This window comes from Taudactylus pleione, unplaced genomic scaffold, assembly GCF_031769625.1.
Source record: "Taudactylus pleione unplaced genomic scaffold, aTauple2 ptg001994l, whole genome shotgun sequence".
Taxonomy (NCBI): Eukaryota; Metazoa; Chordata; class Amphibia; order Anura; family Myobatrachidae; genus Taudactylus; species Taudactylus pleione.
This window is the reverse complement of record NW_028286390.1, coordinates 10,028-82,116: the sequence shown is the minus strand read 5'-3', so window position 1 is coordinate 82,116 and position 72,089 is coordinate 10,028. Positions and strand designations below refer to the sequence as shown.

Sequence of the window (72,089 nt, the reverse complement as noted above, 5' to 3'; positions counted from 1 at the left end):
TTTTGTCCATTTTCCGGTGTTTAGGAGCAAATTGCTGATCATCAGTTACTCCCATACATTACCAGATTCTCATTCCAACCAATCACCTAGTTGGCTGGTTGGACAGATAATCTTTACGTGTGTACCCAGCCTTACAGTGAGTCTGGTTGTGCTGTGATATTATACGTATAGGAGGGGCTGGGCTCTGAGTACACAGGGATCAGGCACAAATCGGCTCTTGTTTATTTTATAAAACATGAAGCCAACTCCAAATAGTGATTTCCTTCATACGTACACACTACAGCTCAGGCGCCTTGTTGCCATTTGAAAAATGTTAATTGTTGAATCCAGTGGTTTACAAGCAGATGACCGGAGGCGCTATAAGGATTGCCGCTTTCATCTAAAAACTGGTGACCGCAGTGATGGCGTGTCTTGTTCCTCCGTGAGTGGCGCAGTCTGGGAATCTGCACCTGGGATTTCTTCATATACCTACTGTAAGAACCTGACCGTCACTGATCCTTTCACAAGAATCTTCATAGGAAACAAAAAGGAAATGTAGATTGTTGCTGCTGTGATCAGTGTCTTGTGCGTGATTGCTTATTACTGTTATAATGATTAAGACGTCATCTATACAGACAGAGAAACAAGATAACGCAGGCCTCGTGCCCAGTCCCACATTGCTGGTTACGTCCTCCCTACGTCTCTGCACGGAAAGAGAATGGATAAGTATGACGATGATAGATATATATATATATGTGTATATATATATATATATAAATATTTAGCATTTGGGTCAAATATGCAAAATAATATTTCCAAATCAACACTAACAGGGGTATTCAATATGGGAGCGAAAAGTCCATGCTGGACTTTTCGCTCCACATCGGAGATTATTCTGGGATAATGTATTGGGCGTGCGCCCGCTTTATCCCCGTATTCAATATAAAAATCAACGAAAACGGGACCTGGCAAAGTGGGATTTGCGATAAACTACGACATTTTCCTGGAAAAAATTGTAGGACCTCCCTAAAGCTGTAAAAACATGGGGGATCACTATGGGTACCCCCGTTTTAGCCTGCAAATGAAAGTCGGGGACTTAAATAGCTGCGGCAGGTGCTTTTTTCCCGACATTGAAGAAGTGATGCAGAAGATCACTTAGATTATTTTTTTCTTTTTTTTTTTCAGTGGTCCCATCAAACTTGGGGTACATGAAAATGGGTACTAGTATATTTTGATGTCCCTAAAGTAAGTTTTTTAAAATTCGGCAATTGTGCACCTGCCGCTAATAATCTATTATAGAATACACCTGCCGCTAATAATCTATTATAGAATACACCTGCCGCTATAAATCTATTCTAGAAAACACCTGCCGCTAATAATTATTCTAGAATACACCTGCCGCTATAAATCTATTCTAGAATACACCTGCCGCTAATAACCTATTCTAGGAAACACCTGCCGCTAATAATCTATTCTAGAATACACCTGCCGCTAATAATCTATTCTAGAATACACCTGCCGCTAATAATCTATTCTAGAATACACCTGCCGCTAATAATCTATTCTAGAATACAACTGCCGCTAATAATCTATTCTAGAATACACCTGCCGCTAATAACCTATTCTAGGAAACACCTGCCGCTAATAATCTATTCTAGAATACACCTGCTGCTAATAATCTATTCTAGAATACACCTGCCACTAATAATCTATTCTAGGAAACACCTGCCACTAATAATCTATTCTAGAATACACCTGCCACTAATAATCTATTCTAGAATACACCTGCCGCTAATAATCTATTCTAGGAAACACCTGCCGCTAATAATCTATTCTAGAATACACCTGCCGCTAATAATCTATTCTAGAATACACCTGCCGCTAATAATCTATTCTAGAATACACCTGCCACTAATAATCTATTCTAGAATACACCTGCCACTAATAATCTATTCTAGGAAACACCTGCCACTAATAATCTATTCTAGAATACACCTGCCGCTAATAATCTATTCTAGAATACACCTGCCGCTAATAATCTATTCTAGAATACACCTGCCGCTAATAATCTATTCTAGAATACACCTGCCGCTAATAATCTATTCTAGAATACACCTGCCGCTAATAATCTATTCTAGAATACACCTGCCGCTAATAATCTATTCTAGGAAACACCTGCCGCTAATATTCTATTCTAAAATACACCTGCTGCTAATAATCTATTCTAGGAAACACCTGCCGCTAATAATCTATTCTAGAATACACCTGCCGCTAATAATCTATTCTAGGAAACACCTGCCGCTAATAATCTATTCTAGGAAACACCTGCCGCTAATAACCTATTCTAGGAAACACCTGCCGCTAATAATCTATTCTAGAATACACCTGCCGCTAATAATCTATTCTAGAATACACCTGCCGCTAATAATCTATTCTAGGAAACACCTGCCGCTAATAATCTATTCTAGAATACACCTGCCACTAATAATCTATTCTAGGAAACACCTGCCGCTATTAATCTATTCTAGAATACACCTGCCGCTAATAGCCTATTCTAGGAAACACCTGCCGCTAATAATCTATTCTAGAATACACCTGCCACTAATAATCTATTCTAGGAAACACCTGCCGCTATTAATCTATTCTAGAATACACCTGCCGCTAATAGCCTATTCTAGGAAACACCTGCCGCTAATAACCTATTCTAGGAAACACCTGCCGCTAATAACCTATTCTAGAATACACCTGCCGCTAATAATCTATTCTAGAATACACCTGCCGCTAATAATCTATTCTAGAATACACCTGCCGCTAATAATCTATTCTAGAATACACCTGCCGCTAATAATCTATTCTAGAATACACCTGCCGCTAATAATCTATTCTAGAATACACCTGCCGCTAATAATCTATTCTAGGAAACACCTGCCGCTAATATTCTATTCTAAAATACACCTGCTGCTAATAATCTATTCTAGGAAACACCTGCCGCTAATAATCTATTCTAGAATACACCTGCCGCTAATAATCTATTCTAGGAAACACCTGCCGCTAATAATCTATTCTAGGAAACACCTGCCGCTAATAACCTATTCTAGGAAACACCTGCCGCTAATAATCTATTCTAGAATACACCTGCCGCTAATAATCTATTCTAGAATACACCTGCCGCTAATAATCTATTCTAGAATACACCTGCCGCTAATAATCTATTCTAGAATACACCTGCCACTAATAATCTATTCTAGGAAACACCTGCCGCTATTAATCTATTCTAGAATACACCTGCCGCTAATAGCCTATTCTAGGAAACACCTGCCGCTAATAATCTATTCTAGAATACACCTGCCGCTAATAGCCTATTCTAGAATACACCTGCTGCTAATAATCTATTCTAGGAAACACCTGCCGCTAATAACCTATTCTAGGAAACACCTGCCGCTAATAATCTATTCTAGAATACACCTGCCGCTAATAATCTATTCTAGAATACACCTGCCGCTAATAATCTATTCTAGAATCCACCTGCCGCTAATAACCTATTCTAGGAAACACCTGCCGCATACTTTCAGAATAGCCCTGAATCTATTTTCCTAGTTTTAAACAATTTTTTCCCTTTTTTTTTTTTTTACCCCAATTTTTAAAATAATTTTTTGGGGTGTCCCTATTTTTTTTTTTTCTGAAACATATTTTTAAAATGTCATTCCCAGGGGTGCAGGCTATTTTTTTTTAAGCCTACACCCATAAACCCCAATTCTGCACTTTTTTTCTACACCTATTCAGTGGTGAAAACTTATCACCGTTTTTTTTCAAAGACTTTTCGAACCTGCGAAAAGTCTTTGAAATTGAACACGGTGTAAAACTAAAACCTGCGATAATGACATCATAGGTGCGATATTAACGGAAAAACTGAGTTTTCGCTCCATATTGAATTCCCCTATAATTCTGATAAAATTCGGCAGATAAAAACCGTTTCCATTAGGACCAATCGCCAAGCAACCGAAAAAAGCGCTAACCGCAATGTAACAATATGTGTGTAGCACGTAGGCGGTTTTGCTGTAATTTATTCCTGGGTTGTATGAGAGGAGTAATCGCTCGCACAGTGCAAAGCTACGAGCCTGACGCATGTTAGTCCCTGGAGAAGGACTGCAGAGACCTCAGTATCCATACAGACACAGTACTGCACCAATAATAACCACAATATAAGGGGAGGACTGCAGAGACCTCAGTATCCATACAGACACAGTCCTGCACCTATAATAACCACAATATAAGGGGAGGACTGCAGAGACCTCAGTATCTATACAGACACAGTCCTGCACCTATAATAACCACAATATAAGGGGAGGACTGCAGAGGCCTCAGTATCCATACAGACACAGTCCTGCACCTATAATAACCACAATATAAGGGGAGGACTGCAGAGACCTCAGTATCTATACAGACACAGTCCTGCACCTATAATAACCACAATATAAGGGGAGGACTGCAGAGACCTCAGTATCTATACAGACACAGTCCTGCACCTATAATAACCACAATATAAGGGGAGGACTGCAGAGACCTCAGTATCTATACAGACACAGTCCTGCACCTATAATAACCACAATATAAGGGGAGGACTGCAGAGGCCTCAGTATCTATACAGACACAGTCCTGCACCTATAATAACCACAATATAAGGGGAGGACTGCAGAGGCCTCAGTATCTATACAGACACAGTCCTGCACCTATAATAACCACAATATAAGGGGAGGACTGCAGAGGCCTCAGTATCCATACAGACACAGTCCTGCACCTATAATAACCACAATATAAGGGGAGGACTGCAGAGACCTCAGTATCTATACAGACACAGTCCTGCACCTATAATAACCACAATATAAGGGGAGGACTGCAGAGGCCTCAGTATCCATACAGACACAGTCCTGCACCAATAATAACCACAATATAAGGGGAGGACTGCAGAGACCTCAGTATCTATACAGACACAGTCCTGCACCTATAATAACCACAATATAAGGGGAGGACTGCAGAGACCTCAGTATCTATACAGACACAGTCCTGCACCTATAATAATCACAATATAAGGGGAGGACTGCAGAGGCCTCAGTATCTATACAGACACAGTCCTGCACCAATAATAACCACAATATAAGGGGAGGACTGCAGAGGCCTCAGTATCCATACAGACACAGTCCTGCACCTATAATAACCACAATATAAGGGGAGGACTGCAGAGGCCTCAGTATCCATACAGACACAGTCCTGCACCTATAATAACCACAATATAAGGGGAGGACTGCAGAGGCCTCAGTATCCATACAGACACAGTCCTGCACCTATAATAACCACAATATAAGGGGAGGACTGCAGAGACCTCAGTATCCATACAGACACAGTCCTGCACCTATAATAACCACAATATAAGGGGAGGACTGCAGAGGCCTCAGTATCTATACAGACACAGTCCTGCACCTATAATAACCACAATATAAGGGGAGGACTGCAGAGACCTCAGTATCCATACAGACACAGTTCTGCACCTATAATAACCACAATATAAGGGGAGGACTGCAGAGGCCTCAGTATCCATACAGACACAGTCCTGCACCTATAATAACCACAATATAAGGGGAGGACTGCAGAGCCTCAGTATCCATACAGACACAGTCCTGCACCTATAATAACCACAATATAAGGGGAGGACTGCAGAGGCCTCAGTATCTATACAGACACAGTTCTGCACCTATAATAACCACAATATAAGGGGAGGACTGCAGAGGCCTCAGTATCCATACAGACACAGTCCTGCACCAATAATAACCACAATATAAGGGGAGGACTGCAGAGACCTCAGTATCTATACAGACACAGTCCTGCACCTATAATAACCACAATATAAGGGGAGGACTGCAGAGGCCTCAGTATCCATACAGACACAGTCCTGCACCAATAATAACCACAATATAAGGGGAGGATTGTGGCACAATTAATACGGTAGCTGCGCAATCAGGATAGATAATTAAACTGAAACATATGTGGATATATGATCAAGGGCGCTAAATCATTTAAATATAGGAGACCAGAATAAAAAGTCTAATCACAATAAAGCATATCTGATGGTAACGTAATTACTCATTTATCAAAGTCCAAATGATGCAGAGATTCTTCTTTCCAGTTCTTGTTTATCCATCTCGTACCAACATGAGAACATAAAAATAATGAAAATATTGGGAATAGGGTCCCAAGCAGAAGAATCAGTAACGTTCCCTACTGAGCTATAAATAAAAGAAGATGACGCCCCTAAGGTTTGATTAAAATTACGCTTTACACAAACCGACTGTGAGACATGTAGGTAACTAAGGTAAGTGTAGGCAGCAAGCGTACCTCGCGGGTCTGGAGTGAATGGCCATACATCTAAAGGTTTCTTTGGGCAGCACACGTGAGATCAGACACAAATATAGCGACCCCAACTCACAATCATAAAAGTTGGGATGCACTGGGTCCATCCTCTATACCCCACCCCAGCCACCTCAGTTTTAGTTGGTGCCCGGCCAGAGTCGGGTCACCTTAGCCATACTTGCCGACAATCAGCTCCAGCCTTCCCGGGAGGGAGCTGATTGTCGGCTAATAGTAGGGGGCGGGGCCGGCCATTGGGGGCGGAGCCGGGAGTGGGGGCGGCCATTTGGTGGCACACTGGGGACGGGGGCGGGGACGCACGATCGCGTCATCGTGACTCCGCCCCCTCTTCACAATGCTGTTATTTTCAGCATTGTGAAGCAGGGGGCGGGGCCACGATGACGCAATTCTGCGCGAATCGCGTCACCGGGCCCCCCGCTGCGGGGGTTTCCGTTTTTGTCAGGGGGGAGGTGGGGAGGGTCTCAAGCTTCCGGGAGGCTTGCCTGCCTTTCCGGGGGGCCGGGAGCGGCACCCAAAAATCGGGAGGCTCCCGGCCAAATCGGGAGGGTAGGCAAGCCTGACCTTAGCGCAGGGGGGCTTTGTCCCTGGGGTTAATTGCTAGCCAGGGGAGGCAGCCTTCTCTGTTCAGCGGCTCCTCCCCTCAGCTCAGCGCGCCTTTCCGCTTAGGTCTGGCGACGTTGAGCTGCTTCCTGATGCGGCCATTCCTCCTCTGAGGTCTCCAGCGGCCATCTTCTATCCAGTGGCAGCACAGATCTCGCAGGCAGTGTGCAGTCAGCCCCCCTGCGTACCTCTCGCCTGCTAAAGGACAGCGTACACAGTACTATAGCCCTCCCAGACACTGAATCTGGGCAGGGTGATTGTAGTGACAAGGTGCAGTGAGTATTACTTTCTGCATTGTATGTGACTTTTGCTAGTGCTGACTGTCTGTGCTTATTTCTCCGTACTGTCAGTCTATGACTATCCCTTTCCTTCTCCTACAGCCCTGGCAGGTGTGTGTGTGAGAAGGGCGTTTCTTGGATCTCACTTATATAAATTCATGTATTTGTGAGGTCGGTCTCACACAGTTGTGTGCTACATGGTGCCATATTTGTGGGCTTGTGTGCTGCATGCTTGTGGGTACGCCAAACGTAAACACTGAGCTTCCCTGTTGTGTTGCTATATATAACTGTATATATATATTTTATCATGTCTGATGAGGAAGTTGAGCACTCCGCGGCTCCCACTCTGCTCTCCTGCAGACGTTGCGCTGCAGGGGCGAATATGGAGGATTTATCACAGGATGTGTGTGAGGTGCCGTCAGTTACATGGTCCCTTTAACTCCCCAACTTCAGGCTCACGATCCTCATTGGGCAGTGTTTTCTCAGGTGCTGGCATCCATCGCGGACCGTCTGGCGGTCCTGACTGCTCTCCCCCATAGGGAGTTGCCCAAACCAGCCATCCCCCCCTTCTGGTATACCGCAATTATTGCAGTCTCCCCCTGGGCCTCAGACTGTTAATCCATATGCGGGGTTCCCTATGTATGTTCAGTCTCCTCCGGTAATGCAGCAGTCCGCCATTCCCTTCCAGGGTCTCCCGCAAACGGGTCAACCACCATGGGTGGATGTGTTCTCCAGTTCAGTCCAGAGTTTGGCGGCCTCATCTTCAGCCTTTCAAACTATGTTACGGAGTGACAAGCCTCAGAAGGCATCAAAACGCCCTGTTATGTCATCCCAGTCTGCGCAGCTATCAGACTCGGAGGCATCCTCGGATGAGGGGGAATTGCCTGAGGACTCTGACTCGGATTCCCCTATCCGGGAAGTGGAGACGAAATCTTCCATTAATGTGTCGGCATTGGTGAGGGCGGTGCGGTCCATTCTTGATATAGAGAATGACGCCCCGGCCCCTAAGTCCAAGTATCCAAATTTTAAGCAGGAAAAAGTGACTTCGGCTGTTTTTCCTCTCGCTGACCAGCTGACTGATCATATGGCGGAGGCCTGGGAGTCGCCTAGTAACAGGTTCCAGCCGCAGAAACGTTTAGCATCTAGTTATCCGTTTCCTGCAAGTCATTGCAAAAAGTGGGAAACTCCGCCTGCGGTGCATTCCCATGTTACTCGCTTAATCAAGACTGCTACCTTGCCTATGCCATCCATTTCATCCCTAAAAGATCCCACAGACAGGAAAGTGGAGACTTGTTTAAAATCCATTTATTCTCTCTCAGGGGCGGTGGCCCGTCCGTCCATGGCCATCTCTTGGGTGGCTAAAGTCATTAAGAGCTGGGCCAGTGTACTGGAAGATACTTTTCCTGAGGAAGCTCCGGAGGTTCAGAGAGCTTTAGTGGGACAGATGAGGGATGCCGCTTCCTATATTGGAGAAGCGTCTTTGGATGCCAGTCTTCTGACTTCCAGGGTTTCGGTGGCAGCGGTCTCTGCTTGCTGGTCTTTGTGGCTTTGTTCTTGGAGAGCGGATGCGGATTCCAAGAAGGGCCTGGAGGCCTTACCCTTTAATGGGGAGATTTTGTTCGGTCCTGACCCAGACAAAATTGTTGATACCTTGGCAGTCTAAGTCTGCATTTCTGCCATCAGCAGCTGAGCCTTCTAAGGCTAGGACCTCAGCCTTTTGGTCCTTTCATACTCAGGGTAAGTCCAAGGGTCAGTCCTTCTCGAGGCAGTCATCAACCAAGGCTGCACCTAAACCAAAGAAGCAGGCCTGGAGCACTAGACGCCATGCTTCCAAGCCAGAGGATAAGCCTTCAGCCTGATGGGACGGGACTCTCTCTGGGGGATCCCAGAGTGGGAGACAGACTTCATCAATTCGCCCAGTGCTGGTGCAATACCACCACGGATGCTTGGGTACGAGAACTGGTCTCTCAGGGGTATGCCCTGTCCTTCCGTCACAGACCCCCCCCCCCCCAACAGTTCTTCTGCACGAGTCTCTCTCAGGACAAGAGCAAGGCCTTGCCGATTCAGGAAGCAATAGAGTCCTTGCTGATAGCAGGGGTTGTTGTTCCCATTCCGCTTTCTCAATGCAGGACAGGTTACTACTCTTCTCTATTTCTGGTTCCAAAACCCAATGGGTCTCATCGACCTATCCTCAACCTGAAATCGTTGAACAAGTTCCTCAGAGTGCCCACTTTCAAGATGGAAACTTTGCGTTCCATCGTTCTGGCTATGGAACCGGGGGATTATATGGTCTCCCTGGACATCCAGGACACCTACCTCCATGTTTCTATAGCACCTTCACACCAGCGGTATCTGAGGTTTGCTATATTCAGCTTCACTTCCAGTTTCAGGCTCTGCCCTTTGGCCTTTCCACAGCTCCAAGGGTGTTCATCAAAATTATGGCTGTCATGGCTGCCCATCTGCGCAGCAAGGGTATACGGCTTCTGCCGTATCTGGACGACCTTCTATTGCTGGCAGGCTCTCCGGAGGTACTTTTGCAACATCTGGGGTCCATGGTGTCGACATTCGACATGGTGGAGTATGCCCAGTTTCATTCCCGTCCCCTTCAGGGGCTGATTCTATTCAAATGGAACGGGTTACCACACCAGATCAGGAATCAGATGCTGGTGTTGTCTCCGGAGGTACGCCTGTCGCTGTCTTGGTGGCTTCAGACATCTCATTTCACCAAGGGTCACCCATTTTGGATCCCGGACTGGGTTCTGCTCACAACAGATGCCAGTCTCCGGGGTTGGGGGGCAGTGTTGGATCCACTTTCATTTCAGGGCCGTTGGACGGCGGAAGAAGCGGTTCTTCCCATCAATATTCTGGAACTTCGGGCCGTGTTCAGGGCCTTCCTGTTGTCTGGTCACGCTCTTCAAGGAAGGGCAGTGCAAGTTTCAGTCCGACAACGCCACCATGGTGGCGTACATCAACCATCAAGGGGGGACTCACAGTCGAGAAGCAATGTCGGAGGTGTCACGCATCATGTCTTGGGCGGAGTGCCACCTTCCGGCCATCTCGGCAGTCTTCATTCCAGTTGAGTTCTCAATTGGGAAGCGGACTTCCTCAGCCGTCATGACGTGCATCCTGGGGAATGGTCTCTTCACCTAGAGGTATTTCAACTACTCGTGGACAGGTGGGGACTGCCGGAGGTGGACCTCATGGCCTCCCATCACAATCGCAAGCTGCCTGTATACGGGTACAGGACAAGAGACGCCGGCGCAAGCCTGGTGGACACGCTGTCAGTGAAATGGACACTTCAGCTGGCGTATCTATTCCCTCCGATATCCCTGCCTCGGGTCCTTTGGAAATTCAAACAGGACGGCGGCACGCTTCTGCTGGTGGCTCCGGCTTGGCCCAGACGTCCTTGGTACTCCAATCTTAGGGGCCTATCCATCGACGTTCCGTTTGTTCTGCCTCAACGTCGGAACCTGTTGTCTCAGGGGCCCTGCCTTTACCCGGTCCTGGGTCGTCTGTTTTTGACGGCGTGACTCTTGAGACATCCGTCTTAAGGTCCCGGGGTTTATCCAGCTCAGTCATCAGCACAATGCTACAAGCGCGCAAGCCTGCTTCCACCAGGATTTACCACAGAGTGTGGCATACTTATTTTCAATGGTGTGAGTCCAGAAACTACGATCCTCAAGCGTTTCGTGTTTCTAGGATTTTGGCGTTCCTTCAGGGTTGGGCCCAGGCTTACGCCTAGCTTCTTTGAAAGTAAGTTCATGTGTCAGCACTTTCTGTGTGGTTCCAGCGTAGGATCGCTACTCTGCCTGATGTCCGTACCTTTTTCCAGGGTGTTCTCAGGATTCAGCCTACCTTTGTTCCCCCAGTGACTCCTTGGGATTTGGCAGTGGTGCTTCGGGCCCTACAGGGTCCTCTATTTGAACCTCTTGAGTCGGTGGAACTCAAGTGGTTGACAGTTAAGACTGTTTTTCTCCTGGCGATTGCTTCGGCCAGAAGAGAGTCAGAATTAAACGAGCTTTCTTGCCGTTCTCCTTTTCTGATTTTTCACCAGGAGAGGGCAGTGCTGCGCACCCGTCCGGGTTTTTTTCCTAAGGTGGTCTCTAAGTTCCACATTAATCAGGAAATAGTTGTGCCGGCATTTCAGTCACCTGATCTCTCGGCTGGTGAGGCTTCCTTAGATGTTGTCCGTGCTCTCAAAGTTTATGTAGACCGGACTAGTTCCATTTGGAAGTCTGATTCTTTGTTCATCCTCCTTGGTTTTCACAAGAGGGGTTGGCCTGCCAACAAACAACCTTTGGCCCGTTGGCTTTGTTTGGTTATTTGTGAGGCTTATTCACATGAAGGTTTACCTGTCCCGGCCTCTGTTAAGGCTCATTCCACTCGGTCTGTGGGTCCCTCTTGGGCTGCTAGACGTGGCGCCTCGGCTGTTCAGCTGTGTAAGGCGGCCACCTGGTCTTCCATACAGACTTTTCTAAGGTTCTATGCGTTTGACACCTTCAGCTCTCAGGATGCATCCTTCGGGTGCCGAATTCTCCTTTCAGCGCAGGAGCTTCTCCGCCTTCAGTTTTACTGCTTTGGGACATCCCCAAGGTCAACCCTGTGGACCCCCTATGGATCCTGAAGTAGAAAACAAGAGATATGGTAAGAACTTACCTTTGTTATCTCTGTTTCTACGAAGTCCATAGGGTCCACAGGGCGCCCGCCCTGACGCACCTGGCTTCATATGGGCTATGTGGCTGGTCACCGGTTTTCCGTCTCCCATTTCTGTGAGTATGGTTTCTTGTGTGTTCCAGTCTTCCTTCTCTCAGTTTTTTCCTCCTCCGGCCTTGGCTACTTACCAACTGAGGTGCCTGTGGCTCGGGGGCGGGGTATAGAGGAGGATGGACCCAGTGCATCCTGGGAGCAGCAAAAGCTTTAACTACGTGGTGTCAGTGCATCCCGATCTAGCTATACCCCAAGGTCAACCCTGTGGACCCTATGGACTTCGTAGAAACACACGCTGATCACTGCTACACACACCCCACGCTGATCACTGCTACACACACCACACGCTGATCACTGCTACACACACCGCACGCTGATCACTGCTACACACACCGCACGCTGATCACTGCTACACACACCACACGCTGCTACACTAATACACACACACCACACGCTGATCACTGCTACACACACCACACGCTGATCACTGCTACACAGACCACACACTGATCACTGCTACACACACCACACGCTGATCACTGCTACACACACACCACACGCTGATCACTGCTACACACACCACACACTGATCACTGCTACACACACCACACGCTGATCACTGCTACACACAGACCACACGCTGATCTCTGCTACACACACCCCACGCTGATCACTGCTACACACACCACACGCTGATCTCTGCTACACAGACCACACGCTGATCTCTGCTACACACACCCCACGCCGATCACTGCTACACACACCACACGCTGATCACTGCTACACACACCACACGCTGATACACTGCTACACACACCACACGCTGATCACTGCTACACACACCACACGCTGATCTCTGCTACACAGACCACACGCTGATCACTGCTACACACACCATACGCTGCTACACACACCACACGCTGATCACTGCTACACACACCACACGCTGATCACTGCTACACACACCACACGCTGATCACTGCTACACACACCACACGCTGCTACACACACCACACGCTGATCACTGCTAAACAGACCATTATTGCAAGCTCTGTCCCCCTGCAAGGGATTTGTTGTAAATCCCTGTGATATTGCCTGAATTCACAATGCAAATTGTAGTAAATAGAGCCCTATATGTGTTATGGAATAGTCAGTTAGTCCATATTTGTGGTATAGTTTGTATGAACACCTATTTCCCTATAGAGTGTAAGCTTGCGAGCAGGGCCCTCTTACCTTTATGTCTGTTACTACCCAGTTTGGTTCTATCAATTTTAGTTCCATTTGTAAAGTGCAACGGAATAGGCTGCGCTATACAATAAACTGTTAATAATAATAGTTAGTAAGTTGTAGTGTAAAGTATTAGTTATTCAAATGTAATACTGTGTTATTGAATACAGTATTGCTGTATAGATTGTGCAGAAACAAACTACTCCTATACTGCACCATGTTGTTTACTGAATATTGCATTGCAGATCGTATGGCACTGCTTCTATTTAACCTGTATTTACAGACTAAGGGCCTGATTCAGAGCCGGACGCTCGCTCTGAATCAGGGCCGTTCTTTTTTTTTTTTTTAGAACGGCCTCCTGGCCGCTCGCATAGCTGTGGGTGACCACCCACAGCTATAGCGAGCGGCCAGGAAGATGGTCAAGTCCATCGCGACCATCGGGCTTGCGACGAGACCCTTGTGGTAGGGTCTCGTGGCTGCAAGCCCCAGAGAGATTTCGGCTCTAACAGAGCCAAAATCTCTCCCACTGACATCATGAGTGATGTCAGTGGGGCCGGCCCCAAACGGAGGCGTTCACATGGGAACGCCTCCGTTTGGGCAGCCACTCTCCTGGCCTGCCCACCAAAGGGGGTGTGCTGTCACTCAACATCGACAGCACGCCCCCTTTGGTACGAGACCCGGAGCGACGGTTTGCCCGTCGCTATCTGGGTCTCGCTCATGCGCACGATGGAGCCGGCTCCGTCGTGCGCATGCGCACTGCTCCACCATCGACCCGTTTGTGAGCGCACAGCGCTTGCGACCGGGTCAGAATCAGGCCCTAAATCCCTAGAAACCATTTTCCTTACACCTTTAAATAAAATTGGCCATTCTGACGTACCTAGGGTCATTACTAATAAAAGTACTTGCTTCTCTGTGTTTAGTTGGGGAACCCTTGTCTCTCTGCCAGGTGTGGTCTGACCCAAGATTTACCATTGATGGATGGCTCCAGTAGAGAGGTTAACTCCAGCTTACACCCGCTCCTCAACATTGGTATCTTATTCCTTAATTCTTCATGTTATCACACTCAGAAGAATGGGGCTGAAACCTTCACACTATGGAATCCCTGGACAGTCTATACACTGCAGCCCAGGTCTAGAGTGGGTGGCTGGACTTGTGGAGTGCAGGACATGACTAGGCATCAGTGGGGAGAAGTTGTGGCGTAGGTCGCTGTGTGAGCTTGGTGTCCCAGGCCAGGAGACACAGGACTACCGCAGACATCTGTAATGCATAGACTACTGTAGGGACCTAGTGGGCCAGATACCAGCCTGACTTGTAATTGTTAAAGTTAGGGTGTCCTGTGGGCCTGATTCAGTGATGGGCGCTAATGCCGCCATAGCTACTGTGCGTAAATATGCAAAAGTCGCAACCGCCAGGATTTGTAATGAGCCCACCTGAGGCTTCGCAAATCCAAGTGACTGCGCACAAAAAAAGGCAGCTTGGTCGCAGATTAGTCGAATATTATCTGAGTAACCCCAGGGTCACACAGGATTGGCGCTGGAACTGGAAGTCATTTTTATTGCATATGGGGTCGCAGGCAGAGACACCTCCCAAAAATGGTCACGACACACCTGCATTCACAGCCCGCGAACGGTCCCTGCCTGTCAATCACTTTACGCATGCGCAGTGCGACTCAGACGCAAGCGCAGACCACCGATAATCGCTCAACTGCGTAAACGTCTCTGAATTAAGCCCTGTGTGTGGATGTAACCTTTTACAATATTTAAATAGGCAACTTTAACCATGTAAATAGTATATTACTAGTTTTAGTATGTACAGTATGTATAATACGTATAGTGCAGCAATGTGGTGTAATGTAATGTATGTACAGTATGTATAATATGTATAGTGCAGCAATGTGGTGTAATGTAATGTATGTACAGTATGTATAATATGTATAGTGCAGCAATGTGGTGTAATGTAATGTATGTACAGTATGTATAATACGTATAGTGCAGCAATGTGGTGTAATGTAATGTATGTGCAGTATGTATAATACGTATAGTGCAGCAATGTGGTGTAATGTATGTACAGTATGTATAATGTGTATAGTGCAGCAATGTGGTGTAATGTAATGTATGTGCAGTATGTATAATACGTATAGTGCAGCAATGTGGTGTAATGTAATGTATGTACAGTATGTATAATATGTATAGTGCAGCAATGTGGTGTAATGTAATGTATGTACAGTATGTATAATATGTATAGTGCAGCAATGTGGTGTAATGTAATGTATGTACAGTATGTATAATATGTATAGTGCAGCAATGTGGTGTAATGTAATGTATGTACAGTATGTATAATACGTATAGTGCAGCAATGTGGTGTAATGTAATGTATGTGCAGTATGTATAATACGTATAGTGCAGCAATGTGGTGTAATGTAATGTATGTACAGTATGTATAATATGTATAGTGCAGCAATGTGGTGTAATGTAATGTATGTACAGTATGTATAATATGTATAGTGCAGCAATGTGGTGTAATGTAATGTATGTACAGTATGTATAATACGTATAGTGCAGCAATGTGGTGTAATGTAATGTATGTACAGTATGTATAATACGTATAGTGCAGCAATGTGGTGTAATGTATGTACAGTATGTATAATATGTATAGTGCAGCAATGTGGTGTAATGTAATGTATGTGCAGTATGTATAATACGTATAGTGCAGCAATGTGGTGTAATGTAATGTATGTGCAGTATGTATAATATGTATAGTGCAGCAATGTGGTGTAATGTAATGTATGTACAGTATGTATAATGTGTATAGTGCAGCAATGTGGTGTAATGTAATGTATGTGCAGTATGTATAATACGTATAGTGCAGCAATGTGGTGTAATGTAATGTATGTACAGTATGTATAATACGTATAGTGCAGCAATGTGGTGTAATGTAATGTATGTACAGTATGTATAATACGTATAGTGCAGCAATGTGGTGTAATGTATGTACAGTATGTATAATATGTATAGTGCAGCAATGTGGTGTAATGTAATGTATGTACAGTATGTATAATACGTATAGTGCAGCAATGTGGTGTAATGTAATGTATGTACAGTATGTATAATACGTATAGTGCAGCAATGTGGTGTAATGTATGTACAGTATGTATAATATGTATAGTGCAGCAATGTGGTGTAATGTATGTATGTACAGTATGTATAATATGTATAGTGCAGCAATGTGGTGTAATGTAATGTATGTACAGTATGTATAATATGTATAGTGCAGCAATGTGGTGTAATGTAATGTATGTACAGTATGTATAATATGTATAGTGCAGCAATGTGGTGTAATGTAATGTATGTGCAGTATGTATAATACGTATAGTGCAGCAATGTGGTGTAATGTAATGTATGTGCAGTATGTATAATACGTATAGTGCAGCAATGTGGTGTAATGTAATGTATGTACAGTATGTATAATGTGTATAGTGCAGCAATGTGGTGTAATGTATGTGCAGTATGTATAATACGTATAGTGCAGCAATGTGGTGTAATGTAATGTATGTGCAGTATGTATAATACGTATAGTGCAGCAATGTGGTGTAATGTAATGTATGTGCAGTATGTATAATACGTATAGTGCAGCAATGTGGTGTAATGTAATGTATGTGCAGTATGTATAATACGTATAGTGCAGCAATGTGGTGTAATGTAATGTATGTGCAGTATGTATAATACGTATAGTGCAGCAATGTGGTGTAATGTAATGTATGTACAGTATGTATAATACGTATAGTGCAGCAATGTGGTGTAATGTAATGTATGTACAGTATGTATAATACGTATAGTGCAGCAATGTGGTGTAATGTAATGTATGTACAGTATGTATAATACGTATAGTGCAGCAATGTGGTGTAATGTAACGTATGTACAGTATGTATAATACGTATAGTGCAGCAATGTGGTGTAATGTAACGTATGTACAGTATGTATAATACGTATAGTGCAGCAATGTGGTGTAATGTAACGTATGTACAGTATGTATAATACGTATAGTGCAGCAATGTGGTGTAATGTAACGTATGTACAGTATGTATAATACGTATAGTGCAGCAATGTGGTGTAATGTAACGTATGTACAGTATGTATAATACGTATAGTGCAGCAATGTGGTGTAATGTAACGTATGTACAGTATGTATAATACGTATAGTGCAGCAATGTGGTGTAATGTAACGTATGTACAGTATGTATAATACGTATAGTGCAGCAATGTGGTGTAATGTATGTACAGTATGTATAATACGTATAGTGCAGCAATGTGGTGTAATGTAACGTATGTACAGTATGTATAATACGTATAGTGCAGCAATGTGGTGTAATGTAACGTATGTACAGTATGTATAATACGTATAGTGCAGCAATGTGGTGTAATGTAACGTATGTACAGTATGTATAATACGTATAGTGCAGCAATGTGGTGTAATGTAACGTATGTACAGTATGTATAATACGTATAGTGCAGCAATGTGGTGTAATGTAACGTATGTACAGTATGTATAATACGTATAGTGCAGCAATGTGGTGTAATGTAACGTATGTACAGTATGTATAATACGTATAGTGCAGCAATGTGGTGTAATGTAACGTATGTACAGTATGTATAATACGTATAGTGCAGCAATGTGGTGTAATGTAATGTATGTACAGTATGTATAATACGTATAGTGCAGCAATGTGGTGTAATGTAATGTATGTACAGTATGTATAATACGTATAGTGCAGCAATGTGGTGTAATGTAATGTATGTACAGTATGTATAATACGTATAGTGCAGCAATGTGGTGTAATGTAATGTATGTACAGTATGTATAATACGTATAGTGCAGCAATGTGGTGTAATGTAATGTATGTACAGTATGTATAATACGTATAGTGCAGCAATGTGGTGTAATGTAATGTATGTACAGTATGTATAATACGTATAGTGCAGCAATGTGGTGTAATGTAATGTATGTACAGTATGTATAATACGTATAGTGCAGCAATGTGGTGTAATGTATGTACAGTATGTATAATATGTATAGTGCAGCAATGTGGTGTAATGTAATGTATGTACAGTATGTATAATACGTATAGTGCAGCAATGTGGTGTAATGTAATGTATGTACAGTATGTATAATACGTATAGTGCAGCAATGTGGTGTAATGTAATGTATGTACAGTATGTATAATACGTATAGTGCAGCAATGTGGTGTAATGTAATGTATGTACAGTATGTATAATACGTATAGTGCAGCAATGTGGTGTAATGTAATGTATGTACAGTATGTATAATACGTATAGTGCAGCAATGTGGTGTAATGTAATGTATGTACAGTATGTATAATACGTATAGTGCAGCAATGTGGTGTAATGTAATGTATGTACAGTATGTATAATACGTATAGTGCAGCAATGTGGTGTAATGTAATGTATGTACAGTATGTATAAAACGTATAGTGCAGCAATGTGGTGTAATGTATGTACAGTATGTATAATATGTATAGTGCAGCAATGTGGTGTAATGTAATGTATGTACAGTATGTATAATATGTATAGTGCAGCAATGTGGTGTAATGTAATGTATGTACAGTATGTATAATACGTATAGTGCAGCAATGTGGTGTAATGTAATGTATGTACAGTATGTATAATATGTATAGTGCAGCAATGTGGTGTAATGTAATGTATGTACAGTATGTATAATATGTATAGTGCAGCAATGTGGTGTAACGTATGTACAGTATGTATAATATGTATAGTGCAGTAATGTGGTGTAATGTATGTACAGTATGTATAATATGTATAGTGCAGTAATGTGGTGTAATGTATGTACAGTATGTATAATATGTATAGTGCAGCAATGTGGTGTAATGTAATGTATGTACAGTATGTATAATACGTATAGTGCAGCAATGTGGTGTAATGTAATGTATGTACAGTATGTATAATACGTATAGTGCAGCAATGTGGTGTAATGTAATGTATGTACAGTATGTATAATATGTATAGTGCAGCAATGTGGTGTAATGTAATGTATGTACAGTATGTATAATACGTATAGTGCAGCAATGTGGTGTAATGTATGTACAGTATGTATAATATGTATAGTGCAGCAATGTGGTGTAATGTAATGTATGTGCAGTATGTATAATACGTATAGTGCAGCAATGTGGTGTAATGTAATGTATGTGCAGTATGTATAATACGTAGAGTGCAGCAATGTGGTGTAATGTAATGTATGTGCAGTATGTATAATACGTAGAGTGCAGCAATGTGGTGTAATGTAATGTATGTGCAGTATGTATAATACGTAGAGTGCAGCAATGTGGTGTAATGTAATGTATGTGCAGTATGTATAATACGTAGAGTGCAGCAATGTGGTGTAATGTAATGTATGTGCAGTATGTATAATACGTAGAGTGCAGCAATGTGGTGTAATGTAATGTATGTGCAGTATGTATAATACGTAGAGTGCAGCAATGTGGTGTAATGTAATGTATGTGCAGTATGTATAATACGTAGAGTGCAGCAATGTGGTGTAATGTAATGTATGTGCAGTATGTATAATACGTAGAGTGCAGCAATGTGGTGTAATGTAATGTATGTGCAGTATGTATAATACGTAGAGTGCAGCAATGTGGTGTAATGTAATGTATGTGCAGTATGTATAATACGTAGAGTGCAGCAATGTGGTGTAATGTAATGTATGTGCAGTATGTATAATACGTAGAGTGCAGCAATGTGGTGTAATGTAATGTATGTGCAGTATGTATAATACGTAGAGTGCAGCAATGTGGTGTAATGTAATGTATGTGCAGTATGTATAATACGTAGAGTGCAGCAATGTGGTGTAATGTAATGTATGTGCAGTATGTATAATACGTAGAGTGCAGCAATGTGGTGTAATGTAATGTATGTGCAGTATGTATAATACGTAGAGTGCAGCAATGTGGTGTAATGTAATGTATGTGCAGTATGTATAATACGTAGAGTGCAGCAATGTGGTGTAATGTAATGTATGTGCAGTATGTATAATACGTAGAGTGCAGCAATGTGGTGTAATGTAATGTATGTGCAGTATGTATAATACGTATAGTGCAGCAATGTGGTGTAATGTAATGTATGTGCAGTATGTATAATACGTATAGTGCAGCAATGTGGTGTAATGTAATGTATGTGCAGTATGTATAATACGTATAGTGCAGCAATGTGGTGTAATGTAATGTATGTGCAGTATGTATAATACGTATAGTGCAGCAATGTGGTGTAATGTAATGTATGTACAGTATGTATAATACGTATAGTGCAGCAATGTGGTGTAATGTAATGTATGTACAGTATGTATAATACGTATAGTGCAGCAATGTGGTGTAATGTAATGTATGTACAGTATGTATAATACGTATAGTGCAGCAATGTGGTGTAATGTAATGTATGTACAGTATGTATAATACGTATAGTGCAGCAATGTGGTGTAATGTAATGTATGTACAGTATGTATAATACGTATAGTGCAGCAATGTGGTGTAATGTAATGTATGTACAGTATGTATAATACGTATAGTGCAGCAATGTGGTGTAATGTAATGTATGTACAGTATGTATAATACGTATAGTGCAGCAATGTGGTGTAATGTATGTACAGTATGTATAATACGTATAGTGCAGCAATGTGGTGTAATGTAATGTATGTACAGTATGTATAATACGTATAGTGCAGCAATGTGGTGTAATGTAATGTATGTACAGTATGTATAATACGTATAGTGCAGCAATGTGGTGTAATGTAATGTATGTACAGTATGTATAATACGTATAGTGCAGCAATGTGGTGTAATGTAATGTATGTACAGTATGTATAATACGTATAGTGCAGCAATGTGGTGTAATGTAATGTATGTACAGTATGTATAATACGTATAGTGCAGCAATGTGGTGTAATGTAATGTATGTACAGTATGTATAATACGTATAGTGCAGCAATGTGGTGTAATGTAATGTATGTACAGTATGTATAATACGTATAGTGCAGCAATGTGGTGTAATGTAATGTATGTACAGTATGTATAATACGTATAGTGCAGCAATGTGGTGTAATGTAATGTATGTACAGTATGTATAATACGTATAGTGCAGCAATGTGGTGTAATGTAATGTATGTACAGTATGTATAATACGTATAGTGCAGCAATGTGGTGTAATGTAATGTATGTACAGTATGTATAATACGTATAGTGCAGCAATGTGGTGTAATGTAATGTATGTACAGTATGTATAATACGTATAGTGCAGCAATGTGGTGTAATGTAATGTATGTACAGTATGTATAATACGTATAGTGCAGCAATGTGGTGTAATGTAATGTATGTACAGTATGTATAATACGTATAGTGCAGCAATGTGGTGTAATGTAATGTATGTACAGTATGTATAATACGTATAGTGCAGCAATGTGGTGTAATGTAATGTATGTGCAGTATGTATAAATTAGGGGTGTGCACCGGCCACTTTTCGTGTTTTATGTTTTGGTTTTGGATCTGGATCTTTCTTCGTGTTTTGGATCTGGATTGGTTTTGCCAAAACCACCCTTCCGTGTTTTGGGTTCTGGGTTTTGTGTTTTGGATCTGTATTTTTTTGAAAAAAAAGCATAAAAACAGCTAAAATCACAGAATTTGTAGGTTTTTCTGCTCCTATGCTATTATTAACCTCAATAACCTTAATTTCCACTCATTTCCAGTCTATTCTGAACACCTCACACCTCACAATAGTGTTTTTATGTCCAAAACGTTGCACCGAGGTAGCTGGATGACTATGCTAAGCGACACGAGTGGGCGGCACAAACACGTGACCCATCTAGGCGTGAAACTGCAGTGGCAGACAGGATGGCAGTTTGAAAAACTAGGCCCCAAACTGTACATAATGCAAAGAAAAAAAAGAGGTGCAAGATGGAATTGTCCTTGGGCCCTCCCACCCACCCTTATGTTGTATAAACATGACATGCACACTTTAACAAACCAATCATTTCAGCGCCAGGGTCTGCCACACAACTGTGGCTGAAATGATTGGTTCGTTTGGGCCCCCACAAAACAAGCTGGCAATTAATGTGTCCCTGCACAAACTGGCTCTATGGAGGCAAGATGTCATCCTCATCCTCCTCATCCACCAATTCCTCACCCTCTTCAGTGTGTACATCCTCATCCTCACAAAGTATTAACTCGTCCCCACTTGAATCCACCACCACAGGTCCCTCTGTACCTTCTGGAGGCTGGTCTCCCTGGAAGAGCTGATAATTCATTTTGATGAACATCATCTTCTCCACATTCTGTGGAAGCAACCTCCTACGCCTTTCGCTGACAAGGTTCCCGGCTGCACTAAACACTCTTTCGGAGTACACACTGGAGGGGGGGCAACTCAGGTAAAATAGAGCCAGTTTGTACAGGGGCCTCCAAATTGCCTCTACAGGTATGGACTGTCTGCCATGCCTACTTGGATGCTGTCACCGATGTAATCCTCCACCATTCTGTCAATGGTGACAGTATCATATGCAGTGACAGTAGACATGTCAGAAATTGTTGCCAGGTCCTTCAGTCCGGACCAGATGTCCAAACTTGGTCCTGCCTGCCCTGCATCACCGCCAGTGGGTTGCTTAGGATACCTAAGTTTTTTCCTGGCAGCCCCAGTTGCAGGAGAAAATGAAGAAGGAGCCGTTGACGTGTCACGTTCCGCTTCAGCTGACAGTGTGTTCACCAGCAGGTCTTTGCACCTCTGCAGGCTTGTGTCGGCCGGAAAGAGAGACACCACATAGGCTTTAAACCTAGGATCGAGCACGGTGGCCAAAACGTAGTGGTCTGATTTCAACAGATTGACCACCCTGGAATCCTGGCAAAGCGAATGAAGGGCTTCATCCACAAGTCCCACATGCCGAGCGGAATCGCTCCGTCTTAGCTCCTCCTTCACTTTCTCCAGCTGCTTCTGCAAAAGCCTGATGAGGGGAATGACCTGACTCAAGCTGGCAGTGTCTGAACTGACTTCACGTGTGGCAAGTTCGAAGGGCTGGAGAACCTTGCACAACACGGAAATCATTCTCCACTGCGCTTGAGTCAGGTGCATACCCCCTCCTTTGCCTATGTCATAGGTGGATGTATAGGCTTGTATGGCCTTTTGCTGCTCCTCCATCCTCTGAAGCATATAGAGGGTTGAGTTCCACCGCGTCACAACCTCTTGCTTCAGGTGATGGCGGGGCAGGTTCAAGAGTGTTTGCTGGCGCTCCAGTCTTCGGCACGCAGTCGCTGAATGGCGAAAGTGGCCAGAAATTTTTCGGGCCACCCAAAGCGTCTCCTGCACGCCCCTGTCGCTTTTCAGAAAATTCTGCACCACCAAGTTTATTGTGTGAGCAAAACATGGGACGTGCTGGAATTTGCCCAGATGTAATGCCCGCACAATATTGGTGGCGTTGTCAGATATCACAAATCCCCAGGAGAGTCTAAGTGGGGTAAGCCACTGGGCGATGATTTCCCTCAGTTTCTCTAAGAGGTTGTCGGCGGTGTGCCTCTTACTGAAACCGGTGATACACAGCGTAGCCTGCCTTGTAACGAGCTGGCATTTCTGAGATGCTGCTACTGGTGACGTTGCTGCTGTTGCTGCGTAAGGTGATACATCTACCCAGTGGGCTGTCACAGTCATATAGTCCTTAGTCTGCCCTGTTCCACTTGTCCACATGTCCGTGGTTAAGTGGACATTGTGTACAACGGCATTTTTCAGGACACTGAGGACACTTTTTCTGACGTTTCTGTACAGTCTCGGTATCGCCTGCCTAGTGAAGTGGAATCTAGACGGGATTTGGAACCGGGGACACACTACCTCCATCAATTGTCTAAATCCCACTGCACTAATGGCGGATACCGGACGCACGTCTAACACCAACATAGCAGTCAAGGCCTCAGTTATACGTTTTGCTTCAGGATGACTGCTGTCGTACTTCATCCTCCTCGCTGAGGACTGTTGGAGGGTCAATTGTTTAGTAAAAGTAGTGGTGTTCCTACTTCCTCTCTGGGATGATGAACGACTCCCAGCAGCAGCAACAGCAGCAGCGGCAGCAGTAGGCGTAGCAATGCAGGATCCTCCAGAGGAATCCCTGATAGGAGAGTCAGTCATGCCAGTGACATGGCCTGCAGGACTACTTCCGATCCTGACTAAGGAGGAAATTGACGAGGAGGGAGTTGACGGTGTGGTTTGCAGGCGCTTGGATACAACAGGACAACGGGATTTAGGTGTCCCTGGACTGCTTACGGTCTTAGCCAAAGTTTCTGAACTTGACAGTAACTTTTTATGAACGCGCTGCAGGTGCCGTATAAGGGAGGATGTTCCTAGGTGGTTGACGTCCCTACCCCTACTTATTTCACCTTTACATATGGTACATATGGCAAGACAGTTGTTGTCCGGATTTGGATAGAAATATTGCCAGACCAAAGAGGTGGAATGTTTGGTCTTCTGCCCAGGCATGACCGTGATGGGCTTTTTCATCCCACGGACAACAACTGTCTCCCCCGGAGCCTGATTTAAACAAACCACATCACCATCAGAATCCTCCTCGCCAACTTCCTCCTCAGCGCCAGCTACACCAGTATCCTCATCCTGTTGTACTTCAACAGTGACATCTTCAATTTGCATATCAGCAAGTGGACTGTGGGTGCTCCTTTCAGCACTTGCAGGGGGCGTGCAAATGGTGGAAAGAGCCACCTCTTCCCGTCCAGTGCTGGGAAGGTCAGGCATCGCAACCACCACCACACTTGGACTCTCCTTGGGGATTTGTGATATCTTCTTAGAAAGCACAGTTCTTCGCTGTGCTTTTGCCAGCTTAACTCTTTAGATTTTTTTAGTGGGAGGAGGGCTTCCATCGTCAAGCTGAACCACTAGTCATGAACATACTAGGGATCGACCTTAGCCGTTCCTTGCCACTCCGTGTCGTAAATGGCATATTGGCAAGTTTACGTTTATCTTCAGCTGATTTAAATGTTTTTTTCAAGGTCATTTTCCTGAACTTTGTCATTTGGGATTGTATGTGCCCTCTATTATGACATTGGGCATCGGCCTTGGCAGACGACGTTGATGGCATGTTATCATCTATGTCATGACTAGTGGCAGCAGCTTCAGCACTAGGAGGAAGTGGTTCTTGATCTTTCTCTATTTTATTTTTATCGGAGAAAGTTTGGTCCTCCATTTATGTTATATCGATTTGATATATACGTGCGGCTAAACACAGAAAATATTTTTTTATTTTTGCTGGAGAGTAGTGCACTTTGTGGGTTACACCACCCTTTAAGAAATGAGCCAGCCGGCTCTTTACTTATGGGACACAGGCGCACGCTTGGCGCTGCTCCTTTGTTGATGCACGTGCGGCTACTGCGCACACAATTCACAAACACAGAAAATATATATTTTTTTGGTTTGGAGAGTACTTTGGGGGTTACAGCACCCTTTAACGGTCAAGCCAGCCGGCCCTTTACTTATGACACAGGCGCACGCTTGGCACTACTTTGTTGATGCACGTGTGGCTACTGCGCACACAATTCACAAACACAGAAAAAATATTTTGTTATTTGGTTTGGAGTGTACTTTGGGGGTTACAGCACCCTTTAACGGTCAAGCCAGCCGGCCCTTTACTTATGACACAGGCACACGCTTGGCACTACTTTGTTGATGCACGTGCGGCTACTGCGCACACAATGCACAAACACAGAAAAAATATTATTTTTTTAGCACTTCGGGTGAGCACCCCTGATGGACAGAGCACCCCCTGGACAACACTACAGCACCCCTTTAGGACTGGGACACTGCACAGGACTTTGGAGTGGACACTGCCCCTATGGAGAACTGACTGCACAACACAGTCCAGCCAGCCCCTATGGACTTTGAAGTAGTGGACACAGCCCCTATTAACAACAGCAGCACAGCACAACACAGCCAGCCCCTATGGACTTTGAAGTAGTGGACAACAGCAGCACTACACTACACTACACTACACTACACTACACAGCCCTAACTCCCACCCTCCCTCTTCACTGTCCACAGCCGAGTGAGAAAATGGCGCCGACGCGGGTACCTTATATAGGATCCAAAACCCGCGAGACTCGGAAGGCAGGATGATGACGTTTTGCCTCGATTTCAGATCCGAGTCAGGCGGGAAAAGTCGAGCCTGACTCGGATAGGACTCGGATCGGGGGGGCTCGGGGGGGTTCGGATTTCAGAAATCCGAACCCGCTCACCCCTAGTATATACAGTACCTGCTACGTGTGTATATACAGTACCTGCTACATGTGTATATACAATACCTGCTACGTGTGTATATACAATACCTGCTACATGTGTATATACAATACCTGCTACGTGTGTATATACAGTACCTGCTACGTGTGTATATACAATACCTGCTACATGTGTATATACAGTACCTGCTTCGTGTGTATATACAGTACCTGCTACATGTGTATATACAGTACCTGCTACATGTGTATATACAATACCTGCTACGTGTGTATATACAGTACCTGCTACGTGTGTATATACAGTACCTGCTACGTGTGTATATACAATACCTGCTACGTGTGTATATACAGTACCTGCTACGTGTGTATATACAATACCTGCTACATGTGTATATACAGTACCTGCTACGTGTGTATATACAATACCTGCTACGTGTGTATATACAGTACCTGCTACGTGTGTATATACAGTACCTGCTACATGTGTATATACAGTACCTGCTACGTGTGTATATACAGTACCTGCTACATGTGTATATACAATACCTGCTACGTGTGTATATACAGTACCTGCTACGTGTGTATATATACAATACCTGCTACGTGTGTATATACAGTACCTGCTACGTGTGTATATACAGTACCTGCTACATGTGTATATACAGTACCTGCTACGTGTGTATATACAGTACCTGCTACGTGTGTATATACAATACCTGCTACGTGTGTATATACAGTACCTGCTACGTGTGTATATACAGTACCTGCTACTTGTGTATATACAGTACCTGCTACGTGTGTATATACAGTACCTGCTACGTGTCTATATACAGTACCTGCTACGTGTGTATATACAATACCTGCTACGTGTGTATATACAATACCTGCTACATGTGTATATACAATACCTGCTACATGTGTATATACAATACCTGCTACGTGTGTATATACAGTACCTGCTACGTGTGTATATACAATACCTGCTACGTGTGTATATACAGTACCTGCTACGTGTGTATATACAGTACCTGCTACGTGTGTATATACAGTACCTGCTACGTGTGTATATACAGTACCTGCTACGTGTGTATATACAATACCTGCTACGTGTGTATATACAGTACCTGCTACGTGTGTATATACAGTACCTGCTACGTGTGTATATACAGTACCTGCTACGTGTGTATATACAGTACCTGCTACGTGTGTATATAAAGTACCTGCTACGTGTGTATATACAGTACCTGCTACGTGTGTATATACAGTACCTGCTACGTGTGTATATACAATACCTGCTACGTGTGTATATACAGTACCTGCTACGTGTGTATATACAGTACCTGCTACGTGTGTATATACAATACCTGCTACGTGTGTATATACAATACCTGCTACGTGTGTATATACAGTACCTGCTACGTGTGTATATACAGTACCTGCTACGTGTGTATATACAGTACCTGCTACGTGTGTATATACAATACCTGCTACGTGTGTATATACAGTACCTGCTACGTGTGTATATACAGTACCTGCTACGTGTGTATATACAGTCCCTGCTACGTGTGTATATACAGTCCCTGCTACGTGTGTATATACAGTCCCTGCTACGTGTGTATATACAGTACCTGCTACGTGTGTATATACAATACCTGCTACGTGTGTATATACAATACCTGCTACGTGTGTATATACAATACCTGCTACGTGTGTATATACAGTACCTGCTACGTGTGTATATACAGTACCTGCTACGTGTGTATATACAGTACCTGCTACGTGTGTATATACAATACCTGCTACGTGTGTATATACAATACCTGCTACGTGTGTATATACAGTACCTGCTACGTGTGTATATACAGTACCTGCTACGTGTGTATATACAATACCTGCTACGTGTGTATATACAGTACCTGCTACGTGTGTATATACAGTACCTGCTACGTGTGTATATACAGTACGTGCTACGTGTGTATATACAGTACCTGCTACGTGTGTATATACAGTACCTGCTACGTGTGTATATACAGTACCTGCTACGTGTGTATAAACAATACCTGCTACGTGTGTATATACAGTACCTGCTACGTGTGTATATACAGTACCTGCTACGTGTGTATATACAGTACCTGCTACGTGTGTATATACAGTACGTGCTACGTGTGTATATACAATACCTGCTACGTGTGTATATACAGTACCTGCTACGTGTGTATATAGAGTACCTGCTACGTGTGTATATAGAGTACCTGCTACGTGTGTATATACAGTACCTGCTACGTGTGTATATACAGTACCTGCTACGTGTGTATATACAGTACTTGCTACGTGTGAATATACAGTACCTGCTACGTGTGTCTATACAGTACCTGCTACGTGTGTCTATACAGTACCTGCAACGTGTGTATATACAGTACCTGCTACGTGTGTATATACAGTACCTGCTACGTGTGTATATACAGTACCTGCTACGTGTGTATATACAGTACCTGCTACGTGTGTATATACAGTACCTGCTACATGGTATATACAGTACCTGCTACGTGTGTATATACAATACCTGCTACATGTGTATATACAGTACCTGCTACATGTGTATATACAGTACCTGCTACGTGTGTATATACAGTACCTGCTACGTGTGTATATACAATACCTGCTACATGTGTATATACAGTACCTGCTATGTGTGTATATACAGTACCTGCTACGTGTGTATATACAGTACCTGCTACATGTGTATATACAATACCTGCTACGTGTGTATATACAATACCTGCTACATGTGTATATACAGTACCTGCTACGTGTGTATATACAGTACCTGCTACGTGTGTATATACAGTACCTGCTACGTGTGTATATACAATACCTGCTACATGTGTATATACAGTACCTGCTACATGTGTATATACAGTACCTGCTACATGTGTATATACAGTACCTGCTACATGTGTATATACAATACCTGCTACGTGTGTATATACAGTACCTGCTACGTGTGTACAGTACCTGCTACGTGTGTATATACAGTACCTGCTACATGTGTATATACAGTACCTGCTACGTGTGTATATACAGTACCTGCTACATGTGTATATACAGTACCTGCTACATGTGTATATACAGTACCTGCTACATGTGTATATACAATACCTGCTACGTGTGTATATACAGTACCTGCTACGTGTGTACAGTACCTGCTACGTGTGTATATACAGTACCTGCTACATGTGTATATACAGTACCTGCTACGTGTGTATATACAGTACCTGCTACATGTGTATATACAGTACCTGCTACATGTGTATATACAGTACCTGCTACGTGTGTATATACAGTACTTGCTACGTGTGAATATACAGTACCTGCTACGTGTGTCTATACAGTACCTGCTACGTGTGTCTATACAGTACCTGCAACGTGTGTATATACAGTACCTGCTACGTGTGTATATACAGTACCTGCTACGTGTGTATATACAGTACCTGCTACGTGTGTATATACAGTACCTGCTACATGGTATATACAGTACCTGCTACGTGTGTATATACAATACCTGCTACATGTGTATATACAGTACCTGCTACATGTGTATATACAGTACCTGCTACGTGTGTATATACAGTACCTGCTACGTGTGTATATACAATACCTGCTACATGTGTATATACAGTACCTGCTATGTGTGTATATACAGTACCTGCTACGTGTGTATATACAGTACCTGCTACATGTGTATATACAATACCTGCTACGTGTGTATATACAATACCTGCTACATGTGTATATACAGTACCTGCTACGTGTGTATATACAGTACCTGCTACGTGTGTATATACAGTACCTGCTACGTGTGTATATACATGACCTGCTACGTGTGTATATACAATACCTGCTACATGTGTATATACAGTACCTGCTACATGTGTATATACAGTACCTGCTACATGTGTATATACAGTACCTGCTACATGTGTATATACAATACCTGCTACGTGTGTATATACAGTACCTGCTACGTGTGTACAGTACCTGCTACGTGTGTATATACAGTACCTGCTACGTGTGTATATACAGTACCTGCTACATGTGTATATACAGTACCTGCTACATGTGTATATACAGTACCTGCTACGTGTGTATATACAGTCAGGTCCATAAATATTGGGACAGGGACAGAATTGTCATATTTTGGCCTCTATTCACCACCACAATGGTTTTGAAATGAAACAAACAAGTTGTGATTTACCTGCAGACTTTCAGTTTTAATTTGAGGGTAATTACATCCAAATCGGGTGAACGGTGTAGATATTACAACGGTTTCTATATGTGCCTCCTACTTTTTAAGGGGCCAAAAGTAATGGGACTATCAACTCAAAAGTTATTTCATGGACCAGTGTGGGCTATTCCCTCCATATTTCATTATCAATTAAGCAGGTAAAAGGTCTGGAGTTGATTCTAGGTGTGACATTTGCATTTGGAATCAGTTGCTGTCGACTCTCAATATGAGATCCAAAGAGCTGTCACTATCAGTGAAGCCATCATTAGGCTGAAAAATCAAAACAAACCCATCAGAGAGATAGCAAAAACATTAGGTGTGGCCAAATCAACTGTTTGGAACATTCTTAAAAGAAAGAACGCACCGGAGAGCTCAGCAACACCAAAAAACCCGGAAGACCACGGAAAACAACTGTGGTGGATGACAGAAGAATTATTTCCCTGGTGAAGACAAACCCCTTCACAACAATTGGCCAAATCAAGAACACTCTCCAGGAGGTAGGTGTATATGTGTCAAAGTCAATAATCAAGAGAAGACTTCACAAGAGTGAATATAGAGGGTCCACCACAAGATGTAAACCATTGGTGAGCCACAAAAACAGGAAGACCAGATTAGAGTTTGCCAAACAACATCTAAAAAAGCCATTACAGTTCTGGAACAACATCCTATGGACAGATGAGACAAAAATCAACTTGTACCAGAGTGATGAGAAGAGAAGAGTATGGAGAAGGAAAGGAACTGCTCATGATCCAAAACATACCACCTCATCAGTGAAGCATGGTGGTGGTAGTGTCATGGCGTGGGCATGTATGGCTGCAAATGGAACTGGTTCCCTTGTATTTATTGATGATGTGACTGCTGACAAAAGCAGCAGAATGAATTCTGAAGTGTTTCGGGCAATATTATATGCTCATATTCAGTCAAATGCTTCAGAACTCATTGGACGGCGCTTCACAGTGCAGATGGACAATGACCCGAAGCATACTGCAAAAGCAACCAAAGAGTTTTTTAAGGCTAAAAAGTGGAATGTTATGCAATGGCCAAGTCAATCCCCTGACCTGAATCCGATTGAGCATGCATTTCACTTGATGAAGACAAAACTGAAGGGAAAATGCCCCAAGAACAAGCAGGAACTGAAGACATTTGCAGTAGAGGCCTGGCAGAGCATCTCCAGGGATGAAACCCAGCGTCTGGTGATGTCTGTGCGTTCCAGACTTCAGGCTGTAATTGCCTGCAAAGGATTTGCAACAAAGTATTAAAAAGTGAAAGTTAGATTTAGGATTGTTTAGTTTGTCCCATTACTTTTGGCCCCTTAAAAAGTGGGAGGCACATATAGAAACCGTTGTAATTCCTACACCGTTCACCTGATTTGGATGTAATTACCCTCAAATTAAATCTGAAAGTCTGCAGGTAAAGCTCATCTTGTTTGTTTCATTTCAAAGCCATTGTGGTGGTGAATAGAGGCCAAAATATGAAAATTCTGTCCCAATATTTATGCACCTGACTGTATATGTATATGTGTGTGTCTTCTGTGTTTTGTAAAAGATTTAATTATTTAACACGGGGTGTTACAAGTATATCACATCGCTGCTGCTGGTGAGTGAGTGAGTGTGCAGTATATCACATCGCTGCTGGTGGTGGTGAGTGAGTGTGCAGTATATCACATCGCTGCTGCTGGTGAGTGAGTGTGCAGTATATCACATCGCTGCTGCTGGTGAGTGAGTGTGCAGTATATCACATCGCTGCTGGTGAGTGAGTGAGTGTGCAGTATATCACATCGCTGCTGGTGAGTGAGTGTGCAGTATATCACATCGCTGCTGGTGAGTGAGTGTGCAGTATATCACATCGCTGCTGGTGAGTGAGTGTGCAGTATATCACATCGCTGCTGGTGAGTGAGTGAGTGTGCAGTATATCACATCGCTGCTGGTGGTGAGTGAGTGTGCAGTATATCACATCGCTGCTGCTGGTGGGTGAGTGTGCAGTATATCACATCGCTGCTGGTGAGTGAGTGTGCAGTATATCACATCGCTGCTGGTGGTGAGTGAGTGTGCAGTATATCACATCGCTGCTGGTGAGTGAGTGAGTGTGCAGTATATCACATCGCTGCTGGTGGTGAGTGTGCAGTATATCACATCGCTGCTGCTGGTGAGTGAGTGTGCAGTATATCACATCGCTGCTGCTGGTGAGTGAGTGTGCAGTATATCACATCGCTGCTGGTGAGTGAGTGTGCAGTATATCACATCGCTGCTGGTGGGTGAGTGAGTGTGCAGTATATCACATCGCTGCTGCTGGTGAGTGAGTGTGCAGTATATCACATCGCTGCTGCTGGTGAGTGAGTGTGCAGTATATCACATCGCTGCCGCTGCTGGTGAGTGAGTGTGCAGTATATCACATCGCTGCTGCTGGTGAGTGAGTGTGCAGTATATCACATCGCTGCTGGTGAGTGAGTGTGCAGTATATCACATCGCTGCTGGTGAGTGAGTGAGTGTGCAGTATATCACATCGCTGCTGGTGAGTGAGTGTGCAGTATATCACATCGCTGCTGGTGAGTGAGTGTGCAGTATATCACATCGCTGCTGGTGAGTGAGTGTGCAGTATATCACATCGCTGCTGGTGAGTGAGTGTGCAGTATATCACATCGCTGCTGCTGGTGAGTGAGTGTGCAGTATATCACATCGCTGCTGCTGGTGAGTGAGTGTGCAGTATATCACATCGCTGCTGGTGAGTGAGTGAGTGTGCAGTATATCACATCGCTGCTGGTGTGTGAGTGTGCAGTATATCACATCGCTGCTGGTGGTGAGTGAGTGTGCAGTATATCACATCGCTGCTGGTGAGTGAGTGTGCAGTATATCACATCGCTGCTGGTGAGTGAGTGTGCAGTATATCACATCGCTGCTGGTGAGTGAGTGAGTGTGCAGTATATCACATCGCTGCTGCTGGTGAGTGAGTGTGCAGTATATCACATCGCTGCTGGTGAGTGAGTGTGCAGTATATCACATCGCTGCTGGTGGTGAGTGAGTGTGCAGTATATCACATCGCTGCTGCTGGTGAGTGAGTGTGCAGTATATCACATCGCTGCTGGTGGTGAGTGAGTGTGCAGTATATCACATCGCTGCTGGTGAGTGAGTGAGTGTGCAGTATATCACATCGCTGCTGGTGGGTGAGTGAGTGTGCAGTATATCACATCGCTGCTGCTGGTGAGTGAGTGTGCAGTATATCACATCGCTGCTGGTGAGTGAGTGTGCAGTATATCACATCGCTGCTGGTGAGTGAGTGTGCAGTATATCACATCGCTGCTGGTGAGTGAGTGTGCAGTATATCACATCGCTGCTGGTGAGTGAGTGTGCAGTATATCACATCGCTGCTGGTGAGTGAGTGTGCAGTATATCACATCGCTACTGCTGGTGAGTGAGTGTGCAGTATATCACATCGCTGCTGGTGAGTGAGTGTGCAGTATATCACATCGCTGCTGCTGGTGAGTGAGTGTGCAGTATATCACATCGCTGCTGGTGAGTGAGTGAGTGTGCAGTATATCACATCGCTGCTGGTGTGTGAGTGTGCAGTATATCACATCGCTGCTGGTGGTCAGTGAGTGTGCAGTATATCACATCGCTGCTGGTGAGTGAGTGAGTGTGCAGTATATCACATCGCTGCTGCTGGTGAGTGAGTGTGCAGTATATCACATCGCTGCTGGTGAGTGAGTGTGCAGTATATCACATCGCTGCTTCTGGTGAGTGAGTGTGCAGTATATCACATCGCTGCTGGTGGTGAGTGAGTGTGCAGTATATCACATCGCTGCTGGTGAGTGAGTGTGCAGTATATCACATCGCTGCTACTGGTGAGTGAGTGTGCAGTATATCACATCGCTGCTGCTGGTGGTGAGTGAGTGTGCAGTGTATCACATCGCTGCTGGTGGTGAGTGAGTGTGCAGTATATCACACCGCTGCTGGTGAGTGAGTGTGCAGTATATCACATCGCTGCTGGTGGTGAGTGAGTGTGCAGTATATCACATCGCTGCTGCTGCTGGTGAGTGAGTGTGCAGTATATCACATCGCTGCTGGTGGTGGTGAGTGAGTGTAAGATAAAGATATTTATCCCAAGCGCCAGTGATATTGTGTGATTAGCTCCCCTCCTTGTGTACAATGGCAGCACATCCACTGGAAGTATTGCCAAACTTCCAACAAAAACAGAGATTAAAAACAAGAATAGTAGGCAGCGCCCATGAACGCAATTCAAGGATTGTAATATAAATTAATCTTTAATGTAAGCTCATATACCAGTGTAAATTTCACATGCAAAACATGAATAAAACTCCCGGGAGTATAGAATTCTATACACAGTATCTCTTAGGATCAAATGTTATAATGTAAAAAAAATATATAAACAAATACAATAAAATGATTAATTCTCCAGTATTTCTCAGCTTGTAAATATAGATCTCAGTTCCAATGCATCCACATGAACAAATGTTGAGCTTGGTATTGAAAATGCCCAATTAGCAACAGTGTGACTGAGAGCTGGGAGAAAGCTACTATTGCAGCATTAGATGATGTGTATGAATTTCCCAGATAAGTAAATGGCTGGCAGTGTTCCACAACGTGGCGATAGAATGTGATTAGGATCATTTATATGTGGATATTGGTTAGTAAATGGGAGCCAGGAGTGGCTATAATCCCACAGTACCTATACGCTGTCATGGGTAAGGGGCTAGAGCCAGTGGGTAATGTCTATGAAGGATTCTGTATTTGGCTGTGTTCAGCCTCCGTCAGAGCGAGCTGGAATAATACGAGCCCTCTGCGCAGACTAGGGAACTAGTGACGTTGTTTTATACTTTGGCTGTGATGAGAGAGATATTTACTAAATGCAAATCTGCAGAAAAGGGAGTTAAACCTATAGGGGTCTAGTTACTAAGCAGTGTTAGGAGACAGAGTGAAAAGTGATAAGAAAGTGATAAGGTGCCAGCCAATCAGCTCCCAACTGTCATCTCATAGGCTGTGTTTGATAAATGACGGTTGGGAGCTGATTGGCTGGCACCTTATCACTTTCTTATCACTTTTCACTCTGTCTCCTAACACTGCTTAGTAAATAGGGCCCTAAGACATGTATGGATAATGATGCATGGCAATAAGGTAGTGTTTCCCATGACAACTAGCAGTATATTTACTAAAGTGAGAGTTTTTAGAATGGAGTCTACTTAACATTTAACTAGCACCTTCTAGATGATAATAGCTAGAATCTGATTGGTTGCTATGGGCAACATCTCTATTTTTAAAAACTGACTTTAGTAAATATACCCCCTAGTCTGACTTGGTTGCCATTAGTTGCAGCACTATGATTAGACCCGGCGTCTGAGATCCAGGGGTGTTTCAGGGTGGAGACTGGGAGGTTCGTGAAAAAAAGGCCGTCTTATATGTGATATGAAAGCGTCATTTACTAATAGTGTGACGGAGTATACATGTGATCCATGTTCTGCCTGCTCTGGGGTCAGTTTAGGGTTACATGTGATCCATGCTCTGCCTGCTCCGGGGTCAGTGTAGGGTTACATGTGTTCCATGTTCTGCATGCTCCGGGGTCAGTGTAGGGTTACATGTGATCCATGTTCTGCATGCTCCGGGGTCAGTGTAGGGTTACATGTAATCCATGTTCTGCATGCTCCGGGGTCAGTGTAGGGTCAGTGTGATCCATGTTCTGCATGCTGAGGGGTCAGTATAGGGTTACATGTGTTCTATGTTCTGCCTGCTCTGGGGTCAGTGTAGGGTTACATGTGATCCATGTTCTGCCTGCTCCGGGGTCAGTTTAGGGTTACATGTGATCCATGTTCTGCCTGCTCCGGGGTCAGTTTAGGGTTACATGTGATCCATGTTCTGCCTGCTCCGGGGTCAGTTTAGGGTTATATGTGTTCCATGTTCTGCATGCTCCGGGGTCAGTGTAGGGTTACATGTGATCCATGTTCTGCATGCTCCGGGGTCAGTGTAGGGTTACATGTGATCCATGTTCTTCATGCTCCGGGGTCAGTGTAGGGTTACATGTGATCCATGTTCTGCATGCTCCGGGGTCAGTGTAGGGTTACATGTGATCCATGTTCTGCATGCTCTGGGGTCAGTGTAGGGTTACATGTGATCCATGTTCTTCATGCTCCGGGGTCAGTGTAGGGTTACATGTGATCCATGTTCTGCATGCTCCGGGGTCAGTGTAGGGTTACATGTGACCCATGTTCTGCCTGCTCTGGGGTCAGTGTAGGGTTACATGTGTTCCATGTTCTGCATGCTCCGGGGTCAGTGTAGGGTTACATGTGTTCCATGTTCTGCATGCTCCGGGGTCAGTGTAGGGTTACATGTGATCCATGTTCTGCATGCTCTGGGGTCAGTATAGGGTTACATGTGATCCATGTTCTGCATGCTCCGGGGTCAGTGTAGGGTTACATGTGATCCATGTTCTGCATGCTCTGGGGTCAGTATAGGGTTACATGTGATCCATGTTCTGCATGCTCCGGGGTCAGTGTAGGGTTACATGTGATCCGTGCTCTGCATGCTCCGGGGTCAGTGTAGGGTTACATGTGATCCGTGTTCTGCATGCTCCGGGGTCAGTGTAGGGTTACATGTGATCCATGTTCTGCATGCTCCGGGGTCAGTGTAGGGTTACATGTGATCCGTGTTCTGCCTGCTCCGGGGTCAGTGTAGGGTTACATGTGATCCATGTTCTGCATGCTCCGGGGTCAGTGTAGGGTTACATGTGATCCATGCTCTGCATGCTCCGGGGTCAGTATAGGGTTACATGTGTTCCATGGTCAGTGTAGGGTTGTCCTGGGAAACTCAGAGCAACAGAATTATTACTTTGCATATTTGAGATTATGGGTGTTTCTGCACTAATTGCATACATGCCTGGCGTTACCTAATATAAGCCTCAGGGCTTCTCTCCGGGACGATCGGATCCCTCCCATCACCCCCTGTGGCCGCCGTCCTTCAGCACATGCACAGGAGGACACCGGAGGAACTTCTGGGTGTTAAACCCGGAAGTCCCTCTGTCTGGGGGCATCGGAAAAGGGCGAGCTGTCCTTTGCGATATTCTAGGTACATACCACTGTAATGACCCGCAGTATGTACCCGAAGAGCGGCGTGATGTGATGCTTAGTACATCCCACCCCAGGTTTTAAGAATATCCATGCTTGAGTCCAAATGGTTAAATCCAATTGACTGAGGTGCTAATTAAGTCACCTGTGCTCAAGCATAGATATCCTTAAAACCTGGAATGTATTGGTGGAGTTTGGAAAACTCTGCATCATAGATTTGATTGTCTTGGACACTTGTTTATTGTTTTTATGCTCAGATTATGTCCTTGTACTGTACCTTTCACTTTGTTATTTTACAGTCATTGGAACAACTCGTCGTCTACCTTCCTGCAGTAAAGCATCCTCATATATTGGGGAGGGGCACAATATATAGTATAACGCACTGGCTGGGGCACAATATATAATATAATGCACTGGCTGGGGCACACAGAGCTGCTGGAGGTGCCATTATACAGATGTGCTACTTTATCTTCCTGCAGGATGCAGATCTTCCTCCTGGTGACGCTGGCGGCCGCATTGCTGACACAGAGCCAGTGCTGCAATCCCAAACCTGAGAGTAATTTATTATATTACAATTCTCAATTGATTGATTACAGGATAAAATAAAGAGGTCCAGGTGTGTCTCAGAGGGGTGAGGAGGTAACGGATGGCAGATAGCGAGGTCCAGGTGTGTCTCAGAGGGGTGAGGAGGTAACGGATGGCAGATAGCGAGGTCCAGGTGTGTCTCAGAGGGGTGAGGAAGTAACGGATGGCAGACAGCGAGCTCCAGGTGTGTCTCAGAGGGGTGAGGAGGTAACGGATGGCAGACAGCGAGTACCAGGTGTGTCTCAGAGGGGTGAGGAGGTAACGGATGGCAGACAGTGAGGACCAGGTGTGTCTCAGAGGGGTGAGGAGGTAACGGATGGCAGACAGCAAGTACCAGGTGTGTCTCAGAGGGGTGAGGAGGTAATGGATGGCAGATAGCGAGGTCCAGGTGTGTCTCAGAGGGTGAGGAGGTAACGGATGGCAGATAGAGAGGTCCAGGTGTGTCTCAGAGGGGTGAGGAGGTAACGGATGGCAGACAGCGAGTACCAGGTGTGTCTCAGAGGGGTGAGGAGGTAACGGATGGCAGACAGCGAGGACCAGGTGTGTCTCAGAGGGGTGAGTAGGTAACGGACGGCAGACAGTGAGGACCAGGTGTGTCTCAGAGGGGTGAGTAGGTAACGGACGGCAGACAGCGAGGACCAGGTGTGTCTCAGAGGGATGAGTAGGTAACGGACGGCAGACAGCGAGGACCAGGTGTGTCTCAGAGGGGTGAGTAGGTAACGGACGGCAGACAACGAGGACCAGGTGTGTCTCAGAGGGGTGAGGAGGTAACGAATGGCAGACAGCGAGGTCCAGGTGTGTCTCAGAGGGGTGAGGAGGTAACGGATGGCAGACAGCGAGTACCAGGTGTGTCTCAGAGGGGTGAGGAGGTAACGGATGGCAGACAGTGAGGACCAGGTGTGTCTCAGAGGGGTGAGTAGGTAACGGACGGCAGACAGTGAGGACCAGGTGTGTCTCAGAGGGGTGAGTAGGTAACGGACAGCAGAAAGCGAGGACCAGGTGTGTCTCAGAGGGGTGAGGAGGTAACGGATGGCAGATAGAGAGGTCCAGGTGTGTCTCAGAGGGGTGAGGAGGTAACGGATGGCAGACAGCGAGTACCAGGTGTGTCTCAGAGGGGTGAGGAGGTAACGGATGGCAGACAGCGAGGACCAGGTGTGTCTCAGAGGGGTGAGGAGGTAACGGACGGCAGACAGCGAGGACCAGGTGTGTCTCAGAGGGGTGAGGAGGTAACGGATGGCAGACAGAGAGGACCAGGTGTGTCTCAGAGGGGTGAGGAGGTAACGAATGGCAGACAGCGAGGTCCAGGTGTGTCTCAGAGGGGTGAGGAGGTAACAGATGGCAGACAGCGAGGACCAGGTGTGTCTCAGAGGGGTGAGGAGGTAACGGATGGCAGATAGAGAGGTCCAGGTGTGTCTCAGAGGGGTGAGGAGGTAACGAATGGCAGACAGCGAGGTCCAGGTGTGTCTCAGAGGGGTGAGGAGGTAACGGATGGCAGACAGCGAGTACCAGGTGTGTCTCAGAGGGGTGAGGAGGTAACGGATGGCAGACAGTGAGGACCAGGTGTGTCTCAGAGGGGTGAGTAGGTAACGGACGGCAGACAGTGAGGACCAGGTGTGTCTCAGAGGGGTGAGGAGGTAACGGATGGCAGACAGCGAGGTCCAGGTGTGTCTCAGAGGGGTGAGGAGGTAACGGATGGCAGACAGCGAGTACCAGGTGTGTCTCAGAGGGGTGAGGAGGTAACGGATGGCAGACAGCGAGGACCAGGTGTGTCTCAGAGGGGTGAGGAGGTAACGGACGGCAGACAGCGAGGACCAGGTGTGTCTCAGAGGGGTGAGGAGGTAACGGATGGCAGACAGAGAGGTCCAGGTGTGTCTCAGAGGGGTGAGGAGGTAACGAATGGCAGACAGCGAGGTCCAGGTGTGTCTCAGAGGGGTGAGGAGGTAACGGATGGCAGACAGCGAGGACCAGGTGTGTCTCAGAGGGGTGAGGAGGTAACGGATGGCAGACAGCGAGGACCAGGTGTGTCTCAGAGGGGTGAGGAGGTAACGGATGGCAGACAGCGAGGACCAGGTGTGTCTCAGAGGGGTGAGGAGGTAACGGATGGCAGACAGTGAGGTCCAGGTGTGTCTCAGAGGGGTGAGGAGGTAACGGATGGCAGACAGCGAGGACCAGGTGTGTCTCAGAGGGGTGAGGAGGTAACGGATGGCAGACAGCGAGGACCAGGTGTGTCTCAGAGGGGTGAGGAGGTAACGGATGGCAGATAGCGAGGACCAGGTGTGTTTCAGAGGGGTGAGGAAGTAACGGTTGGCAGACAGCGAGGACCAGGTGTGTCTCAGAGGGGTGAGGAGGTAACGGATGGCAGACAGCGAGGACCAGGTGTGTCTCAGAGGGGTAAGGAGGTAACGGATGGCAGACAGTGAGGACCAGGTGTGTCTCAGAGGGGTGAGGAGGTAACGGATGGCAGACAGCGAGGTCCAGGTGTGTCTCAGAGGGGTGAGGAGGTAACGGATGGCAGACAGCGAGGACCAGGTGTGTCTCAGAGGGGTGAGGAGGTAACGGATGGCAGACAGCGGGGACCAGGTGATGGCGTTTGCTAGATGTGTATCTATGGCTGACTATATCTCTGATATACAGTATAATATTATATGAATGCTGACAAATGTTTCCATCTTGTTTCAGGCATTAATTTAGCCAGGGATGGACAGGCCACTCAGAGCTCTCTCTATGATTATCACATAAAAGATGTCCCTGCGAACGCCATTGATGGCAATAGAAATGGGGATTTTTACAAAGGTTCGTGCGCTCACAACAGTCTTGAGAATAATCCCTGGTGGAGACTGGAACTCAAGAAAGCTATAAGATTGGAACCATTATTGTGGCAAATCGGCAAGATTGCTGCTCTGACCGGATCCTGGGGGCCGAGGTCCGTGTTGGGAACTCTCCTGACAACAACAATCCTGTGTGAGTATCATTAGTAACGACCAGATTATTGTCTATTAGTGAGGTAATATCGATCAGTGACATACAGGACCGATATTATCAGTGACGTACAGCACAGGACCGATATTATCTATCAGTGATGTACAGTACAGGTATTATCCATCAGTGACGTACAGGACCAGTATTGTCTGTCAGTGACGTACAGTACAGGACCGATATTATCTATCAGTGAGGTACATGGCTGGTATTCAGTAGGAGTGGATTGGGGATGGATAACGCCCAGGAAATCTCTAGAATAAGCCCTAATGTGAGCGGGGTCTGTGGATACTTCCTCCTCATAGGGCCTGGTTCTGTATCGGAGGCAGTCGTGGCCTTTCCTATGTATTTATAAAACATTGCATTCAGCGTTTAGTCACCGCAATGGCTTATATACCTATACTTAGCTGAGTCAGTGTTTGGCCTAAACAGCATTGTTGGGATAGTTTAGGCCCATTTAGCAGTTTGATCATCACATATTTATTTGGTGTGTCCCGGCTACCAATCATATCTAGTTCTGAATTGGTTATATACAATATAACCACCCCTGGGTGTGTGGCCGCCCTCTGATGTATGCACGTCTTGGTATATCTATCTTTAGAAATGGTCCCTGTGGTGACACAATAGTCATACGTAGAGAATATTGTTGGATTTTCACAAACAATACCCTGACTGTGTGATCGTGCCACTTCCGCTGTCCCCCCCTCTCCCCTGCTAAGCTCACACTTACCTGTAACCAGGGACCGCTGATCCGCTGAGCTCCTTTGTAACGCCGGTCAGATGATCGCTGGGCTCCTGCTATGTGACCAAGGTCAGCTGCTCTGTACAAGTATGGGAAATGCGAATCGCTTACTAAAATAATGCAATTTTAAGGTAAGTTGTTTTTTTTTTTTTATAAAGAAAACTGCTTCAAAAGCCCTTTTAACACCCATTTTAACTATGTTTTAGTAAAATAATATTAATAAATATGCCCGTTAGAATATCTATTTATTCTGCAGTATAAGCATTCCACGTCTTTTGTGATACCACAATTACCAGAAATCCTTATTGAAGCTTACTTGTTTATCATAGCCATAACTGTGTTGATTAATAGCTTAATTTATCAGCAATTATCACACATAGGTCACCTAAAGCATGAACGTTCTCTGGGCCTAATTCAGACCCATGGGAACGCCTACCGTCTGGGGCCGGGCCCCACAAACATCACAAATGATGTCAGTGCACTCCAGTGCACTCCAGGGCTTGCGGCAACCAGACCCTACGACAAGGGTCTCATCGCAAGCCCGATGGTGGCGATGGTCTTGACCATCGCGCCCATCTTCCTGGCCACTCACTATAGCTGTGGGTGGTCACCCACAGCTATATGAGCGGCCAGGAGGCCGCTCTAATAATTTAGAAGGACGGCCCTGATTCAGAGCGAGCGCTCTGTCAGAGCGTCCGGCTCTGAATCAGGGCCTCTGTGTATAGGACCTTCATAAACTACTCAATCCTATTACTGATCCCACTGATATTCAGTGTGAGCTCGTGATTGTGTAAATAAAGTAAACGTAGGAAAGTATTATATATTGACAATGCGACAATATCCTGCGCACTATTGTGGCTGTGTTTAATAATAAATTCTCTGTAATGGGTAACCTCTGAGGAAACTGATCCTCCCTGACCTGGGCCCATAGCTGTCTTCAGTCGGGACTCGCTATTCTCGTAGGAGATCACATGGTCGGAAGACACCTGTTTGCGTAGGAATATAACCATTGTCCTCATTATAGAATAGAGGTTCAAACCGCTAATGCATAGTAACAGAAGTGTTGGGGCAATTCCCTGATAATCATTTTATATTATTAAACTGTAATAATAGCTAATTTGGGGGCCTATTCATCACTTATTTTTCACAAAAGCATGAGAGTGTTGGGGCTATTCATCAATTTCCGTAAAAAAATTTTTTATTTTACGGAACTTGATGGTGTTACTGAGCGCCACTTTCAGCGCTCAGTAACACCAGAGCGCTCGCTCTGAATCAGGGCGGCCGCTTTTTAATTTTTTTTAAACCGGCCTCCTGTGAGCTTCCTGCTCCTTCGGGAACGCCTCAGTTTGTGCAGCCACCCCCCCTCCCTGCCTACAAAACGGGGCGAGCTGTCGATAAACATCGACAGCCGCCCCGTTTGTAGCGAGCCCGAGAGCGAGTGAATTTCTCACTCGCTCCGGGGCTTGCGCATGCCGCGAGTACACAGTGCCCCACCATCGACCCGCTTGCGAGCGGGTCTGAATCAGGCCCACAGGCCCAAATCAGTATTTCCTTCCTGGGGCCGCTGGGCCACTGATGACTGGCACTCTGTGCCCATGTACAGCCCCGATCAATCAGCCTTTTTGTTGAGCAGTTCCCCAACCATAAAAACAGCATTTTATACCTGCAGGTCAGAAACAGTATGGGTCTGATACAGTGGGGATCGGATACAGTGTGGGGTACAGTGTGCTTCAGTTACAGTGTGGGTCGGATACAGTGCAGGATACATTGTGGGTTGGATACAGTGCAGGTTGGATACAGTGCAGGATACAGTGCAGGTTGGATACAGTGCAGGATACATTGTGGGTTGGATACAGTGCAGGATACATTGTGGGTTGGATATAGTGCAGGTTGGATACAGTGCAGGATACATTGTGGATTGGATACAGTGCAGGATACATTGTGGACTGGATACAGTGCGGGTCGCATACAGTGCAGGATACAGTGGGGGTCGGATACAGTGCAGGATACATTGTGGATTGGATACAGTGCGGGTCGCATACAGTGCAGGATACAGTGCGGGTCGCATACAGTGTAGGTCGGATACAGTGCAGGATACATTGTGGATTGGATACAGTGTGGGTCGGATACAGTGCAGGATACAGTGCGGGTCGGATATAGTGCGGGTCAGATACAGTGCGGGATACATTGTGGATTGGATACAGTGCAGGTTGGATACAGTGCAGGTCGGATACAGTGTGGATTGGATATACCAATAGTGCACTTACTGTGACAGCAGTGTTTGTAGCGCAGGGATGCCAGTAGCGTCCTCCGTGCATGGGTGCTGTTGGTGTCGGCAGTGTGGGGGTGTCGGTGGTGTCCTCAGAGTGGGAGTGTCTGCAGTGCAGGGGGGGCTGACTGTGTCCTCTGTGCGGGGGTGCCAGCAGTGTCCTCAGTGCCGGCAGTGTGTGGGTGTCAGCTGTGCGGGGGTGCCGGTGGTGTTCTCTACGTGGGGGCAATGTCCTCAGTGCAGGGTGTCGGTAGTGCGGGGGTGTTTTCAGTGCATGGGTGCTGGCTGTGTGAGGGTGCTGATGGTGTTCTCAGTACGGGGGCAGCAGTGCATGGTGGCAGCAGCGGGGGGGGGGCACAGCGGTGTCAGACCGGGGGGATGTGCGGCATCTTTCATCCTCTTCCTGTGCCCACTGAAGTCTGTGAGCATGCGCTTATTGGCTGACAGCACTCTCAGCCAATCAGCGGCGAGCCCATAAACTTCACCTGAACTTTCAAAAGTGGACACTCGGGGCAAAATCTTGAAATTCCGACAGCGGGATCTCAAGGTTTTGCCACGAATAGGGATCTGGGGAGGGTGGGGGAGATGCGAGCCATGTCTCGGATCTCCGAAGCTCAGGTGGGCTTGGTTCCCTGAGTACTGGGCCCGCTCAGCTCTAAAAAATAAATAAACCAAAGAATTAAAATAAAATGTAGTCATCAACCCAGCTGGGAAACGCACAGCTGCAATGTCTATATCATTGATATGTAAAAAAAAAAAGTGGTTGTGTGTATATGTGTGTGTGTGCATATGTATGTATGTATGTATGTATGTATGTATGTGTGTAAAAAAAAAAATATATATATATATATATATATATTTTTTTTTTATTTCTTTTTTTTTTTATTTAAATCATGTTGGATAAGTTATAAGTGGATGTTCTTGACCATATTAATTCATAAACAAAAACACTACAATTTCTGAACAGTTTTTGGAACAAATGTTAGCCAGTTAAATGAAAATTACAGTCCCAGAGATTTTTCTTCTAATCTTGCCAATCATGGATAGTCTCCAGCCACTCCGCCACCCCCCCCTCCCCATTTCTCTCCTGCCTTGTTCCCCTGTGTCTCGGCAGCTCCAGTCCTTTTGCGTCCCTCCAGCCTCACCTTCTTGTGCCTCTCCAGCCTCCCCTTACCCTTGTATTTCTTTAGCACTGGCCCTCTTCTGTCTCTCCAGCCCCCTATGTCTCTCCAGCTCCTCAGTGTATCTCCCATCCCTTCCTGCTCTCTAGCTCACTATTGTCTCTACAGACCCCTTCTGTCTTTCCAGTCCCTAGTGTCTCTACATCCCCAGCAAGCCCCCTTCTGTCTCTCCAGCTCCTCAGTGTCTCTCCAGATCCAGCCCCTTCTTTCCCTCCAGCTCCTTAGTGTCTCTTCAACCCCCCAGTTTCTCTCCAGCTCCTTACCCTCTTTAGCTCTAGTGTTTCCCCAGGTCCCTGCTGTCTCTCCAGCCACCTAGTGTTTCTACAGCTCCAACTCCCTTCAGTCTCTCCAGCTCCCCAGTGTTTCTCCAGCCCCTTCTGTCTCTCCAGTTATCTAGTATCTCTTTAGTTCCAGCTTCCCAGTGTGTCTCCAGTCCCCTACATCCCTCCAGCTCCTACCTACTCACCTTAGTCTGTGTTGTCCTGCTGCTCCTCTTCCACGGTTCTTCTATCCTTCTAAGAGATGTGGTGCGGCATGCAGCTCAACAATAAACACACAAAAACTATTCACATGGCTTCTGGATCTATACATGCTTCTGTTGAATCTGTGTGGGGTACAGCCAGGGGCTGTGAAAAGCCAAAGAGGGGAGCATTAGTCCCAGAACAGCAGAAACTGTGCAGTGCTCTCAGAACCTGATTCACTCACAATTGCAACTACGATTACACACACAATTGTCTGATTGTTGAGTTCTGCGCTTGCACAAACTGGCCACTGCAATTTGGACTGCAATCGCAGTGACTACGCAGACCCATTGCAGAGTGATTGACAGGATGTGCCATTTGTGGGTGGACAGCAAAATGCAGATGTGCCAGTGCGTTTGAACACTGTTGCATGGGCGTGTATAAATTATCCACTGCAATGCCTTACACAGCTTGAGTACTCACTTCGTGTGATGAGGTTAGTAATTCCTGAGTAAGGTCAGAGCCTGTGTAAGTGTGTGTGAGGCTGTGATGGTACTCCATGTTACTGATGGTTTCTCAGTTTTGTGTAGTCACTGCGTGTGATGAGGTTAGTAATTCCTGAGTAAGGGCCTGATTCAGAGCCTGTGTAAGTGTGTGTGAGGATGTGATAGTACTCCATGTTACTGATGGTATCTCAGTCTTGTGTAATCACTGTGTGTGATGAGATTAGTAATTCCTGAGTAAGGTCAGAGCCTGTGTTAGTGTGTGTGAGGCTGTGATGGTATTCCATGTTACTGATGGTCTCTCAGTCTTGTGTAATCACTGTGTGTGATGAGGTTAGTAATTCCTGAGTAAGGTCAGAGCCAGTGTAAGTGTGTGTGAGGCTGTGATGGTACTCCATGTTACTGATGGTTTCTCAGTCTTGTGTAATCACTGTGTGTGATGAGATTAGTAATTCCTGAGTAAGGTCAGAGCCTGTGTTAGTGTGTGTGCTGTGATGGTACTCCATGTTACTGATGGTCTTTCAGTCTTGTGTAATCACTGTGTGTGATGAGGTTAGTAATTCCTGAGTAAGGTCAGAGCCTGTGTAAGTGTGTGTGAGGCTGTGATAGTACTCCATGGTACTGATGGTATCTCAGTCTTGTGTAATCACTGTGTGTGATGAGGTTAGTAATTCCTGAGTAAGGTCAGAGCCTGTGTAAGTGTGTGTGAGGCTGTGATAGTACTCCATGTTACTGATGGTTTCTCAGTCTTGTGTAATCACTGTGTGTGATGAGGTTAGTAATTCCTGAGTAAGGTCAGAGCCTGTGTAAGTGTGTGTGAGGCTGTGATAGTACTCCATGTTACTGATGGTTTCTCAGTCTTGTGTAATCACTGTGTGTGATGAGATTAGTAATTCCTGAGTAAGGTCAGAGCCAATGTAAGTGTGTGTGCTGTGATGGTACTCCATGTTACTGATGGTCTCTCAGTCTTGTGTAATCACTGTGTGTGATGAGGTTAGTAATTCCTGAGTAAGGTCAGAGCCTGTGTAAGTGTGTGTGAGGCTGTGATAGTACTCCATGTTACTGATGGTATCTCAGTCTTGTGTAATCACTGTGTGTGATGAGGTTAGTAATTCCTGAGTAAGGTCAGACCCTGTGTAAGTGTGTGTGATGCTGTGATGGTACTCCATGTTACTGATGGTATCTCAGTCTTGTGTAATCACTGTGTGTGATGAGGTTAGTAATTCCTGAGTAAGGTCAGAACCTGTGTAAGTGTGTGTGAGGATGTGATGGTACTCCATGTTAATGATGGTTTCTCAGTCTTGTGTAATCACTGCGTGTGATGAGGTTAGTAATTCCTGAGTAAGGTCAGAGCCTGTGTAAGGGTGTGTGAGGATGTGATGGTACTCCATGTTACTGATGGTTTCTCAGTCTTGTGTAATCACTGTGTGTGATGTGGTTAGTAATTCCTGAGTAAGGTCAGAGCCTGTGTAAGTGTGTGTGAGGCTGTGATGGTACTCCATGTTACTGATGGTATCTCAGTCTTGTGTAATCACTGCGTGTGATGAGGTTAGTAATTCCTGAGTAAGGTCAGAACCTGTGTAAGTGTGTGTGAGGATGTGATGGTACTCCATGTTAATGATGGTTTCTCAGTCTTGTGTAATCACTGTGTGTTATGAGGTTAGTAATTCCTGAGTAAGGTCAGAGCCTGTGTAAGTGTGTGTGAGGATGTGATGGTACTCCATGTTACTGATGGTTTCTCAGTCTTGTGTAATCACTGCGTGTGATGAGGTTAGTAATTCCTGAGTAAGGTCAGAGCCTGTGTAAGTGTGTGTGAGGATGTGATGGTACTCCATGTTACTGATGGTTTCTCAGTCTTGTGTAATCACTGTGTGTGATGTGGTTAGTAATTCCTGAGTAAGGTCAGAGCCTGTGTAAGTGTGTGTGAGGCTGTGATGGTACTCCATGTTACTGATGGTCTCTCAGTCTTGTGTAATCAATGCGTTGATGAGGTTAGTAATTCCTGAGTAAGGTCAGAGCCTGTGTAAGTGTGTGTGAGGCTGTGATGGTACTCCATGTTACTGATGGTGTCTCAGTCTTGTGTAATCACTGTGTGTGATGAGGGTAGTAATTCCTGAGTAAGGTCAGAGCCTGTGTAAGTGTGTGTGAGGCTGTGATGGTACTCCATGTTACTGATGGTATCTCAGTCTTGTGTAATCACTGCGTGTGATGAGGTTAGTAATTCCTGAGTAAGGTCAGAGCCTATGTAAGTGTGTGTGAGGCTGTGATGGTACTCCATATTACTGATGGTTTATCAAACTTGTGTAATCACTACATGTGATGAGGTTAGTAATTCCTGAGTAAGGTCAGAGCCTGTGTAAGTGTGTGTGAGGCTGTGATGGTACTCCATGTTACTGATGGTTTCTCAGTCTTGTGTAATCACTGTGTGTGATGAGGTTAGTAATTCCTGAGTAAGGTCAGACCCTGTGTAAGTGTGTGTGATGCTGTGATGGTACTCCATGTTACTGATGGTTTCTCAGTCTTGTGTAATCACTGTGTGTGATGAGGTTAGTAATTGCTGAGTAAGGTCAGAGCCTGTGTAAGTGTGTGTGAGGCTGTGATGGTACTCCATGTTACTGATGGTATCTCAGTCTTGTGTAATCACTGCGTGTGATGAGGTTAGTAATTCCTGAGTAAGGTCAGAGCCTATGTAAGTGTGTGTGAGGCTGTGATGGTACTCCATATTACTGATGGTTTATCAAACTTGTGTAATCACTACATGTGATGAGGTTAGTAATTCCTGAGTAAGGTCAGAGCCTGTGTAAGTGTGTGTGAGGCTGTGATAGTACTCCATGTTACTGATGGTCTCTCAGTCTTGTGTAATCACTGTGTGTGATGAGGTTAGTAATTCCTGAGTAAGGTCAGACCCTGTGTAAGTGTGTGTGATGCTGTGATGGTACTCCATGTTACTGATGGTTTCTCAGTCTTGTGTAATCACTGTGTGTGATGAGGTTAGTAATTCCTGAGTAATGTCAGAGCCTGTGTAAGTGTGTGTGAGGATGTGATGGTACTCCATGTTACTGATGGTATCTCAGTCTTGTGTAATCACTGTGTGTGATGAGGTTAGTAATTCCTGAGTAAGGTCAGACCCTGTGTAAGTATGTGTGAGGATATAATGGTACTCCATGTTACTGCTGGTTTCTCAGTCTTGTGTAGTCACTGTGTGTGTGATGAGGTTAGTAATTCCTGAGTAAGGTCAGAGCCTGTGTAAGTGTGTGTGAGGATGTGATGGTACTCCATGTTACTGATGGTTTCTCAGTCTTGTGTAGTCACTGTGTGTGTGATGAGGTTAGTAATTCCTGAGTAAGGTCAGAGCCTGTGTAAGTGTGTGTGAGGATGTGATGGTACTCCATGTTACTGATGGTCTCTCAGTCTTGTGTAATCACTGTGTGTGATGAGGTTAGTAATTCCTGAGTAAGGTCAGAGCCTGTGTAAGTGTGTGTGAGGATGTGATGGTACTCCATGTTACTGATGGTTTCTCAGTCTTGTGTAATCACTGTGTGTGATGAGGTTAGTAATTCCTGAGTAAGGTCAGAGCCTGTGTACGTGTATGTGAGGATGTGATGGTACTCCATGTTACTGATGGTATCTCAGTCTTGTGTAATCACTGTGTGTGATGAGGTTAGTAATTCCTGAGTAAGGTCAGAGCCTGTGTAAGTATGTGTGAGGATATGATGGTGCTCCATGTTACTGATGGTATCTCAGTCTTGTGTAATCACTGCGTGTGATGAGGTTAGTAATTCCTGAGTAAGGTCAGAGCTTGTGTAAGTGTGTGTGAGGCTGTGATGGTACTCCATGTTACTGATGGTATCTCAGTCTTGCTAAACATTATGGATGTGTGTAAGGGAAGGTGGGCGTTCTTATGTAGCGCTGCGACGACATAGCTATCGCATTGGATTAGCATATTATCAAAGTTGAACTGCATGCGTAATCATTATTGCAATCGCAGTTGCGATCCGTAGTGAATCAGGCCCTCAGTGGCCTAATCCGCCCTTGTCTATCAGTGACGTACAGGATCAGTATTTATCAGTGATGTAAAGGAATGGTATTATTCATCAGTGATGAACAGTAATAGCATTATATCTGTATATCAGTGACATACAGGAGCAGTATTATCCATCAGTAATGTACAGGACCGGTATTATTTATCAGTGATGTACAAGGCCAGCATGATGTACAAGACCAGTATTATTGATCAGTGAGGTACAGTATGGGAGTGTGACTTAATAACCACAGTTAGGAGATTCCTTATTGTCAGGCAAGGCTAGCTCGGCCAGAGCAAAGTCATGGATTAAAACAGACTCCTGCTATTCATGAGGGGCCCTGTAAGGAAGTTGGGGCCAGTAAGGAACTTTGCTGGGTGATCCATATATTGTGGATATCTGTCCTTGAAGTTACAAGCTGGAAATATCTGAATGTGGAATAGAGAGACATTGCGGAGAAGCCGGTGTCTGTTACACAAGCAGACACAGAAGTGCCAAGACAACAACCATAAAGAGACCGGATCAGGAACCAGGGTGGCAGCCAAGATATGTAGGTAGGTGGAATGGTCCATAAAGTGGGAAGCGGAGGATGGTAACCATACAGAACAATGGGGAAAAGTGTTATTAGCAGTTTTCAACCCAAGGCAATAAATCATCCCAGTCATCCTGACTGGCAGATATAGACATCAATAGAAGACTTTCCTGATTGGTCTCCTCGGATCCAATACTGATTTGTTCTTTGAAGGAGGTTCGGTACCCGAGAGATTGAAGAATGGAGACAGTGCATCTGCTTTACGGTTCCTGGTGATGGGTTAAAGCCTGAGAAGAACAGAGAACATTGTGCTTTTCTAGGATTTAAACATGAAGTAATCTGCAGATAGATGAGGTTTTTATGGTCCATATAAATGGTTACTGGAAACAGAGCACTCAGCAGCCAAGGTCCCCACTCTTCCAGAGTCGGCGTGATGGTGAGGAGCTCCTTACCTGCAATGTCCTAGTTCTACTCAGATGTTAAAAGTGTACAGGAACTAAACCACACGGGCAACGTTTCCAAAAGGTGAGCTCGCTGAGACACATAGCGCTTCTTCATTCTCTTAACAAAGAGTTACACAAACAGGAAGAATTAATTCAGAAGATGAGTGTTTCAGAGTTGTGGTTTTTGGGGTTAGCGCCATGATGGGAGAAGGCAATAAGGAACAGATCTTGATGAACGACTGGTAATAGTTCACAAACATCAAAAGTTGCGTCGTCTGAGGTCTGATGGCTTTAAATTTATTGGGGTCTATGTGGAGACAGAAACTGGAACCAACATTCTCAGGAAAACACCCAGTGACTTGTTCAATGAGACACTTGGCCACCTTCCAGTATAGATGGGACAAATAAGAACCACTGAAGATCTCACTTGAGAAGCTCTAAAAGACAGCTGAGGTGTTGCACAAACCAAATGACATTTATTTATTAGGCGAATCCCTGGAATTGCCCGCCATCTTCCATTCATCGCCTTCCTCAATTGGTATATGGTTTTAGGCTCCTCGAAGATCCAATTTGGAGAAATTTATGGCACATTTAATACAGTGAAAATGCTATGAAATGAGGGCTATGCAATATCTGCAAGATAATTATTGGTGGGGTTGAGGATTTGAGGCATTGTAGCAACACCAGGGATGCCAAACTCGGATCAGTTTATGGGAGTTATGGTCCAAATACGCAGATATTTTTAAACTTTATGGAACGAGGTTCCATGTTTCTCTGTGTACTTTTGAAGAAAGGGGTGGGGAAGAGGGTCTTCCATTTATTTCCAATGGTTATCAATAAACAGTAAGTCACAATGAGAATATGGGAGCCCAAAAGAAATGACTGAGGTTTTTTGGAAATGGGCACTAGCTTAATGGCCGTTCCACACCTGGGTGTTCTGAGGAGAGGTGCAGCATGGGGAGATGTATCAAGCCTTGGAGAGAGAGAAGGCACCAGCCAATCAGCTCCTAACTGTCATATTACAGTGTCTGCTTGAAAAATGAGTTAGGAGCTGAGATTGGTTCTTTATCAATCTCTCTCTCCCTCTGTCCACTTTCTCTCTCCAAGGTTTGATATATTTCCCCCTAGGGTCTGTAAAGCTGAGTGCCCGGCCAGTAAGATCCTGGATCTGACCTTGTAGGATGTGTATAGCCATCGGGCGGGATGTACTAATGGCGAAATTGCGGTAAAACTACAGAAAATTGAGTTTTCGAGGGTTGTACTGCATTCCCCATATGTACAAAGCACCGGAATGCTTAGTCCTGATGGGGCTTCTTATCGGGACACTCTTCCTTGGGAGGGATCCGATCCCAAGCACAGAAGAACAGCAGAGGGACATCTGGGTGTTATACCTGGGAGTCCCTCTGACCGGAGCCAACACAAAGGAGATCTCTTATCAGGAGAACAATCCTTTGCGATATTCTAGGTACATACTGCGGTAATGAGCTGCGATCTGTACCCAAAGACATAGAGGATGTACCCCACCGCAGATATGATGCTTAGTACACCCCAAGCCTGAGAGTTCATGTCCTACATCAGGGGTTCTAACTCCAGTCCTCAGGTATCACCAGCAGGTCATGTTCTGAGGATTTCTGTCTGTGGGAGGGACAATTACTGGGTCAGAAACATAGATTACCTCACCTATGCATGGTTATAGATATCCAGAAAACACGATCTGTCTGACACCTGATGCGCACTCCATATCCACTCGCACAAGTTTCATGTACGTTGGTGATATTTTAATGAAACACACATCCATGCACACATGATTCCGTGTAGTGTGTGCGGCAGGTGTGTGTGTGTGCGTCTGTGAGCAGCAGGTGTGTGTAAGTGGCGTGTGTGAGAGAGGCAGGTGTGTGGTGTGTAAGCAACGGGTGTGTGTGCGTCTGTGTGTGTGCGGCAGGTGTGCGTGTATGGGCCACTGACCTGATCTATATGATGTAACTATAAAATTCCTGCGTATACTGTAATGTCTCATTGTGCCAATCGCTCAACAACTCCCATCATCTCCTCTTCTCCTGTGTCCGCAGCTGTGGGGTCATCTCCGGGACCGGTCATATTACCACGCTTTGCTGTAACGGGATGGAAGGTCGCTATGTCAGCGTAGTCCTCCCTGGCGCACAGAAGTACCTGCACATCTGTGAGGTGGAGGTGTATGGAAACGAGCAGGAGCCCAATCACGTCTGCTGGTAGCCGATGCCGATTACACCCTGCGGCTTTCCTTGCTGGTGATAAGCTTCTATAAAGATGGACTGGTCAGATGGAACCCGGCCCGTATGCTGTCTGTAAGGGACTGTATAGGGGATGACTCGCTGCAAAGTGTAAATCATTTGTAATAATGCAAATTAATAAACATTTTCCTGTATCATCCCTGACAGCTGCCTGACTGACTTATTCATCTGTGGGGTCAGAAAGTCGCTAAGTTCTAATAATCCTCTCCGCATGGCTCATACAGTACATGTTTTACATCGCTCTTACCAGGGGCGTTCCTGGGGCCAGTGTGCGGTCTCCTTCACGGGCCCCCTCCTCTCCTCCCGGCAGCGCACTGAGCTGTGTGCGCCCAGCACCGGAGTTATAGACACTGGGCACTAGAGTCTGTCCAGAGTCCATAGCGCATGCACAGGTCACCGGGAAAATGGCCACAGTGGCCATTTTCCCTGTACTGTGCATGCGCAAACGACGGGAAAATGGCCGCGGTGGCCATTTTCCAGCCGTTTTTACAGCGCCAGATCTCCGCGCCGACGTGGGACTCTGGAGAGGTAAGTATATTATGTGTGCAGTGCGAGCTCCCCCCTGGACCCAGGGGCCGCACACCCTGCACCCATTCTAGATACGCCCCTGGCTCTTACATATAGGATGATACGCAGATACACCTCCCCCTCCATGACACCTCTCGCATCTCCAAATTTGTCTATGGTTTCCATTGAGATGTCCTAAGGCTTTCTTAGACTAAACCTGTCATATGGCACATATCCACTATACCATAACGACATTGTTATCGTTCATTAATCGTGCAGTGAATATGCTGGCAAGGACCAGTGATACGCGCTCCCGCTGGTCGTTGTTGGCATCTGTTATTGCCTGAACATGCACAACCTGCCGATTATCGTTAGGTTGTGCATGTTCGGGCATGAGGGAGGGTGCTAGCAGTGAGCGACATATATTGTTCAGTGTGGGCACAATATCCACTGCACAGAATAATGATTACCATGTTGTAATCGTTCAGTCATTCTACGCTCGTGTAGTGGATACGCACCCTAAGAATGAGCCCTTCCTCCTCCCTTCTCACTAACCAACAAGTCCGCTGCCATAAGCCGGCCACACACTAGACCAACTTTCAGCCAGCTAGGTGATTGGCTGGAACAGTGCTTAAAGTGGCCCTAGAGAAGTGGGGGAACTCACCCTCCTTCTCTCCCAAAAAACGACAATGCGCTCCCGTAGGCGCGCGTGAAAAAGGGGTGTGGCTCCCAAAAGAAAGGGGCGTGGTCACACAATTGTATTCCCAATTCAAATTACACCACTCAGTAGCACAATCTTGATTCACATTACACCATATACAGTAGTAGTGGCCCTTATTCATGTATGACACACAGCAGTGCCCTTTTTACACAATGCCCTCATTTGTGCCCCTTATACACAATGGCCACAGTAATAGTGCCCCTTATACAATGCCTACAGCAGTAGTGCCCCTTATGCAAATGCAATGCCCATTGTAGTGGTGCCCCTGATGCAGTCCCCCCAGTAGTGGTGCCCATTATGCAGTGCCCACAGTAGTGGTAGTGCCCCTTTTTCAGTGGTCCCAGTAGTGGTAGTGCCCCTTTTGCAGTGGTCCCAGTAGTGGTAGTGCCCATAGTGATAGTGCCCCTTATGAAGTGCCTTCAGTAATGGTGCCCCTTATGCAGTGCCCCCAGTAGTGGTGCCCTTTATGTAGAGCCCACAGTAGTGGTAGTGCCCCCAGGAGTGGTGCCCCTTATGCAGTGCCCCCAGGAGTGGTGCCCCTTTTAGTAATGCACCCAATAGTAGTGCCCCCTGAGTAATGTGCCCCTGACTAATGCCCCCAGCCCCATATTGTGAAGCCGATAAAAAAATAAATACAAATAAAACCTAATACTTACCTTAAGTCCCGCTCCCGCGTCCACTGCCATCGCCTGGTCCATTGAGCTGCTCCTCTGAACTATGGGAGAGACGTCATGACGTGGGAGCAGGGTGAACACAGTGGGGAGGGGGCAGTGGGAGAATAGAGTACACACAGTGGGAAGGGGGGGGGCAGTGGGAGAATAGAGTACACACAGTGGGGAGGGGGGGCAGTGGGAGAATAGAGTACACACAGTGGGGAGGGGGGGCAGTGGGAGAATAGAGTACACGCAGTGGGAGAATAGAGTACACACAGTGGGGAGAGGGGGGCAGTGGGAGAATAGAGTACACACAGTGGGAAGGGAGGGGCAGTGGGAGAATAGAGTACACACAGTGGGAAGGGGGGGGCAGTGGGAGAATAGAGTACACACAGTGGGGAGGGGGGGGGGCAGTGGGAGAATAGAGTACACACAGTGGGGAGGGGGGGCAGTGGGAGAATAGAGTACACACAGTGGGGAGGGGGCAGTGGGAGAATAGAGTACACACAGTGGGAAGGGGGGGGCAGTGGGAGAATAGAATACACACAGTGGGGAGGGGGGGGCAGTGGGAGAATAGAGTACACACAGTGGGGAGGGGGCAGTGGGAGAATAGAGTACACACAGTGGGGAGGGGGGGGCAGTGGGAGAATAGAGTACACGCAGTGGGAGAATAGAGTACACACAGTGGGAAGGGGGGGCAGTGGGAGAATAGAGTACACACAGTGGGGAGGGGGGGGCAGTGGGAGAATAGAGTACACACAGTGGGGAGGGGGGGCAGTGGGAGAATAGAGTACACACAGTGGGGAGGGGGCAGTGGGAGAATAGAGTACACACAGTGGGAAGGGAGGGGCAGTGGGAGAATAGAGTACACACAGTGGGAAGGGGGGGGCAGTGGGAGAATAGAGTACACACAGTGGGGAGGGGGGGGGGCGGTGGGAGAATAGAATACACACAGTGGGAAGGGGGGGGCAGTGGGAGAATAGAATACACACAGTGGGGAGGGGGGGGCAGTGGGAGAATAGAGTACACACAGTGGGGAGGGGGCAGTGGGAGAATAGAGTACACACAGTGGGGAGGGGGGGGCAGTGGGAGAATAGAGTACACGCAGTGGGAGAATAGAGTACACACAGTGGGAAGGGGGGGCAGTGGGAGAATATAGTACACACAGTGGGGAGGGGGGGGCAGTGGGAGAATAGAGTACACACAGTGGGGAGGGGGGGCAGTGGGAGAATAGAGTACACACAGTGGGGAGGGGGGGCAGTGGGAGAATAGAGTACACACAGTGGGGAGGGGGCAGTGGGAGAATAGAGTACACACAGTGGGAAGGGGGGCAGTGGGAGAATAGAGTACACACAGTGGGAAGGGGGGGCAGTGGGAGAATAGAGTACACACAGTGGGAAGGGGGGGCAGTGGGAGAATAGAGTACACACAGTGGGGAGGGGGGGGCAGTGGGAGAATAGAGTACACACAGTGGGGAGGGGGGGCAGTGGGAGAATAGAGTACACACAGTGAGGGGGGGCAGTGGGAGAATAGAGTACACACAGTGGGAAGGGGGGGCAGTGGGAGAATAGAGTACACACAGTGGGGAGGGGGGGGCAGTGGGAGAATAGAGTACACACAGTGGGGAGGGGGGGCAGTGGGAGAATAGAGTACACACAGTGGGGTGGGGGGGGGCAGTGGGAGAATAGAGTACACACAGTGGGGAGGGGGGCAGTGGGAGAATAGAGTACACACAGTGGGGAGGGGGGGCAGTGGGAGAATAGAGTACACACAGTGGGGAGGGGGCAGTGGGAGAATAGAGTACACACAGTGGGGAGGTGGGGGCAGTGGGAGAATAGAGTACCCGCAGTGGGAGAATAGAGTACACACAGTGGGGAGGGGAGGGGCAGTGGGAGAATAGAGTACACACGGTGGGGAGGGGGGGGCAGTGGGAGAATAGAGTACACACAGTGGGGAGGAGGGGGGGGCAGTGGGAGAACAGAGTACACACAGTGGGGAGGGGGGGCAGTGGGAGAATAGAGTACACACAGTGGGAAGGGGGGGCAGTGGGAGAATAGAGTATACACAGTGGGGAGGGGGGGGCAGTGGGATTATAGAGTACACACAGTGGGGAGAGGGGGGCAGTGGGAGAATAGAGTACACACAGTGGGGAGGGGGGGGCAGTGGGAGAATAGAGTACACACAGTGGGGAGGGGGGGCAGTGGGAGAATAGAGTATACACAGTGGGGAGGGGGGGCAGTGGGAGAATAGAGTACACACTGTGGGGAGGGGGGGGCAGTGGGAGAATAGAGTACACACAGTGGGGAGGGGGCAGTGGGAGAATAGGGTACACACAGTGGGGAGGGGGGGGCAGTGGGAAAATAGAGTACACACAGTGGGGAGGGGGGGGGTCAGTGGGAGAATAGAGTACATGCAGTGGGAGAATAGAGTACACACAGTGGGGAGAGGGGGGCAGTGGGAGAATAGAGTACACACAGTGGGAAGGGGGGGGCAGTGGGAGAATAGAGTACACACAGTGGGAAGGGGGGGCAGTGGGAGAATAGAGTACACACAGTGGGGAGGGGGCAGTGGGAGAATAGAGTACACACAGTGGGAAGGGGGGCAGTGGGAGAATAGAGTACACACAGTGGGAAGGGGGGGCAGTGGGAGAATAGAGAACACACAGTGGGAAGGGGGGGCAGTGGGAGAATAGAGTACACACAGTGGGGAGGGGGGGGCAGTGGGAGAATAGAATACACACAGTGGGGGGGGCAGTGGGAGAATAGAGTACACACAGTGGGGAGGGGGGGCAGTGGGAGAATAGAGTACATGCAGTGGGAGAATAGAGTACACACAGTGGGGAGAGGGGGGCAGTGGGAGAATAGAGTACACACAGTGGGAAGGGGGGGCAGTGGGAGAATAGAGTACACAGTGGGAAGGGGGGGCAGTGGGAGAATAGAGTACACACAGTGGGGAGGGGGGGAGGCAGTGGGAGAATAGAGTACACACTGTGGGGAGGGGGGGCAGTGGGAGAATAGAGTACACACAGTGGGGAGGGGGGGGCAGTGGGAGAATAGAGTACACACAGTGGGAAGGGGAGGCAGTGGGAGAATAGAGTACACACAGTGGGAAGGGGGGGCAGTGGGAGAATAGAGTACACACAGTGGGGAGGCGGGGGGGCAGTGGGAGAATAGAGTACACACAGTGGGGAGGGGGCAGTGGGAGAATAGAGTACACACAGTGGGGAGGGGGGGGGCAGTGGGAGAATAGAGTACATGCAGTGGGAGAATAGAGTACACACAGTGGGGAGAGGGGGGCAGTGGGAGGATAGAGTACACACAGTGGGAAGGGGGGGCAGTGGGAGAATAGAGTACACACAGTGGGAAGGGGGGGGGCAGTGGGAGAATAGAGTACACACAGTGGGAAGGGGGGGGCAGTGGGAGAATAGAGTACACACAGTGGGGAGGGGGGGCAGTGGGACAATAGAGTACACACAGTGGGGAGGGGGGGCAGTGGGAGAATAGAGTACACACAGTGGGGAGGGGGGGCAGTGGGAGAATAGAGTACACGCAGTGGGAGAATAGAGTACACACAGTGGGGAGAGGGGGGCAGTGGGAGAATAGAGTACACACAGTGGGAAGGGGGGGCAGTGGGAGAATAGAGTACACACAGTGGGAAAGGGGGGGCAGTGGGAGAATAGAGTACACACAGTGGGGAGGGGGGGGGGCAGTGGGAGAATAGAGTACACACAGTGGGAAGGGGGGGGCAGTGGGAGAATAGAGTACACACAGTGGGGAGGGGGGAGCAGTGGGAGAATAGAGTACACACAGTGGGGAGGGGGGGCAGTGGGAGAATAGAGTACACAAAGTGGGGAGGGGGGGGCAGTGGGAGAATAGAGTACACACAGTGGGGAGGGGGGGCAGTCGGAGAATAGAGTACACGCAGTGGGAGAATAGAGTACACACAGTGGGGAGAGGGGGGTAGTGGGAGAATAGAGTACACACAGTGGGAAGGGGGGGCAGTGGGAGAATAGAGTACACACAGTGGGAAGGGGGGGCAGTGGGAGAATAGAGTACACACAGTGGGAAGGGGGGGGCAGTGGGAGAATAGAGTACACACAGTGGGGAGGGGGGGGGCAGTGGGAAAATAAAGTACACACAGTGGGAAGGGGGGGCAGTGGGAGAATAGAGTACACACAGTGGGGAGGGGGGGCAGTGGGAGAATAGAGTACACACAGTGGGGAGGGGGGGCAGTGGGAGAATAGATTACACACAGTGGGGAGGGGGGGGCAGTGGGAGAATAGAGTACACACAGTGGGGAGGGGGGGCAGTGGGAGAATAGAGTACACGCAGTGGGAGAATAGAGTACACACAGTGGGGAGGGGGGGGCAGTGGGAGAATAGAGTACATGCAGTGGGAGAATAGAGTACACACAGTGGGGAGAGGGGGGCAGTGGGAGAATAGAGTACACACAGTGGGAAGGGGGGGCAGTGGGAGAATAGAGTACTCACAGTGGGAAGGGGGGGCAGTGGGAGAATAGAGTACACACAGTGGGAAGGGGGGGGCAGTGGGAGAATAGAGTACACACAGTGGGAAGGGGGGGCAGTGGGAGAATAGAGTACACACAGTGGGAAGGGGGGGCAGTGGGAGAATAGAGTACACACAGTGGGGAGGGGGGGGCAGTGGGAGAATAGAGTACACACAGTGGGGAGGGGGGGCAGTGGGAGAATAGAGTACACACAGTGAGGGGGGGCAGTGGGAGAATAGAGTACACACAGTGGGAAGGGGGTCAGTGGGAGAATAGAGTACACACAGTGGGGAGGGGGAGGCAGTGGGAGAATAGAGTACACACAGTGGGGTGGGGGGGGCAGTGGGAGAATAGAGTACACACAGTGGGGAGGGGGGGGCAGTGGGAGAATAGAGTACACACAGTGGGGAGGGGGGGGTCAGTGGGAGAATAGAGTACATGCAGTGGGAGAATAGAGTACACACAGTGGGGAGAGGGGGGCAGTGGGAGAATAGAGTACACACAGTGGGAAGGGGGGCAGTGGGAGAATAGAGTACACACAGTGGGAAGGGGGGGCAGTGGGAGAATAGAGTACACACAGTGGGAAGGGGGGGCAGTGGGAGAATAGAGTACACACAGTGGGGAGGGGGGGAGGCAGTGGGAGAATAGAGTACACACTGTGGGGAGGGGGGCAGTGGGAGAATAGAGTACACACAGTGGGGAGGGGGGGCAGTGGGAGAATAGAGTACACACAGTGGGGAGGGGGGCTGTGGGAGAATAGAGTACACACAGTGGGAAGGGGGGGCAGTGGGAGAATAGAGTACACACAGTGGGAAGGGGGGGCAGTGGGAGAATAGAGTACACACAGTGGGGAGGCGGGGGGGCAGTGGGAGAATAGAGTACACACAGTGGGGAGGGGGCAGTGGGAGAATAGAGTACACACAGTGGGGAGGGGGGGGCAGTGGGAGAATAGAGTACATGCAGTGGGAGAATAGAGTACACACAGTGGGGAGAGGGGGGCAGTGGGAGAATAGAGTACACACAGTGGGAAGGGGGGGCAGTGGGAGAATAGAGTACTCACAGTGGGAAGGGGGGGCAGTGGGAGAATAGAGTACACACAGTGGGAAGGGGGGGGCAGTGGGAGAATAGAGTACACACAGTGGGAAGGGGGGGCAGTGGGAGAATAGAGTACACACAGTGGGAAGGGGGGGCAGTGGGAGAATAGAGTACACACAGTGGGGAGGCGGGGGCAGTGGGAGAATAGAGTACACACAGTGGGGAGGGGGGGCAGTGGGAGAATAGAGTACACACAGTGAGGGGGGGCAGTGGGAGAATAGAGTACACACAGTGGGAAGGGGGGGCAGTGGGAGAATAGAGTACACACAGTGGGGAGGGGGGGGCAGTGGGAGAATAGAGTACACACAGTGGGGTGGGGGGGGGCAGTGGGAGAATAGAGTACACACAGTGGGGAGGGGGCAGTGGGAGAATAGAGTACACACAGTGGGGAGGGGGGGCAGTGGGAGAATAGAGTACACACAGTGGGGAGGGGGGCAGTGGGAGAATAGAGTACACACAGTGGGGAGGCGGGGGCAGTGGGAGAATAGAGTACACACAGTGGGGAGGGGGGGCAGTGGGAGAATAGAGTACACACAGTGAGGGGGGGCAGTGGGAGAATAGAGTACACACAGTGGGAAGGGGGGGCAGTGGGAGAATAGAGTACACACAGTGGGGAGGGGGGGGCAGTGGGAGAATAGAGTACACACAGTGGGGTGGGGGGGGGCAGTGGGAGAATAGAGTACACACAGTGGGGAGGGGGCAGTGGGAGAATAGAGTACACACAGTGGGGAGGGGGGGCAGTGGGAGAATAGAGTACACACAGTGGGGAGGGGGCAGTGGGAGAATAGAGTACACACAGTGGGGAGGCGGGGGCAGTGGGAGAATAGAGTACCCGCAGTGGGAGAATAGAGTACACACAGTGGGGAGGGGAGGGGCAGTGGGAGAATAGAGTACACACAGTGGGGAGGGGGGGGCAGTGGGAGAATAGAGTACACACAGTGGGGAGGAGGGGGGGGCAGTGGGAGAATAGAGTACACACAGTGGGGAGGGGGGGCAGTGGGAGAATAGAGTACACACAGTGGGAAGGGGGGGCAGTGGGAGAATAGAGTATACACAGTGGGGAGGGGGGGGCAGTGGGAGAATAGAGTACACACAGTGGGGAGGGGGGGGCAGTGGGAGAATAGAGTACACACAGTGGGGAGGGGGGGCAGTGGGAGAATAGAGTATACACAGTGGGGAGGGGGGGCAGTGGGAAAATAGAGTACACACTGTGGGGAGGGGGGGGCAGTGGGAGAATAGAGTACACACAGTGGGGAGGGGGCAGTGGGAGAATAGAGTACACACAGTGGGGAGGGGGGGGCAGTGGGAAAATAGAGTACACACAGTGGGGAGGGGGGGGTCAGTGGGAGAATAGAGTACATGCAGTGGGAGAATAGAGTACACACAGTGGGGAGAGGGGGGCAGTGGGAGAATAGAGTACACACAGTGGGAAGGGGGGGGCAGTGGGAGAATAGAGTACACACAGTGGGAAGGGGGGGCAGTGGGAGAATAGAGTACACACAGTGGGGAGGGGGCAGTGGGAGAATAGAGTACACACAGTGGGAAGGGGGGCAGTGGGAGAATAGAGTACACACAGTGGGAAGGGGGGGCAGTGGGAGAATAGAGAACACACAGTGGGAAGGGGGGGCAGTGGGAGAATAGAGTACACACAGTGGGGAGGGGGGGGCAGTGGGAGAATAGAGTACACACAGTGGGGAGGGGGCAGTGGGAGAATAGAGTACACACAGTGGGGAGGGGGGGGCAGTGGGAAAATAGAGTACACACAGTGGGAAGGGGGGGTCAGTGGGAGAATAGAGTACATGCAGTGGGAGAATAGAGTACACACAGTGGGGAGAGGGGGGCAGTGGGAGAATAGAGTACACACAGTGGGAAGGGGGGGGGCAGTGGGAGAATAGAGTACACACAGTGGGAAGGGGGGGCAGTGGGAGAATAGAGTACACACAATGGGGAGGGGGCAGTGGGAGAATAGAGAACACAGTGGGAAGGGGGGGCAGTGGGAGAATAGAGTACACACAGTGGGGAGGGGGGGCAGTGGGAGAATAGAATACACACAGTGGGGGGGGGGCAGTGGGAGAATAGAGTACACACAGTGGGGAGGGGGGGCAGTGGATGATAGAGTACATGCAGTGGGAGAATAGAGTACACACAGTGGGGAGAGGGGGGCAGTGGGAGAATAGAGTACACACAGTGGGGAGGGGGGGTCAGTGGGAGAATAGAGTACACACAGTGGGGAGGGGGGGGGGTCAGTGGGAGAATAGAGTACATGCAGTGGGAGAATAGAGTACACACAGTGGGGAGAGGGGGGGCAGTGGGAGAATAGAGTACACACAGTGGGAAGGGGGGGCAGTGGGAGAATAGAGTACACACAGTGGGAAGGGGGGGCAGTGGGAGAATAGAGTACACACAGTGGGGAGGGGGGGAGGCAGTGGGAGAATAGAGTACACACTGTGGGGAGGGGGGGCAGTGGGAGAATAGAGTACACACAGTGGGGAGGGGGGGGCAGTGGGAGAATAGAGTACACACAGTGGGGAGGGGGGCTGTGGGAGAATAGAGTACACACAGTGGGAAGGGGGGGCAGTGGGAGAATAGAGTACACACAGTGGGAAGGGGGGGCAGTGGGAGAATAGAGTACACACAGTGGGGAGGCGGGGGGGCAGTGGGAGAATAGAGTACACACAGTGGGGAGGGGGCAGTGGGAGAATAGAGTACACACAGTGGGGAGGGGGGGGCAGTGGGAGAATAGAGTACATGCAGTGGGAGAATAGAGTACACACAGTGGGGAGAGGGGGGCAGAGGGAGAATAGAGTACACACAGTGGGAAGGGGGGGCAGTGGGAGAATAGAGTACTCACAGTGGGAAGGGGGGGCAGAGGGAGAATAGAGTACACACAGTGGGAAGGGGGGGCAGTGGGAGAATAGAGTACACACAGTGGGGAGGGGGGGCAGTGGGACAATAGAGTACACACAGTGGGGAGGGGGGGGCAGTGGGAGAATAGAGTACACACAGTGGGGAGGGGGGGCAGTGGGAGAATAGAGTACACGCAGTGGGAGAATAGAGTACACAAAGTGGGGAGAGGGGGGCAGTGGGAGAATAGAGTACACACAGTGGGAAGGGGGCGCAGTGGGAGAATAGAGTACACACAGTGGGAAAGGGGGGGCAGTGGGAGAATAGAGTACACACAGTGGGGAGGGGGGGGGGCAGTGGGAGAATAGAGTACACACAGTGGGAAGGGGGGGCAGTGGGAGAATAGAGTACACACAGTGGGGAGGGGGGGCAGTGGGAGAATAGAGTACACACAGTGGGAAGGGGGGGCAGTGGGAGAATAGAGTACACACAGTGGGGAGGGGGCAGTGGGAGAATAGAGTACACACAGTGGGAAGGGGGGCAGTGGGAGAATAGAGTACACACAGTGGGAAGGGGGGGCAGTGGGAGAATAGAGAACACACAGTGGGAAGGGGGGGCAGTGGGAGAATAGAGTACACACAGTGGGGAGGGGGGGGCAGTGGGAGAATAGAGTACACACAGTGGGGAGGGGGCAGTGGGAGAATAGAGTACACACAGTGGGGAGGGGGGGGGCAGTGGGAAAATAGAGTACACACAGTGGGAAGGGGGGGGTCAGTGGGAGAATAGAGTACATGCAGTGGGAGAATAGAGTACACACAGTGGGGAGAGGGGGGCAGTGGGAGAATAGAGTACACACAGTGGGAAGGGGGGGGCAGTGGGAGAATAGAGTACACACAGTGGGAAGGGGGGGCAGTGGGAGAATAGAGTACACACAGTGGGGAGGGCAGTGGGAGAATAGAGAACACAGTGGGAAGGGGGGGCAGTGGGAGAATAGAGTACACACAGTGGGGAGGGGGGGCAGTGGGAGAATAGAATACACACAGTGGGGGGGGGGGCAGTGGGAGAATAGAGTACACACAGTGGGGAGGGGGGGCAGTGGGAGAATAGAGTACATGCAGTGGGAGAATAGAGTACACACAGTGGGGAGAGGGGGGCAGTGGGAGAATAGAGTACACACAGTGGGGAGGGGGGGGGCAGTGGGAGAATAGAGTACACACAGTGGGGAGGGGGGGGGTCAGTGGGAGAATAGAGTACATGCAGTGGGAGAATAGAGTACACACAGTGGGGAGAGGGGGGCAGTGGGAGAATAGAGTACACACAGTGGGAAGGGGGGGCAGTGGGAGAATAGAGTACACACAGTGGGAAGGGGGGGCAGTGGGAGAATAGAGTACACACAGTGGGGAGGGGGGGAGGCAGTGGGAGAATAGAGTACACACTGTGGGGAGGGGGGGGCAGTGGGAGAATAGAGTACACACAGTGGGGAGGGGGGGGCAGTGGGAGAATAGAGTACACACAGTGGGGAGGGGGGCAGTGGGAGAATAGAGTACACACAGTGGGAAGGGGGGGCAGTGGGAGAATAGAGTACACACAGTGGGGAGGCGGGGGGCAGTGGGAGAATAGAGTACACACAGTGGGGAGGGGGCAGTGGGAGAATAGAGTACACACAGTGGGGAGGGGGGGGCAGTGGGAGAATAGAGTACATGCAGTGGGAGAATAGAGTACACACAGTGGGGAGAGGGGGGCAGAGGGAGAATAGAGTACACACAGTGGGAAGGGGGGGCAGTGGGAGAATAGAGTACTCACAGTGGGAAGGGGGGGCAGAGGGAGAATAGAGTACACACAGTGGGAAGGGGGGGCAGTGGGAGAATAGAGTACACACAGTGGGGAGGGGGGGCAGTGGGACAATAGAGTACACACAGTGGGGAGGGGGGGGCAGTGGGAGAATAGAGTACACACAGTGGGGAGGGGGGGCAGTGGGAGAATAGAGTACACGCAGTGGGAGAATAGAGTACACAAAGTGGGGAGAGGGGGGCAGTGGGAGAATAGAGTACACACAGTGGGAAGGGGGCGCAGTGGGAGAATAGAGTACACACAGTGGGAAAGGGGGGGCAGTGGGAGAATAGAGTACACACAGTGGGGAGGGGGGGGGGCAGTGTGAGAATAGAGTACACACAGTGGGAAGGGGGGCAGTGGGAGAATAGAGTACACACAGTGGGGAGGGGGGGCAGTGGGAGAATAGAGTACACACAGTGGGGAGGGGGGGCAGTGGGAGAATAGAGTACACACAGTGGGGAGGGGGGGGCAGTGGGAGAATAGAGTACACACAGTGGGGAGGGGGGGCAGTGGGAGAATAGAGTACACGCAGTGGGAGAATAGAGTACACACAGTGGGGAGGGGGGGGCAGTGGGAGAATAGAGTACACACAGTGGGAAGGGGGGGGCAGTGGGAGAATAGAGTACACACAGTGGGGAGGGGGAGGCAGTGGGAGAATAGAGAACACACAGTGGGGAGGGGGGAGGCAGTGGGAGAATAGAGTACACACAGTGGGGAGGGGGCAGTGGGAGAATAGAGTACACACAGTGGGGAGGGGGGGGCAGTGGGAGAATAGAGTACACACAGTGAGGAGGGGGGGGCAGTGGGAGAATAGAGTACACGCAGTGGGAGAATAGAGTACACACAGTGGGAAGGGGAGGGGCAGTGGGAGAATAGAGTACACACAGTGGGGAGGGGGGGCAGTGGGAGAATAAAGTACACACAGTGGGGAGGAGGGGGGGGCAGTGGGAGAATAGAGTACACAGTGGGGAGGGGGGGCAGTGGGAGAATAGAGTACACACAGTGGGGAGGGGGGGGCAGTGGGAGAATAGAGTACACACAGTGGGAAGGGGGGGCAGTGGGAGAATAGAGTACACACAGTGGGGAGGGGGGGCAGTGGGAGAATAGAGTACACACAGTGGGGAGGGGGGGGCAGTGGGAGAATAGAGTAGACAGTGGGGAGGGGGGGCAGTGGGAGAATAGAGTACACACAGTGGGGAGGGGGGGGCAGTGGGAGAATAGAGTACACACAGTGGGAGGGGGGGCAGTGGGAGAATAGAGTACACGCAGTGGGAGAATAGAGTACACACAGTGGGAAGGGGGGGGCAGTGGTAGAATAGAGTACACACAGTGGGAATGGGGGGCAGTGGGAGAATAGAGTACACGCAGTGGGAGAATAGAGTACACACAGTGGGAAGGGGAGGGGCAGTGGGAGAATAGAGTACACACAGTGGGGAGGGGGGGCAGTGGGAGAATAAAGTACACACAGTGGGGAGGAGGGGGGGGCAGTGGGAGAATAGAGTACACAGTGGGGAGGGGGGCAGTGGGAGAATAGAGTACACACAGTGGGGAGTGGGGGCAGTGGGAGAATAGAGTACACACAGTGGGAAGGGGGGGGCAGTGGGAGAATAGAGTACACACAGTGGGGAGGGGGGGCAGTGGGAGAATAGAGTACACACAGTGGGGAGGGGGGGGCAGTGGGAGAATAGAGTACACAGTGGGGAGGGGGGACAGTGGGAGAATAGAGTACACACAGTGGGGAGGGGGGGGCAGTGGGAGAATAGAGTACACACAGTGGGGAGGGGGGGCAGTGGGAGAATAGAGTACACGCAGTGGAAGAATAGAGTACACACAGTGGGGAGAGGGGGGCAGTGGGAGAATAGAGTACACACAGTGGGAAGGGGGGGCAGTGGGAGAATAGAGTACACACAGTGGGAAGGGGGGGCAGTGGGAGAATAGAGTACACACAGTGGGAAGGGGGGGCAGTGGGAGAATAGAGTACACACAGTGGGAATGGGGGGCAGTGGGAGAATAGAGTACACACAGTGGGGAGGGGGGGCAGTGGGAGAATAGAGTACACACAGTGGGAAGGGGGGGCAGTGGGATAATAGAGTACACACAATGGGATGGGGGGGCAGTGGGAGAATAGAGTACACACAGTGGGGAGAGGGGGGCAGTGGGAGAATAGAGTACACACAGTGGGAAGCGGGGGGCAGTGGGAGAATAGAGTACACACAGTGGGATGGGAGGGCAGTGGGAGAATAGAGTACACACAGTGGGAAGGGGGGGGCAGTGGGAGAATAGAGTACACACAGTGTGGAGGGGGAGGCAGTGGGAGAATAGAGTACACACAGTGGGGAGGGGGGAGGCAGTGGGAGAATAGAGTACACACAGTGGGGAGGGGGCAGTGGGAGAATAGAGTACACACAGTGGGGAGGGGGGGCAGTGGGAGAATAGAGTACACACAGTGAGGAGGGGGGGTCAGTGGGAGAATAGAGTACACGCAGTGGGAGAATAGAGTACACACAGTGGGAAGGGGAGGGGCAGTGGGAGAATAGAGTACACACAGTGGGGAGGGGGGGCAGTGGGAGAATAAAGTACACACAGTGGGGAGGAGGGGGGGGCAGTGGGAGAATAGAGTACACAGTGGGGAGGGGGGGGCAGTGGGAGAATAGAGTACACACAGTGGGGAGAGGGGGGCAGTGGGAGAATAGAGTACACACAGTGGGGAGGGGGGGGCAGTGGGAGAATAGAGTACACACAGTGGGGAGGGGGGGCAGTGGGAGAATAGAGTATACACAGTGGGGAGGGGGGGCAGTGGGAGAATAGAGTACACACTGTGCGGAGGGGGGGGGCAGTGGGAGAATAGAGTACACACAGTGGGGAGGGGGGGGCAGTGGGAGAATAGAGTACACACAGTGGGGAGGGGGGGGGCAGTGGGAGAATAGAGTACACACAGTGGGGAGGGGGGCTGTGGGAGAATAGAGTACACACAGTGGGAAGGGGGGGCAGTGGGAGAATAGAGTACACACAGTGGGAAGGGGGGGCAGTGGGCGAATAGAGTACACACAGTGGGGAGGGGGGGGCAGTGGGAGAATAGAGTACACATAGTGGGGAGGGGGCAGTGGGAGAATAGAGTACACACAGTGGGGAGTTGGGGGCAGTGGGAGGATAGAGTACACACAGTGGGGAGGGGGGGGTCAGTGGGAGAATAGTGTACATGCAGTGGGAGAATAGAGTACACACAGTGGGGAGAGGGGGGCAGTGGGAGAATAGAGTACACACAGTGGGAAGGGGGGGCAGTGGGAGAAAAGAGTACACACAGTGAGAAGGGGGGGCATTGGGGAACAGAGTATACACAGTGGGGAAGGGGGGGGCAGTGGGAGAATAGAGTACACACAGTGGGAAGGGGGGGCAGTGGGAGAATAGAGTACACACAGTGGGAAGGGGGGGCAGTGGGAGAATAGAGTACACACAGTGGGAAGGGGTGGGCAGTGGGAGAATAGAGTACACACAGTGGGGAGGGGGGGGCAGTGGGAGAATAGAGTACACATAGTGGGGAGGGGGGGCAGTGGGAGAATAGAGTACACACAGTGGGAAGGGGTGGGCAGTGGGAGAATAGAGTACACACAGTGGGGAGGGGGGGCAGTGGGAGAATAGAGTACACACAGTGGGGAGGGGGGGGGCAGTGGGAGAATAGAGTACACACAGTGGGGAGGGGGCAGTGGGAGAATAGAGTACACACAGTGGGGAGGGGGGGCAGTGGGAGAATAGAGTACACACAGTGGGGAGGGGGGGGGCAGTGGGAGAATAGAGTACACGCATTGGAGAATAGAGTACACACAGTGGGGAGGGGGGGGCAGTGGGAGAATAGAGTACACACAGTGGGGAGGGGGCAGTGGGAGAATAGAGTACACACAGTGGGGAGGGGGGGCAGTGGGAGAATAGAGTACACACAGTGGGGAGGGGGGGGGCAGTGGGAGAATAGAGTACACGCAGTGGAAGAATAGAGTACACACAGTGGGGAGAGGGGGGCAGTGGGAGAATAGAGTACACACAGTGGGAAGGGGGGGCAGTGGGAGAATAGAGTACACACAGTGGGAAGGGGGGGCAGTGGGAGAATAGAGTACATACAGTGGGAAGGGGGGGGCAGTGGGAGAATAGAGTACACACAGTGGGAATGGGGGGCAGTGGGAGAATAGAGTACACACAGTGGGGAGGGGGGGCAGTGGGAGAATAGAGTACACACAGTGGGAAGGGGGGGCAGTGGGAGAATAGAGTACACACAATGGGGAGGGGGGGCAGTGGGAGAATAGAGTACACACAGTGGGGAGGGGGCAGTGGGAGAATAGAGTACACACAGTGGGGAGAGGGGGGCAGTGGGAGAATAGAGTACACACAGTGAGGAGGGGGGGTCAGTGGGAGAATAGAGTACACGCAGTGGGAGAATAGAGTACACACAGTGGGAAGGGGAGGGGCAGTGGGAGAATAGAGTACACACAGTGGGGAGGGGGGGCAGTGGGAGAATAAAGTACACACAGTGGGAAGGGGGGGCAGTGGGAGAATAGAGTACATACAGTGGGAAGGGGGGGGCAGTGGGAGAATAGAGTACACACAGTGGGAATGGGGGGCAGTGGGAGAATAGAGTACACACAGTGGGGAGGGGGGGCAGTGGGAGAATAGAGTACACACAGTGGGAAGGGGGGGCAGTGGGAGAATAGAGTACACACAATGGGGAGGGGGGGCAGTGGGAGAATAGAGTACACACAGTGGGGAGGGGGCAGTGGGAGAATAGAGTACACACAGTGGGGAGAGTGGGGCAGTGGGAGAATAGAGTACACACAGTGGGAAGCGGGGGGCAGTGGGAGAATAGAGTACACACAGTGGGATGGGAGGGCAGTGGGAGAATAGAGTACACACAGTGGGAAGGGGGGGGCAGTGGGAGAATAGAGTACACACAGTGGGGAGGGGGAGGCAGTGGGAGAATAGAGTACACACAGTGGGGAGGGGGGAGGCAGTGGGAGAATAGAGTACACACAGTGGGGAGGGGGCAGTGGGAGAATAGAGTACACACAGTGGGGAGGGGGGGCAGTGGGAGAATAGAGTACACACAGTGAGGAGGGGGGGGCAGTGGGAGAATAGAGTACACGCAGTGGGAGAATAGAGTACACACAGTGGGAAGGGGAGGGGCAGTGGGAGAATAGAGTACACACAGTGGGGAGGGGGGGCAGTGGGAGAATAAAGTACACACAGTGGGGAGGAGGGGGGGGCAGTGGGAGAATAGAGTACACAGTGGGGAGGGGGGGCAGTGGGAGAATAGAGTACACACAGTGGGGAGAGGGGGGCAGTGGGAGAATAGAGTACACACAGTGGGGAGGGGGGGGCAGTGGGAGAATAGAGTACACACAGTGGGGAGGGGGGGCAGTGGGAGAATAGAGTATACACAGTGGGGAGGGGGGGCAGTGGGAGAATAGAGTACACACTGTGCGGAGGGGGGGGGGCAGTGGGAGAATAGAGTACACACTGTGGGGAGGGGGGGGGGCAGTGTGAGAATAGAGTACACACAGTGGGGAGGGGGGCTGTGGGAGAATAGAGTACACACAGTGGGAAGGGGGGGCAGTGGGAGAATAGAGTACACACAGTGGGAAGGGGGGGGGCAGTGGGCGAATAGAGTACACACAGTGGGGAGGGGGGGGCAGTGGGAGAATAGAGTACACATAGTGGGGAGGGGGCAGTGGGAGAATAGAGTACACACAGTGGGGAGTTGGGGGCAGTGGGAGGATAGAGTACACACAGTGGGGAGGGGGGGGTCAGTGGGAGAATAGAGTACACGCAGTGGGAGAATAGAGTACACACAGTGGGGAGAGGGGGGCAGTGGGAGAATAGAGTACACACAGTGGGAAGGGGGGGCAGTGGGAGAAAAGAGTACACACAGTGAGAAGGGGGGGCATTGGGGAACAGAGTATACACAGTGGGGAAGGGGGGGGCAGTGGGAGAATAGAGTACATGCAGTGGGAGAATAGAGTACACACAGTGGGGAGAGGGGGGCAGTGGGAGAATAGAGTACACACAGTGGGAAGGGGGGGGCAGTGGGAGAATAGA

General features: G+C 48.4%; 1 protein-coding gene across 1 annotated transcript; it reads left to right on the top strand.

Annotated features, from left to right (window-relative positions):
* Positions 1 to 38,345: 38,345 nt before the first annotated feature.
* On the top strand, positions 38,346 to 53,884 carry LOC148435780 (fucolectin-like). The gene is given in 4 exon segments (XM_088465561.1): positions 38,346 to 38,421; positions 41,130 to 41,300; positions 41,303 to 41,411; positions 53,649 to 53,884. Coding segments are annotated over 4 exon segments (519 nt in total). The 3' UTR covers positions 53,812 to 53,884.
* The last annotated feature ends 18,205 nt before the right edge of the window (positions 53,885 to 72,089 follow it).